This window comes from Ruditapes philippinarum, unplaced genomic scaffold, assembly GCF_026571515.1.
Source record: "Ruditapes philippinarum isolate M1 unplaced genomic scaffold, ASM2657151v2 ctg2163_1_1_1_1, whole genome shotgun sequence".
NCBI lineage: Eukaryota > Metazoa > Mollusca > Bivalvia > Venerida > Veneridae > Ruditapes > Ruditapes philippinarum.
Genome location: NW_026853231.1, coordinates 4,911 through 59,578, shown reverse-complemented (window position 1 = coordinate 59,578; position 54,668 = coordinate 4,911). Strand labels below are relative to the sequence as shown.

The window sequence follows — 54,668 nt, the reverse complement described above, 5'->3', positions numbered from 1 at the left end:
CTTGTTTCCCCTATATAGGTCAAAAAATGTTTGACTTTTGTAGGCCTGAAAAATTTAAAAGAATGTTGGGGCAGCAAAGGGTTTTCTTAAAGCCACCCTTGGGGGTTTTTTTGTGGAAATTTTTTTCCCGTATTTGAAAAGTTTTTTGCCCTTTAAATGTTTTAAAAAATTTTTTTTTTTTCAATTGTGGCATATGTAGTCCCAAAAAAAATTTGACCTTAGGGGTCATCAAAATTGGGCAGAATAGTGGAGTGTGGGGGGACCCGTTCCTATGGGCACATTTTTTCCCTATTAAAAATTTATTTCACAGACATATTTTGTTATATACAAATGTATTATAAGTTATTATTTATTCTAAATTTCATGCATTTTTATACGCCCGTTTGAAAAACGGGACGTATTATGGGAACGCCCCTGGCGGGGCGGGCGGTCGGCGCGGGCGGCGGGCGGGCGGTCGGCGGGCGGCGTCCAATTTTGTCCGGAGCATATCTCCTACATGTATGGAGGGGTTTTAATGAAACTTCATATAAATGTTCACCACTATGAGGAGCAGTTGTCGCGCACATGAACCAGGTCTCTAGGTCAAAGGTCAAGGTCACACTTAGAGCTCATTGAAAAATGCTTGTCCGGAGCAAAACTTCCATTTTTGTTTATGCATGTATAGAGGGATTTCAATATTAACTTGGCACAAATGTTCACCATTGTGAGGCGGAGTGTCGCGTGCAAGATTCAGGTCCTTGCGGCCAAGGTCAAGGTCACACATAGAGGTCAAAGTTCAGATAAAAATATGAAGATGTGTATATGGACCATTTAGTCATCATTTATTGAGGGATTGTAACACAAATGGTCATTATCAAGACTATGGCTGTGATACATATAATTTAGGTCAATATACAGGGCACTCGTTTGGCCATTTTTGGGGCCGAATATCGGCCCCATTCCCCTCTCAAAATCATATGCTTTTTTCCCCTATTTCAGTAGAAAATTCCCCTAAAAAAAATTGTAGTGTAAATGTTTGATATTTAACCAAAAAAGTATAAAAATAAAATATATTTCTGTTTAACTTTCAATGGATTGAAAACTAAAATACAGTTGTCAACAACGCTGTATGTTAAAGCCAAAAGTAGCAGGAAGTGAGAAATGTACAAGGGAGGTAACTCTCGTAAAATTATTGACAAAATTAATGTGGCAGATAATCATCGTAGGAGTTTACCTTATATTCAATTTGTTTAGAGAATAGACATTCATTGTCATATTCTACTAGTCAATAAACAAAACTATTTTAAATTACTGTCAGTTGTTGTTGGAAAAAAACGTATTTCTCTTGCAGCTTTGTACTCAAATATTTTCGTACCAAATATTTTCGTACCCAGTTTTACAGTAATAATAATAATAATAATAAAGACTTTATTTAACGAGAGAACTCATTTGAACAAACATATCAATCTTCCATGAGGCCCTCAACAAGGAACAATGTAAATTTAACATATTCAAACTATTATAATACATAAATGTAAAAACATACAGGAGATTATCAATTTGCATACATGGAAGTGTGATAATACCTCAAGTATAAGGTTTTAAAATGGTTCACAGATGCAGCAGACTTAATATAATCAGGAAGGCCATTCCAAATACAAGATCCAGAATAAACAAAAGACTTACGAAATTGTTCAGTATTTGGTCTAGGGGTATAAAGTTGAAAATCAGATGATGAACGCAAAATGCGAGTATGAACATCTGACGATAAAATGAAATTATTCAATAAATAGGTAGGCGCCTGATTATTCATTATTTTTAAACATCATAGTAAGCTTTTTGAAAAACAACCCTCTGTGAAAAGGTCATCCAGCGGAGTTCAGAAAAAAAGTTCAGCAGATGGAGTGTCATAATCTTTGTCTAGAATTAGTCTTTGCAGCTCTCTTTTGGAACTTAATGAGTTTATCTTCTAGAAAAGACGTACAGTTACCGTAAATTATGCAACAATAATCAAGATGTGGTAAGATATATGCATTGTAAAATATTTTACGTTACAGGTTATAGATATGAATAATTTAATACGTGATAATAAATGTAACAATGAGTTACACTTTTTAAGAACATTATCAATATGGCTTTGCCAAGACAAGGTGTTATTAATTGTAATACCCAATAATTTTTCTTCAGAGCTACAAAAAAATTTGCTCTGTTTTATATAGAATACAAGGTTACTTTCATGGATATAATTTTGCTTGTGTTTTGAGGAAATATACATGACCTTAGTTTTGTTAACATTGATAGACATGCGATTCAAATCACACCATTTGTTGGCATTTTAAAAGATCATGAGTAAGAGATTCAACTACTCTGTTTAGGGATACATCAGAGGTTGAAAGGGTAGTGTCATCAGCAAAAAAATCAGTTTCTGTTTTTTCCATAGACAAAGGCAGGTCATTGATATAGATTAAAAACAGTATAGGACCTAGCACTGAGCCCTGAGGAACTCCAGTAGTTACTGAACTTGACTCTGAATATAAACCGGATATGTAAGTTTGTTTGGGTTCTGCAATCTAAATAGGAGGAAAACCAAGCAACTGATGAAGGGTCTAGGTTATACATTCTAAGCTTTTCAATAATAATAGAGTGATCCACATAGTCAAAAGCTTTAGAGAGATCAAGGAAAATTGAACCAACTATTTCATTTTTGTCAATAGCTGTAATCCAGTCATCAATAATTCTAATCAATGCTGTTTGACATGAATGATTTGACCTGAATCCAGACTGACGTTGGTAAAGAAGTTGATTTTTCTCAAGGTATTGCTTTAAATGTGAACTGACATGACGTTCAAGAATAAGTGATATCAAGGGAAGTATGGAAATTGGCCTATAGTTTCTTTTATCACTTTTAGAACCCTTTTTATGTATAGGAATGACTTTTGCATTTTTTGAATGATTTAGGAAATGTTTTGTTTAGAATACTGTTATTGAATATAGTGGTAAGTATGGGAGCAATAATATGAGCCGATAACTTTAGAAACCTTGCACTGAGACCATCTGACCCACATGACTTTGTAATATCAATCGATTTTAATTGGTTCAACACATAAGAGAGCTCTATTTTAGGTATTTTGAAAGGGGGTATATGCTGAAGTTTAGATGCATTTACTTCAACAAGCTCAGGATTTTCATAACCAGTCTGATTAATGGCATGATGGGATTGGTGGAGATTTGCAAATTGTCTGTTGAATAAATTTGCAGTGATTAAAGGGTCAGAAACCGGGTTGCCATCATCATCATCAATAAAATGTGTTTGAACCTTGGATTTGTAACCAGATAATTCATTTAGACCAGTCCATAATTTCTTTGGGTTGTGTTTGTTTTGATTGATAGTATCATTATAATATTGTCGCTTAGAATCATATATGAGCGACTTAACGTGTTGTTTCCATATGTTGTAATTATATGTGTTAATTTCCTCTGAAACCAAAACCTTTTTTAGAAAAGGCATAAAACTTTCTTTTTATTTTTATTTAATTCTTATTTCAATTATCATTGTTATAATTGTTTCAATCTAAAGAACAGGCAGAAATATGTAGAAAATAGATTAAGAACTGACCAGTGCAGATTCTAAAATAGTGTGATTAAAAATAAAGAAAACATTAATAGGAAATAGTTTTGCTGTGTTTCAATAACTTGGGTACAACATACCCTTGCTTAGGAAAGTCTGCCTTTCCAGAGCTTGTTGCACTGATTCAATTTTTGTTGTACAAGTTTTTTTTTTTTTAAACAACAACAACAAAAACAACTGTCAGTTTTTATTTTTTATCATAAACAAAATGCATTATGCTTGTTATAGATTTTAATATAACCGTAATATAACGTTTTTCAGAATTTGCATTTTACCCCTCACTTTAGAATTTCAGGGGTATTAAACCCTTGGCCAAAAACATATAATTATCTGGAGCTCTGATTGATGTCTGAGTCAGACAAGAGCAATAAGAAAGCAATAAAGAAAACAATGAGATAGCCTGTCTCAAGAAAAGCTTCATGTTATATGTTTTATTTGTGACGTCTATAGTAATAAATATACTAGCTATTGTAAGTAATGGTAGGAAATTGTGCCAAGAGTTAGTGTAAAACTTAAATATAAAGAACTTGTATATGGCTTAAAATTCCCCTTTTTGTCTTAAAATGACACAAAATTCCCCTTCCTGAGGGTATGGGTACCTGTCCCCAAAAGTTGTCTAGTGCCCTGATATATACAAGGTCAAGGTCACTAAAGATGATGAAATATCCAGATTTTGTAAATAGAATTTAATCAAAGGGAGACAACAAAGTTATTACTTTGTTCATAAATGACTTACACAATTACTCCCCTTGATCTATTTTCTAAAAATAGAATTTAATCAAAGGGCATGAAATAATCCTCTTTCTTGGGACTTGAGTATGTTGTAAAGAAATGTAACATTTATTTACACATGTTTCATTCATTGGTCAAGATACTTAACTCTTGATAACTATTGGTGTTCTGTAGACTTGGTTATTTGTTCATTAAAGATCATACAGTAATTACCTTATCAAATGTAAATACTTTCTCATAGAAATTTAATTATATTTTAATTTTCAAGTAAATATCAGTTCAGCTCATTCAAAGATTAAGAATTGTAATGAAATGTATTTCCCTAGAATATAAAATCTTAAAATCAGAATTTTTTAGTTATTAAATTACATGTACTTTTTATACGGCCCGTTTAAAAAAAGATAAAAATATGAAGATGTGTATAGGGACGATTAATCATCATTTATTGAGGGATTGTAACACAAATGGTCATTATAATGACTACGGCTGTGACACATGTACTTTAGGTCAATATATGCAAGGTCAAGGTCACTAAAGATGGTGAAATATCCAGATTTTGTCTGGAGCATATCTCCTACATGTATTGAAGAATTTTTATAATACTTTATGGAAATGCTCACCACCATGATATGTATTGCTCCATGCATTGATCCAGGTCTCCAGGTCAAAGGTCAAGGTCACACTTAGAGCTCATTTGAAAAACGCTTGTCCGGAGCAAAACTTTCTACATTCATAGGGGGTTTTCAATATAACTTGGCACAAATGTTCACCATGGTGAGGCTGAGTGTCGCATGCAAAATTCAGATCCCTGCGACCAAAGTTCAAGGTTACACATAGAGGACAAAGTTCAGATAAAAATTTGAAGATGGTTATAGGGACCATTTAGTCATCATTTATTGATGGATTGTAGCACAAATGGTAACTATCATGACTACAGGTGTTACACATTTAATTTAGGTTAATATTTGCAAGGTCAAGGTCACTGGAGATGATTAAATATCCAGATGTTGTCCGGAGCATATTTTCTACATGCATGGAGGAATTTTAATGTTACTTTTATAGAATTGTTCACCACCATGAGACGTAGTGCCCTGCACATAAACCAAGTCTCTAGGTCAAAGGTGAAGGTCACAGTTAGAGCTCATAGAAAAACACTTGTCTGGAGCAAAACTTCTACATGCATAGAGGGATTTCAATATAATTTGGCACAAATGTTCATCATTGTGAGGCTGAGTGCCGTGCATAAAATTCAGGTCCCTGCGACCAAGGTCAAGGTCACACATTCTGTGCATATCTTCCCTATTGATTTGTTTTAAGGTTCATTTAACAACACAGTGCCAAGAATAAAAACTTGCTTGCTAGATAACACTTATCCATAATGCCCCCATCTCCATCTAAAGCTTTTTCGTAAACGGGCATATTTTGTGACTATGGCACCCTTGTTTTTATTTATGCTTGCCAGTAAATATTTATTTTTATGCTTATTTGATGTTCACTTGATTTTATTATGACAGACTGAAATTTTAATATTTGCATTTACACCCTTATTTTATTTTTGTTGTTTTAATTTTTTTTTGCTTTTGTTTCTCTGAAAATACTACTAGCTAGCAGTCAATGAAGCTAGAGTACTTTAATACATGTAATACAAATTAACTTTAGAATTTTTATAATGATAAAAAAGTCTATAACTCTTTTTAAATTTGGAAAGTGTACCGCTTAAAGGTAACATTATATCCATTCAGAAAATAGGCCTAAACATCAGCCCTGGGATCTACATGTATAATCATTAGACTACAGTGATTACCCACCTTTTATGATTATAAACTTGTAGATATAGATTTCAGTAGTACATGTTAAACAAGAATTTGAGTAAAGATATTGTTGAATTAAACATATTTACATGCATTAATACATATATAGTAATATTAGTAATGATCATGCCTTTATTGATTCATATCCTTCACTTTAAATGCTTGAATGTTGATAAGAAATCAAAATTGATTTATAGTTTATTGTTAAGTCAGTCACGAGGAATTCTGTTAAAATTATAAATTGTGTTCAATTTACACTTTGTGCCTTTAATAAGTGCAATACAAACAAATTTTTAACTTTATTTTCTAGTGTGATGTTTAATGTTGTTCACGCAACCTAAATGTTCTTGCCAAATAGTTTTATTTTATTACTGTGTTCATATGCAGTGTTAAGCAATGTTTTAAAGTTTTTGATATTTTTTGGAATATGTTGGTTCCATAATAGCAATATCAGCACTTTGCTACTCTGACAAATTCAGCAAAGTTTATATCATTTTTTATTAAAATTAATATCAATTTATTTATGCTGTCCCTAATTACTAGATACATGTATTATGTTTGAATATGGAATTGAGGAAACTTTTAAGGTAAAAAAAATGCTGTCAACTTATCAAAAGTTTATGGTTTTAATTATGTGCCTGCTCATGCCTGAAATAATGCAAGGAAGGAGGCACGTTAAATCTTCTCCACCAGTAAAAGTTGAAAGTCGTCACATGACCATTACAGTGACAGTGTGTCTGGAAACCTGACAAGAAAATAAACACACACAAAACGTCATTTCATAAGGACCACACAATCAAAAGTTGCACAGCGAGTTGTATTGCTTTAATTACCATATCTAATTGCTTTTACATTTTATTGTTATTTTGCTTTTTGACATATCAACTGTTGTTGCTTCGATTGTTCCTCTAAATTTTCTGACAAGTAAAGTTTGAATTTTTGTTTTTATGATTATTAAGTTTTACCAGTGCTTCTAGAATATGATTGCATGTATGAAATAAATAACTTTGGCATAATTTATAAGAGCCAAACCTTAAAGTGCATAAAATGTGGATATGTTTTTGATATTTATGTTATATTATTTATATTGGAAGATTTTTTTAGAGAAAAAAAGATTTTTTATGTATTGGAAAAACAATTGTTCTAATGTTATAAAAGGAAATTAATGTTGTTTTTCTTTAACTGGAAATGTTTATGATATGTATGTTTGTTGGGGTTATTGACTGTCATATTTATTGATGCATATATTATTTATTTTTAAGGTTTTTAGAAGGTAATGTTTCAGAATGGGCCACCTTAAGGACGTTTTTGAGAGTTTTCATATAGACAAAATTCAAACTGTTCTATAGAATTTCTTTAAACTTGGCATGTTGTTAGAATGTGATAACAGAAACATTTTAAGCAAAAAAAATTGTGGTCACCGTTCTCGTTTTTAGGTCGACTATTCGATAAGAATAAGTTGTGCTATTGTAGTCACCCGAGCGTCAGCGTCCGTGTCCGCATCTGCGTAACCACTTATGTTAAAGTTTTTGTAATACCTCAAATATTTTCAAAGTCCATTGACATATGGCTTTGAAACTTTGCACACTTGTTCACCATCATGACCCCAACCTGTAGACAGGAGGAGATAACTGTATCAAGCATTTTGACAGAATTATGCCCCTTTTTCGACTTAGAATTTACGTTAAAGTTTTTGTAATACCTCAAATATTTTCAAAGTCCATTGACATATGGCTTTGAAACTTTGCACACTTGTTCACCATCATGACCCCAACCTGTAGACAGGAGGAGATAACTGTATCAAGCATTTTGACAGAATTATGCCCCTTTTTCGACTTAGAATTTACGTTAAAGTTTTTGTAATACCTCAAATATTTTCAAAGTCCATTGACATATGGCTTTGAAACTTTGCACACTTGTTCACCATCATGACCCCAACCTGTAGACAGGAGGAGGTAACTGTATCAAGCATTTTGACAGAATTATGCCCCTTTTTCGACTTAGAATTTACGTTTAAGTTTTTGTAATACCTCAAATATTTTCAAAGTCCATTGACATATGGCTTTGAAACTTTGCACACTTGTTCACCATCATGACCCCAACCTGTAGACAGGAGGAGATAACTGTATCAAGCATTTTGACAGAATTATGCCCCTTTTTCGACTTAGAATTTACATTAAAGTTTTTGTAATACCTCAAATATTTTCAAAGTCCATTGACATATGGCTTTGAAACTTTGCACACTTGTTCACCATCATGACCCCAACCTGTAGACAGGAGGAGATAACTGTATCAAGCATTTTGACAGAATTATGCCCCTTTTTCGACTTAGAATTTACGTTCAAGTTTTTGTAATACCTCAAATATTTTCAAAGACCATTGACATATGGCTTTGAAACTTTGCACACTTGTTCACCATTATTACCCCAACCTGTAAACAGGAGGAGGTAACTGTATCAAGCATTTTTTTTTACTATCAAGCACTAAGAATAGTCGAGCGTTGCTGTCCTACCGACAGCTCTTGTTTAGTTATCTGCCCCTGGATCACAATCTTCTACTAATTTGAGGTCATTTCAAGGGCAGATAACTTATAAATACGTAAATGAATTCTTGTTTTTACTTCTGGATAATGTTTTCTTTTTATTGTTGAATACAATACATAATTACATGCAATGCCTTATATTGCTTCTGTTATTTTTTTCAATGAAAATAACGGTACTTTAAATTCATAAAAATAGGCCAATTTTTAAGAAAAAATGCACAGGTTTAGAGAAGAAGTGGAGAAAAAAAACATCCGATCTAAATTTGTTCTTGAAATTTTGCATATTGACTAAGACGAAGGTAAGCTTCGTGAAAATAAGGAAAAAAAATGTATTGTTTCGCTTCATTGTAAATTATCTGCCCTTGAATATAACGAAAAATTCCAATTCAAGGGCAGGTAACTCAAAAATGAGAACGGTGACCCCAATTTTTTTCTGTTTAAAATGTTTCTGTTATCATATTCTAATAACATGTTATTAGTTAAAAGTTAAAAGAAATTCTATTGAACAGTTTTCATTTTGCCTATATGTCTATATGAAAACTTCGAAAACGTCTTTAATTAGTGTCAGTTTGGATGACAGTGGGTAGACACCTTTTATATTGTTAAACTACCCACAGAAGCATATGAATTTGAGCTGTGAAATATTTTAGGATGATTTATTTTGATATTATGTCTTAAAGAAGCACACTGTATTTAAATTCAGAAAATATAATTATACCTTAAGATATGCTGGATATTCACAAATGTTATTAAACTTTGAAGGTATGTTGCAAAATATGACATAATTTGTTATTTTTTGCTATTTTAAACACCCAACGTCAGTAGAATAGGATTGCAGCTGCCATACCTACTTGTATGAATGTATAAATGCCCACTATTAAATTTTGTCTCCCAATTGCCTTTTACTTCTAAAACATGTCCATTTTTTGAAGAATTTCTAAAATTCTACCTAACTACAGATTTCAGGACCTGTCTTGTCCAGTTTTTCATGTAATAAATATTATTCCAACGCTTTTATTGTTTCACAAATGATAAGTTAGCATAATATTATATGTTTTAGGAAAGACTTAGTCAACGAATACTTACAAATGTAACATACTCTTTCCAGATATTACCATAGAAACATATATGTGTTATGTTGTCTGACCATATAGCTACATTTTAAAATGTATATTAGAAACAATATTTGTGTCAATGTTGAATAAATATTTGTTTTACAATTCATTTATGCTTGTGTTAGTTAATTGAGCTAGTTGATGTCTTGCACAAAAATAATTTCAGCGTTCATGGCTGGGTGTTTAAGGTTGTTGACTTCAAACAACTCACAGCTGTGGGTTCGAATCACGACAGAGACTTTGGATTCTTTCATGTGAAGAAGCTAACCAGTTGGCATACGGAACGTGGATGGTTCTTCTCAGGTGCCTATTCGTGCCTGAAATAATGCACGGAGGATCAACTGAGGTCTTCCATCACCAGTAGTCAGAAAGTCGCCATAAGATACATACTTTATACCCAAGATACAAAAAAACACAAATATTAAAATGCAATTCATTCATTTGATAGAAGATCTAACAGAATGATGAAGATATTTCATGAACAGACACAGACCAGAGTTGAAAATGTTCATGTAATGTTCACTCAAGGAACGTTCCCATTTATAAACTTTTAGTCCCTCAACACAACACATTAAAGACCATGTAAGCAAATAACTCAACTGGAATGCCCAGTGCTTATATATTTGGCATCTAGCATTATCTAGTAGACCTCTACATGAGCCATGCCCTTGAGGTCAAAAATGACATATCCCTTGGGAGTTTTTATTGACTTATAATATAAAAATGTCTTTAAAAAATCTTCTTTTCTTAAAGTACAATGCCATCAGCTTAGATATTATGCATAAAGCATCAGTTTGTGATTCTCTTAAAAAAATGTAAATCATGCCCCTAGGGTCAAAATTGGCCGCCCTAAGTTCATTTTAAAAAGGCTTGTACAGGAAAATATATTTAAGTTACAATGCCTAGAGATAATGATTAATGAGGAATGTTTTTTTCATACTGCAATGTAATTAAGTTAATATGATATTATGCAATTATTTTGAATTTATGCATTCATGTTAATCCTTATAATGGGATTGTATTTAGAAAGCAAACATTTAATTTCATATAAACATGACGCTTAATTAATATCGATAATGTTTAAAGCATTAAATTGATGAAACGTCGAGATAACGCCTCTTTGGGTGATATGTTAGGAAAAACAAATACAATAAAAACAATACATAATGTGGTATTGTCTTTGATAAAGAGTTTATCGAATTTTTAACTTTACGAACATTTTGCATTCCATTTTTTTGCAAGTAGTGAAATAAAAGGATAATATGAGCTTTAGCTTGATTGAGCAACACATGTGACTAAGGAACGGACTATTTTATTTATACGTTAGATTCACTCTCTTTGTATGGAAAAAACAACCTTTAGTCTGTATTATTTCTTCAAACAGAAAATACACTTATTCTTAAATTTCACATCGTTCAAAAATTTGTTGCATATTTTCTAGGTGGAATTTAATTAACATCACTATTGTTTGAGACTTTCCATACATACCCTACTTTGTTTCGATTTTCCATAAATTTATAGACCTAATTTCTAAGATTAATGAAGATTACGTATGTCGTGTTTCATGTACATCTCTTATTGTTTTTAAGAACATCAGATGTAATTTTACTCACTTTTCTATAGCAATGAACGCTATCAATTTCTTTTATGTTATTTTTTTCATGCAGAAAAGGTCGTATTCTTTTTATTATGTTTAAGAAAACATGATATTAAGAAATCCAAAAAAATCGCTGTTATCCTATAATATTAATTTGATCGTCGAATTGTCATTCGAGTTTTATCTTATAAGGATATAAAGGGAGACCACATGATTATTTCATTCATTTCATATTATATTTTCAAATGATGTTTCAACTATCACGTATACATCAGTTTTATCGTTGACAAACAGACCAAACATTTCCCCCAACGGGCATATAATTCTAACTTGAGTATAAAAGCATTATTGGAATTTGATACCAAATTATATATCTTTAAAAAACGCATTAAAGATTGGTCTCTGGGGTATAATTAAAAGCTTCCGATATGCTCCTAAATAAATCATCTCATATTTCACGAGGAGGTTATTTCTCCATGGAATAATTTACATACCATTGATTGTTTTATGCCTTCTATTTTTCGATTATAATTATAATGAATTGCGCATTGCTATTCGAAGTACATGTATAAGTATTATGTCACATAAAGCTAAGGCTATAATGAACAAGTATAAATTGATTGGGAAGACACACGTGTTATGTTGTTGTATGGAAATATATAAAAGTGTTTTCTAAACATGGATTTAATCTCTTTATACACTACTTTATCTTATATCACTCGTTCACAAAGGGCGAACAATAACATGAGAATAACGCAACATGTTTGAAGGAATATCACTATTAATTAATATCAATCTAATACATGTATCATATCATACGTTTGAAAAGCAACATTTGTACGAACGGATTGGATAATTTCTTATAGAATTTCATGAAATTTAAGCAAAAACTGTTTGATGAATGATACAATTTACTAGTCTTTTATTCAAAGTCCGATTAATTTTAGTTACTACATGTATCTCTAAACAACTAATAAAATATGAAAAATTATTTCAGAAATATGATTTACAGCAGTTAACGGAGATATACAACCCCGTAGGTCATCAAACATCTGTCGTAGTTATAAAAGCATTTTGATGTCCAATCAAATAGGATATGCTTGGCAATTCGGAATTAGGATTTTAACTAACTGGATTCGTTTTCAGTGTTCATACTTTTGAAATTTCATTAGTAGATATTTTATCTGACAACAGAAATGAAAAAATAATAATAATTAAACTGATAATAACTTTCTTTAAGAACTATTAAGATATAAATTAAAAAGGATTTTATGCATAAAATAACAGAAAATATTTTTAGCGGAAGCAAAATGACCATTTAACCGATATTTATGGCTTTATTTTAAGGAAAACAAGTGGTCCCACATTTCAGGACTGAAAACCATGGAAAAATTGTGCAATATAGATGGAAGACAAAATCTGCGAATTAATGTTGGAGGAACTGTTTTCATATGTCATGCAGATATTCTCAAATCTTTTCCAGAATCTTTTCTTGCTAGTATTGATAAGCAAATGCCAAATCATGAAAACAATGAATACTTTTTTGACAGAAATCCGTATATATTTGCTTTCATTCTCGATGGTTTTCGCAAAGGTTCTATCCATGTACCGAAGGATATTTGTGGAACTACTTTCAAAGAGGAATTGGAATTTTGGGAAGTTGCCGAGAGCAACGTTGCTCCTTGTTGCTGGGAAGCCTTATATAAAAGCGATGAAGACAGGTTAACAATGCAGAAACTAATGAAGAAGTTTGAGAGAAATACAAATGTTTTCTTAGCGCAGCGAAATGGTGTTAGTTTTAAAAATCGACTTTGGTTATTTCTTGATGAACCAAACTCGTCTAAATTTGCTTTGGTAATTATGCCAGCTGTATGAAAGTGGCATTATGCTCCATATATATTTAAAAAAAACTTACTCTTATAATAGTGATTGACAAACAGATGGTTTGGTGCCTAAAATATATAAATACTGTCCTTATTTTTATAAATTAAACGCCACAACTCAATTCTGATGGATATATACAGAGATTTGATTGGGCCACGTGATTTTTTCATCGTTTATACACTGTAATATACAAAATTGAAAGGAACTATTAAAAATGTAAACTTATTTAGACTTTCATCTGTTCATTCGCTATAAACACTTGGATGGAGATAATGCCACTTTAATAGACTTAAAAAATAGCGCATGTTATGTCATATATCATAAATAATATTATGTAATTATGTTCTTGACAACTGCAATTATGTTCTCATATAAAAAGAAATCACGCTTTTGAATTTGATCACCAAGAAAAACGCGCATCTTTTGGCATTGCACTAGTATAATTTCATGTTGCTTTTATCATATTCGACAGGTATGGGCAGTTCTCATCTCAATGCTGATAGTTGCTTCAACGATAATAGAAGCGATGGAGTCAGCACCACTACTCAGCGTGAATTACACCGAGTCGGAAAAGAAGACCCTGAAACAAGTAGGAGAGTTCTTGGACTGGGATAATGCTACGTACCAACAAATGACAACACTGAAGCCACATCCATATCTGAAAACATCAGACATAATTTGTCATAGCATCATTACGATGGAATTCATTTTAGGTTTTATCGTTTGCCCGAATAAATTCACGTATGTGTCAAGCTTTTCTCGATTATTCACAGCTATTGGATACATTTCATTCTGGACAACATTAACGATGCTATATGAAAGATGGCTTTTTGAATACAAAACGGCGGTTAAAATATTCACTGTGCTTTCGTATTTGACAATATTAAAGATAGCTCGACTATTTTATCTTACAAAGCGTACACCAGCATTTGGTATCATAGGATTGACCCTAAGTTCTTCAAAGACAGAATTGAAAATCCTTATTTTTATGCTAGCATTACTAGTATGCACATTTGGATTTGTGATATATTCGACTGAATACCAGCATTCAAAAATAACAAATGTATTTATCGGAATGTATTGGGCCTTGATCACTGTTACAACAGTTGGGTATGGCGATTACGTTCCTGTGACGCCTGCCGGTCACGTGGTCGCCATTGCTTGTGCCGTGTGTGGTGTAATCATTCTTGCTTTACCGATTGGTATAATTGCGTCATCATTTTATACATTCTACAACTATCATAAATATTGTAGGAGACATTTCGAAAACAAAAAAATAAGTAAGAACAAATAGTAAAACGGATTTTAAAAAATCCCGTTAAAGACATATGAAGATACATTTTTCGTGATTTAGACCTTTTTGATAGTAAAACCATACATGGAAACATTTTCTCTATTGATATGTTAAACATGCACATAACTTCTCATCCTACGAGGGAACATCACTAATACAGCATTTCTGTGCTACTGGGAAACAAATGAATGTTGTAATATCGACTCGAGTATGTAGTATCCATTGAGGTCCCGATTAACTGTGTTGACATATTGGACAATGTTGGCAAACAACGTTTAATCATGAATTTTAATTATACTCGCATTGTTAAATTTCAAGGGAAACAATAACTCGGTAATTAATATATCGAAATGGAATTCTGTGTATCATGTATTTCGGAGATGTTGAGCTGTACGCTTATAAAACTATGTGTTTCGAAATTTATACTTGTTCATTTAAATGTATCTATTTCCTACGCCTGATATATTTTGAGCTTATTACAGCTTATTTCTTGGCTGGTAATATTTCAAAGTTTGTTTGTGTATAATGCATCGATTTAACAACAGTTTTATCGTTTGTTATGAAATACGATTTTTTCTTCATGTTATATATTATACATGTTTTAAAGAAATCAGTTCACAACAATCTCAAACCGATAAAACATGTCCTTAAGAATAATGGTGCAATATGTTTTGCTTGCATGAGGTTGCCTCCTGTATCCCATATTTAACAGAAAATGTCATGCAAGTGCAATTTTCTATTTTATCTTTTTATTTATTATAATCTATGATAACATAAAGATAATGGTATATTTTACGCAGTTGAACTTGTAAACAATCATATCATAATATTTGTTTTTGTTGAATATATACGCATTACTATCATTTTATCTAGATACAAATGTGCATATACTTACAGTCCTGCTCGGGAAGATATGTGATTTTATTGCTTATAACAGCTGATATAAAGCCCAAACAAATATAAGTAGCAGTTACATGACATTTACTTTGTGTATTAATAACTTTGAAAGTAGGTTTTTCTTCGAGATTAAATTTGTTTTAGTTAGGCTCTAATCAATTATTTTAAAAAGTGTACAAAAGTCATATTGTCATAGCTTTTGTATTCAATTATATAGTTAAATTTAACAAAATTTGACTACATTTTTTAATTCTTATTGGACAAATATAGTTCATGTAGTTATATCATATGTAAGAGACGATTCAAATGTAATACTTTTTTTATGCATTAATTTTATTCTACCAACTGAGGGGTTTTTGGTCAGTATCTAATTAATATTTATTAACATGATTATCAGAATAAAATACTCAGCACTGTATCTTTGATGCATTAGGTGTATAATCCGTCAGAAAAGCACTTACAAAAAATCTATAAGTGTTAAACAAAATGATCAAAAGTTCTAGACAAAATATGTATAAACACCGAATTAAATATTGCACATTTAACACTTTAGTCATGTTGTGTTAGAATCAATTTGTTATCTATTGCCACGTTTGGCATCCTATACACAAACATTTCACTTTTTTCACAACATAATGTTTAAACACATACTAAACTTGATTATATATTTATATGAAATATATTTCTACATGATCTTTACATGACTGTAAAACAGGTCACCTGTGAAAGTTCGATATCAGTGCGTTGTGCATTATCAATAACTAAGATATGTTTTACACTTTGAACATTTAACAGATGTACATAAACCATCATCGAAAAAAAATTAAATTGTGAAATATTAAGCCATGGTGAATGTTATTTGATTATAAGGTTAGTGTTTATAAATTATTTTTACTTAAATTGATGAAATATTTACTTAAGTCATGTACATCAACTCTATGTTTGATTGTCTTCATTTTTTTAGCTGATTACTTTACATTTTTCGCCATAATTCGGCTACCTGACAAACCTAGATGTAATTTATAAGTTTAAAAAATAATAAAATATCAGAATTTCTGGATATCAACAAAACTCTTCTATTCTAGGTTTATTTTTATTTATTATCGTAATTTAGCTGATTACACTAGGTCAATAACATACCATATAAACTAGTACATTTTTGGTCATGCGTCCGTGTAATACGTTGTAATACATTGTATGTTCATTTTGTGTTTTATTCGAATAACCTAAAGTAAAAATTGTATATTTTCATCATCAAAAGAGGTCGCTATAGATCTATATAAAAAATAAATATATTCAGCAATCCTTTCAGAAATACCGTAATGTCATTCAAATGCATCATTACAGGGGACTTTTTCAGTGTTGGTAAATACTGGAATATATTGTATGAAATAAACGAAATAATGAGAATACATGATGATGGAAGAGGATAACAACACAGCAAGAGGTATATTATTTTTATCGTACCCTTCAAACAAAACAACCAATTAAAATACATGGTTATTATAATAATGATTAACAAATTTTCCACTGATTTGTTAAAAAAAACAACATTATAATACCAACTAAACGGATAAGGTTTCAAACGTAATCAGCCAATGGCACCATCATCATCAGCAGCAGCATCATCATCATTATCATCATCATCATTATTTATTATTATTATTATTAACATTACACTAGGGTTGTTCGGGTCGTCAAGTGTCATACCTTTTTAATTTCTCTATATGTTACTTTGATATTTTTCTAAACTACAGATTAAAGTGTATGTATTCAATAAATTAAATGTAAATGTTTTATTCCTTCATCTCCATTATATATGTTAAAGTGTTTAAATTTATATCAAAATTACAGTCGATACAGAAGTAACTGATGCACTTAAGTTCGAGACAATAAAGGAAAAGATAACAAGGTGATGTAATAAAATCGACAATAAATCAAAAATATTGAATTTGCAACTTACAAGTATAAACTTACTTTTGTTCCTATGTTTTATAACTAAAAGTCAAATGTCATATCTTTTTAAAGTCTGACATTCTGAATTTCTTAAAGGCACTTTTAGAAAGGGTAAACATGAATTTTATTTTTTTATACTAGTTCTAGAACATGTTAGATTCTTGTTACCTGATGACTGTAGCCCAAACTGTGAAATAATTTGTCATAAAAGGAGCAAAATGACAACAAAGTAGTATTTTGACTTCCATACAAAATACTAAATCACTATATCTGTACTAGTTGCTAAAAAGCAACGGAAAGAAAAAAAAATGATTCACTTCATTAGCCAATGAGCAACGTTTTGGAAACTATAAAAGTACACCAGAATTAAAAAAAAAGCTTTTGAGAAGTAAAAGTATAAACATTTCTTGTGCATAATGGGTCTTTAACCAATAAAACATCTGCTTCTGCATAATATAATTTATATATCAATTCTTACAATGCAGCCCTGTAAAGAAATTACTTCGTCTCGGGAATGAACATGTTTTATGGGACGAGAGTGACGAATACGATTTTAACAATGCAAATCGAGGTACCGCCATTATATTTAACATGGAACAGGTGAAAACAGACAGCGGTGAACTAGAGTCACGAATAGGTTCATCTATTGATGCAGAAAGAGTTAGGGAAACTTTTAAAAGTCTTGGATTTAGTATAAGCTACTATGAAAATCACACCAAAGAACAAGTTATGGACATCTTGACAAAAGGTACATTTATTTCGTATAATGAATTGCATAAACATTTATCTGTTAAAAATTTATGATACAAATACTAAAAAATATGTTTCAATTGTTATAATCAAAAGAAACCATTTGTAGATCTACTACAAATCAACAGAAAATTAAAGTGTCGATTAATGACATTAAGTTTACAGGAGCGTTACAATTTTAAGTCCCCAAAAATATATTACAACCAATTGCTATACTGGTCAGAAGGATCTAAATCCTTAATCAAAATACCAGTGCATTATCAAAAGAATCGAAAATTCACAACAAACATTATTAATATACTATAACCTAAAATAAGCATTAAATTTGTTTAATTTAGATAAGAATTTTACAATTTTTGTTTGGCAGAGGCCAAGCGTGATCATAGCGATGAAGACTGTTTTGCATGTATAATACTCACACATGGTAGTAGTTATTACCGTGTTAATTCAAAAGAACAATACCACACCAGGGAAGATATGATTATGGCAGCTGATACTACAATGCTTACCAGTGATATCTTAAAATTGTTCCGTGACAGCAATTGCAAAACACTGCAAGGAAAACCAAAACTTTTCTTTATACAGGTAATGGGTCCTTGTTTTCAAAGGCTCAGTGTTTTAAATTGTACACGAATTAATTTATTTATTTGGAAAAGTACTTTTACATTGAAATTTAGAAAACAGTTTCAAATATATATATGGAAATACTATTCAAGAATACACTTTTATGTCTAATGCATATATATTTAAATTTTGATATGTCTGTCACATCACATAAAAATTCAATCATTGAAAGTACAATGTTTGTACACTTCCGATAAAGCGGGTCTAGGACATATGCAAAATCATGACTGAACCTTCTAAAATAGCTGCTTTATAAATGTTGTATACTGTTATCTATTTAAATAGGGATGTTTTTTTATTCAAACAATGAGTTAAATCATCTTTTTTCCAACCAGATAGCTATGACCAAACTTTTTTCTAGATAGCTATAACCAAAATTATACGAAAACAATTAGATTGTGCAGCTTTTGAAATAGTATATTTTTTGAAAGTCTTTACTTCTAACATCCTTTCAAAACTGGATATTAGTAATTATATCATGAATTAACAGGTCTAGTGAAAATTATATAATGTGTTATATGGAAATAAATTATGTTTACACAGGCGTGCAGGGGAGACACTTTTGACAAAGGAGCATTTCTTGAAACAAGAGACGAAGTCGATGCTAAACCTGAAAATTCTACGGAACATATCCCATGTCCAATATACAAAGATTTCCTTGTTATGTATGCTACACCACCAGGTTATATACATTATTGATTGTCAGTTAAAACAATCTTTATATTGACAATGTTTGTTTGTTCGTTCGTTCGTGTTCAGATATTTAAGCCGATTTTAACATATTTTGGCAGCCACTCCACAGCCTTTCTACGTTAGCTCGTTTAATGTGTTATACAATGTAACATAACTTATGTTTGTATTTCCATTTTAATGACAGTTGATTCTATGAACCTTTTTAACACGGATTTGCTTAGCTCCCTTTTAGTTTCTTTTAGAAGGTTATGTAAAGATTTTAGTCAGAAGTGCACAATGCGTGTTTTGTTTTAAACAGGTTTCATAAAGTGTTATCAATATTACAATAAAACAGCATGATTCACAATTAACACTTGTTTGACTATTTGACAATTCACATATTTTGTTTTAGGTTATTATGCCTTCCGACATCCAATAAATGGTTCATGGTATATTCAAGCACTTTGTAGAGCGTTGTCGAGTGCCGGTGTACGGAATAAAACCCTCCTCCAACTGTTGACGTCTGTGATAAATATAGTCAGTACCGAACATCAGGCTCAAGCTCCACAGTACCTTGGAAACAAGCAAACTCCTTGTTTCATGTCCATGCTAGTTAAAGATGTGTATTTTCGTTTGAAGGAACAGAAGATGTCATTGCCTATATGAATTCACAAGCAATTACTATGAAGATGTTAGTATAGATATAATGTGGGCTATAGAAAACAAATGTGATTATAAATGATAATCGGTTTGTTATTTGTAAAGAACGGTAAATCCTCTCCAAAATGAAGATTTTTGTGCAATAGACAGTTAAATTAATCATGAATTTATCCATAATGTTTTAATTATGAAGTATGTTAATTTTTCAATATTTGCCAATTATATCTTGACTTCTTAAAATTAGACAAAAATCAAGATTTCAAATATGTATTAGATGTACTTCGTACAACAATGAAGTTGGATTACGAAAATTTGGACTGGGTGCTGGCACGTTATCGTGGTTATGAAAATGGCTGCCAGTCTTAAAGTTGCGTAATTATCAATTTGAATTTTCATTGTTTTGAAAAGGAATGACAACGCTATCAAATGATATAATTTTGATAAGAATTGCTTCTGAAATGAAAAAATGAGGACATTAGTCTACGAATATATTGAACGCCCCTCGTTAATATGAACATTCATTTTGTTTCCATTTCTTTTAAGAATTTCTACATTGGCTTGTTATTATTTCATAATAAAATATTATTTTTTTAATTGATGTCAGTTATATGATTATATCTCATGGCTTTAAGTCCCCTACCGGTTCGCCGCTGATCTACTGCAAGTTTACCGTCTGTGCGTGCTTACATTTAGCTTTGAGGTGGAAATGGGAACAATGGGTAACTTTAACTGTTTTTTGATGATATTTATTCTGCTAAAATGTTTATGTCGCTAAAATGGTTTTATTTGTCTAAATGAAAAATGGTTCATAGACCTGCGACCCAAATGTTACATTGTTCGCCTTTATTTTACAGTTATGGGTGAGTCCTTGTATAATGGCTAGGGGTCAAAAATAGCCCTAGGCATATAAAGGAAAAATATTTAAGTCCGATTGAATTACATAAGTTACACCAGTCATTTCCCTAAGTTAAAAAATGGACTCGCCCTTGGGATCACCCAGTTTTCATTGACTTATAATATGGACATGTCTTAAAAATCTTCTTCTCTGAAAGTATAAAGTCAAGCGATGAGATATTTGGCACGAAGCATCACCATGCAATCCTCTTAAAAATTATGTAGATCATGTCCATCGGGTCAAAATTGACATCTACCTGAGATTCATTTTATATAGACTTGTATAGGAAAATACATTTAAGTTAAAATGCCTAGAGATATTGATGAGGCATCTTTTTCATACTGCGATGTAAGTTGATATGGTGATATCTAATATTATCGCAATTATATTGCATTTATGCATTTATGTTATCCTTATGAGATTGGATTTAACATTTAATTCCATATAAACATGACACTTAATTTAATACCGACATTGTAATAAAGTATTGATTTGATTAACTAGACTGAAACGGCGAGATAAGGTCTCTTCTTGGTAATGTTAGGAGAATTAAAATGATTCAGCATGAGATATTGTCTTTAAAAGGTTAAATATTTTTTTTTAACTATTTGCAACATTTTGCATTCCAATGTGTTGCCAGTAGTAAAATAAAATGATGATAATAATTATGAGTTTTCGCCTGATTGAGCAAGACATGTGTTTAAGGCAAGGACCCAGTTTAGTTTGTATTATTTCTTCAAACAGAAAATACAAAGATTCTTAAATTTCATATCGTTCCAAAATCATAATTCATTTAGAATCTTAGTCATGTCACAATGTTTGTTTGGGACTACCTAATTTTGTTTTTGGACATTCATTGAATACCTTTTTGGGTGTGTGTGTGGGGGGGGGGGGGGGCTTTTCATAAATACCCTATTTTGTTTTGGAACTTTCCATACTTAGCCTATTTTCATTTTGGGACTTTCCATAAAACATTCTGGTCCAGATAATGATATATAGACCTTAATTGTAAGATATACAAAGATCATGTATGTCGTGTTTCATATAGATCCTGTATTACTTCATTATCAAATATAAATCGATGCATCTAAGAATTTAAAAATATCAGGTGCAATTTTCCCCACTTTTTTACAGCAATGAACAATATCAATTGACATTTTCTTAAATAAAAGCTCGTGTTCTTTTTATAATTTTTAAGACGTTTAGAAAAAGCAAAAAAATAAAAACACAAAAAGACAACAACAAAACAAAACAAACTAAACAAAAATATTAAAACGCTGTTATCCGATAATATGAATCTAATCGTCAAATTGTCATTCGAATTTTATATTAAAAGGAGACCACTTGATTATTTTATTCATTTCAAATTTTCAAATGATTTTTCAACTATCACGTATATATCGTATTTTTTATCTTTGACAAATAGACCAAACATTTCCCCAACGGGCATTATATAAATAACACATGGGTTTGTGGGTAACAGTAAAAATATCATCCCGAGGAAAATACTGTCAAATAACAGTATTTTTGATATTATTACTGTATATCACAAACCCATGTGTTATTTATTTTATTACCCCGAACAAAAATTCTGTGATGATCTGAAATTGTCAACTAAATCTAACTGTAACAAAAATAAACCAAGAGTAACAATAACTAAACTGTCCTTACCTTTCAAGTTTTCAGTGTACTTTAGGCCTACTTTAGAAGTTTTCTGTTTCTTTTATTCTTTAAGCAAGTGATGATATCTACAAGCCATAAACATACAATAAGCTGTGTTTTATTAAGAAAACAAAACACTGACCCATTTATACGGTTATGAAATGTGAAATCTGATCCTTCTGTTTCCAGAATATTCTTCGCATGGTTTTTGACAAAATAACGATGATATCCTATGTCTGTCCACCATATCTGTAACGTTTCACTGATTAAAATTGTTAAATAATCCTTTGTTGCATGCTTTAATCGTCTGCATGTTCCAGTTTGACACATAATTATTTACATTGTAATTACTTCCGTTGAAAACGGATGTTTACTTTTTGACTATTTAACAAAAAGATTTTTTATACGCGAAAAGCACATCAGGGTCTAAATTTAATGGGTGTCATAGTTACTCCAGCGAAATTGATGTCCTATCGGGGTTCAAGGTCGAAAATAAGAATGAATCGAGAAAAAAATGGCGGCCATTTTATTTCATTTTATTTAGAAAATAGACCACGTGACCAGATTTTATACTGTTAAAAAATACTGTTACCTATGTAACAGTTCAAAATTCTTAGTCACGTGGTACACTTGCATTAACAGTAAAAATAACTCCCAGAGGCCTATGGAAAATTAACATTACGAAAAAAGTGAGGGGTAATAAATAATTCTAGCTTGAGTATCAAAGCATTATTGGAATTTGATACCAATAAAATTTCTTTAAAAAACGCATTAAAGATTGGTCTCTAAGGTATAATTAAAAGCTTCTGATATGCTCCTAAATAAATCATCTCAAATTTCACGAGGAGGTTATTTCTCCGTGGAAAATGTAACATATCATTGATTGTTTTATGCCTTCTATTTTTCGAATATAATTATGATGAATTGCGTATGCTATATTCGAAATATAAGAATTATGTGATAACGCTTAAGTTATAATGAACAAGTTTAAATTGATTGGAAAGACACACGTGTTATGTTTTCGTATGGAAATATATTAATGTGTTTTCTAAACATGGATTTAATCTCTTTATACACTACTTTATCTCATATCTCTCTCTACGTTTACAAAAAGAGAACAATAATAATATGAGAATAACGCAACATGTTTGAAGGAAAATCACTATTAATTAATATCAATTACATGTATCATATGTTTGAAAAGCAACATTTGTATGAACGGATTGGATAATTTCTTATAGAATTTCATGCAATTTAAGCAAAAACTGTTTGATGAATGATACAATTTACTAGTCTTTTATTCAAAGTCCGATTAATGTATCTCTAAACAACTAATAAAATATGAAAAATTATTTCAGAAATAGGATTTACAGCAGTTAACGGAGATATACAACCCCGTAGGTCATCAAACATCTGTCGTAGTTATAAAAGCATTTTGATGTCCAATTAAATAGAATATGCTTGGCAATTCGGAATTAGGATTTTAACTAACTGGATTCGTTTTCAGTGTTCATACTTTTGAAATTTCATTAGTAGATATTCAATCTGACAACAAAAATAAAATAATAATAATAATTAATCCGATAATAACTTTCTTTAAGAACTATTAAGATATAAATTTAAAAGGATTATATGCATATAATAACAGAAAATATTTTCAGCGGAATTTCAGCAAAATGACCATTTAACCGATCTTTATGGCTTTATTTTAAGGAGAACAAATGATCCCACATTTCAGGACTGAATACCATGGAAAAATTGTGCAATATAGATGGAAGACAAAATCTGCGAATTAATGTTGGAGGAACTGTTTTCATGTGTCATGCAGATATTCTCAAATCTTTTCCAGAATCTTTCCTTGCTAGCATCGATAAACAAATGCCAAATCATAAAAATAATGAATACTTTTTTGACAGAAATCCGTATATATTTGCTTTTATTCTCGATGGTTTTCGCAAAGGTTCTATTCACGTACCTAAGGATATTTGTGGAACTACTTTCAAAGAGGAATTGGAATTTTGGGAAGTTGCCGAGAGCAACGTTGCTCCTTGTTGTTGGGAAGCCTTATATAAAAGTGATGAAGATAAGTTAACAATGCAGAAACTAATGAAGAAGTTTGAGAGAAATACAAATGTTTTCTTAACGCAGCGAAATGGTGTTAGTTTTAAAAATCGACTTTGGTTATTTCTTGATGAACCAAATTCGTCTAAATTTGCTTTGGTAATTATGCCAGCTGTATGAAAGTGGCATTATGCTTATTGTTTGTCAAGTTGAGCTAAATTTACTATATATTTTTAAAAAAAACTTACTGTTATAATAATTGTTGACCAACAGATGGTTCGGTAAAATATAAAATTGCCTAAAATTTATAAATGCTGTCACTTTTTTATAAATTAAACGCCACAACTCAATTCTGATGGATATATACAGAGATTTGATTGGGTCACGTGATGTTTTATCGTTTATACACTGTGACAGTAAATTACAAAATTGAAAGGAAATATTGAAAAATGTAAACTTATTTAGACTTTCACCTGTTCACTCGCTATTAACCCTTCGATGGACATAATGCCACATTAATAGACTTGAAAAATAGCGCATGTTCTGTCATATATGATAAATAATATTATTTAATTGTGTTCTTGATAACTGTAAGTATTTTATTTTTGCTTTTATTATATTCGACAGGTATGGGCAGTTTTCATCTCAATGCTGATAGTTGCTTCAACGATAATAGAAGCGATGGAGTCAACACCACTACTCAGCGTGAATTACACTGAGTCGGAAAAGAAGACCCTGAAACAAGTAGGAGAGTTCTTGAAATGGGATAATGCTACGTACCAAAAAATGGCAACACTGAAGCCACACCCATATCTGAAAACATCAGACATAATTTGTCATAGCATCATTACGATGGAATTCATTTTAGGTTTTATCGTTTGCCCGAATAAATTCACGTATGTGTCAAGCTTTTCTCGATTATTCACAGGTATTGGATACATTTCATTCTGGACAACATTAACGATGGAAAGATGGCTTTTTGAATCCAAAACGGCGGTTAAAATATTCACTGTGCTTTCGTTTTTTACAATATTAAAGATAGCTCGACTATTTTATCTTACAAAGCGTACACCAGCATTTGGTATCATAGGATTGACCCTAAGTTCTTCAAAGACAGAATTGAAAATCCTTATTTTCATGCTAGCATTACTAGTATGCACATTTGGATTTGTTATATATTCGACTGAATACCAGCATTCAAAAATAACAAATGTGTTTATCGGAATGTATTGGGCCTTGATCACAGTTACAACAGTTGGGTATGGCGATTACGTTCCTGTGACGCCTGCCGGTCACGTGGTCGCCATTGCTTGTGCCGTGTGTGGTGTAATCATTCTTGCTTTACCGATTGGTATAATTGCGTCATCATTTTATACATTCTACAACTGTCATAAATATTGTAGGAGACATTTCGAAAACATAAAAAATAAGTAAGAACAAATAGTAAAACGGATTAAAAAGAATCCCGTTAAAGACATAGGAAGATACATTTTTCGTGATTTAGAACTTTTTGATACTAAAACCATACATGGAAACATTTTCTCTATTAATATTTTACAGTTATGTTAAACATGCACATAACTTCTCCTCCTACGAGTGAACATCATCAATGCATGCATTTCTGTGCTACTGGGAAACAAATGAATGTTGTAATAGCGATTCGAGTATGTAATATCCATTGAGGTCTCGATTAACTGTGTTGACATGTGGGACAATGTCGGCAAACAACGTTTAATCATGAATTTTGATTACACTCGCATTGTAAAATTTTAATGGAAACAATAACTCGGTAATTAATATATCGAGAATTCTGTATATCACGTATAATCTCACTAAACTACTGTATTTCGGAGATATTGAGCTGTACGCTTATAAAACTATTTGTTTCGAAATTTATACTTGTTCATCTAAGTGTATCTATTTCCTACGCCTAATATATTTTGAGCTTAATACAGCTTATGTCTTGGCTGTCAAGTTTGTTTGTGTGTAATGCATCGACTTAACAACAGTTTTATCGTTTGTTATGCAATACAATTTTTTCTTCATGTTATATATTATACATGTTTTAAAGAAATCAATTCACAACATTCTCAAACCGATAAAACATGAATAATGGTGCAATATGTTTTGCTTGCATGAGGAATACAAACGTGTTTGCCTCCTGTATCCCATCTTTAAACAGAAAATGTCATGCAAGTGCAATTTTCTATTTTATCTTTTTTATTTACATAACGATAATGGTATATTTTACGCAGTTGAACTTGTAAACAATCATATCATAATATTTGTTTTTGTTGAATATATACGCAGTATTATCATTTTATCTAGATACAAATTTGCAAATACTTCTCGGGAAGGTACGTGATTTTATTGCTTAAAACAGCTGATATAAAGCCCAAACAAATATATGTAGCAGTTACATGGTAACATTTACTTTGTGTATTAGTAACTTTGAAAGTAGGTTTTTCTTCGAGAATAAATTTGTATTAGTTTGGCTCCAATAAATTATTTTAAAAAGTGTACAAAAGTCATATTTTCATAGTTTTGTATTCAATTATATACATGTAGTTGGATTTATCAAAAAAATTTAAATTCTTATTGGACAAATATAATATTATCATGTTAGAGACGATTCAAATGTAATATGCATTAATTTTATTCTACCATCTGAGGGGTTTTTGGTCAGTATCTCATTATTCATTAACATGATTATCAGAATAAAATACTCAGCACTGAATCCCTGATGCATTAGGTGTATAATCCGTCAGAAAAGCACTTACAAAAAATCTATAAGTATTAACAAAATGATCAAAAGTTCTAGACAAAATATGTATAAACACCGAATTAAATATTGCACACTTAACACTTTAGTCATGTTTTATTAGAATCAATTTGTTATCTATTGCCACGTTTGGCATCCTATACACAAACATTTCACTTTTTTCACAACATAATGTTAAACACATACTAAACTTGATTATATATTTATATGAAATATATTTCTACATGATCTTTACATGACTGTAAAACAGGTCACCTGTGAAAGTTCGATATCAGTGCGTTGTGCATTATCAATAACTAAGATATGTTTTACACTTTGAACAGTTAACCAATGTACATAAACCATCATCGAAAAAAAATTAAATTGTGAAATATTAAGCCATGGTGAATGTTATTTGATTATAAGGTTAGTGTGTATAAATTATTTTTACTTAAATTGATGAAATATTTACTTAACTCATGTACATCAACTCTATGTTTGATCGGCTTCATTATTTAGCTGATTACTTTACATTTTTGGTCATAATTCGGCTACCAGACTAACCTAGATGAAAACAAAATAATAAAATATCAGAATTTCTGGATTTCAACAAAAACTCTTCTATTCTATGTTGATGTTTTATTTATTATCATAATTCAGCTGGTAACACTAGGTCAATAACACACCATAAAAACTAGTAGTGTACATTTTTGGTCATGCACCAGCGTCCGTGTAATACGTTGTATATTCATTTTGTGTTTTTATTCGGGTGGCCTAAAGTAAAAATTGTATATTTTTTTCATCATCAAAAGAGATCGCTATAGATCTATATAAAAATAAATATATTCATCAATCCTTTCAAAAGTATCTGTAATGTCATTCAAATGCATCATTACTGGGGACTTTTTCAGTGTTGGTAAATACGGGAATATATTGTATGAAATAAACGAAATAATGAGAATACAGGATAATGGAGGAGGATAACAACACAGCAAGAGGTATATTATTCTTATAGTACCGTTCAAACAAATAAAACAAGTATAATATATGGTTATTGTAATAATAAAAATAATAATAATAATAACTTTTCAACTGATTATGTTAAAAATCAACATTATTATACCTACTAAACGGATACGGTTTCAAATGTAATCAGCGAATGGCACCATCATCATTATCATATTATTATTATTATTATTATTGTTGTTGTTACACTAGGCTTGTTCGACTTAAATCGGGACGTCAATTGTCTTACCTTTTGCTTATCTCTATATGTTACGGTGATATTTTACTAAGCTACACATTAAACTGTACAAATGTAAATGTTTTATTCCTTCGTCCCCTTCATCGACGTTTTATATATTTAATTTGTTCAATTTGCTTCAAAATTACAGTCGATACAGAAGTAACTGATGTAGTTAAGTTCGAGACAATAAAGGAAAAGATAACAAGGTAACTTGATAAAATCGACGATAATTCAAAAATATTAAATTTTGAAGAAAATATAAGTTTAACTTACAAGTATAAACTTACTTTTGTTTTCCTACATTTTATTTTGATATTATCAATAAAAAGACCAATCTTCATGTTTCCTTATCGCTAATAACAAATGTCATATCTTTTGAAAGTCTGGCATTCTGGATTTTCTTAAACACACATTGTGCCCCAGTATCCAATAATTTTTTACTTCTTTTGAAAGGATAAACATCTTATATTTTTTAAAAACTGATTCTAGAACATGTAAGATTCTAGTTACCTGAAGAAAATAGCCCTGAATGTGAAATGATTTGTCATAAAAGTAGCAAAATGTCAACAAAGTATTATTTTGTTTTGCAAAATTCTAAATTAACTATACCTGTGCTAGTTCTAAAAGAGCAACAGAAGGAAAAAAATGGTTGACTTCCCTTGATTGGCCAATTATCAACTTTTCGAAAACTCTAAAAATACACAAGAATTAAACAGAAAGCTTTTGAGAAGTAAAAGTATAAGCATCTATTGGGCATAAAATCTTAAATCAAAGAAACATGTGCTTCTTCACAAATAATTTATGATTTATATATCAATTCGAACAATGCAGCCCTGTAAAGAAACTACTTCGTCTCGGGAATGAACCTGTTTTATGGGACGAAAGTGAAGAGTACGATTTTAACCATGCAAATCGAGGTACCGCCATTATATTTAACATGGAACAGGTAAAAGCAGACAGCGGTGAACTAGAAGCACGAGTAGGTTCCTCTATTGATGCAGAAAGAGTTAGGGAAACTTTTGAAAGTCTTGGATTTAGTATAAGCTTCTATGAAAATCAGACAAAAGAACAAGTTATGGACATCTTGACAAAAGGTACATTTATTTCGTATTATAGATTACATAAACATTTATCTGTTAAAATTATCATGCAAATTCTAAACAAAAAATGTTTCAATTGTTATAATCTAAAGAAAGAAAATGAAGATCTACTATAAATAAACAGAAAATTAAAGTGTCGATTAGAGATTAAGTGTACAGGAGCGTTACTCTTCGAAGTCCCCCAAAATAGATTACAACCAATTAATTGCTATACATGTCAGAAGAATCTAAATCCTTAATCAAACTACCGGTGCATTATCAAAAGAATCGAAAATACACAACAAACATTTTTAATATACTATTAGCTGAGTATTAAAATAGTTAAATTTAAATAAGAATTTTACCATTTTTTGTTTGGCAGAGGCCAAGCGTGATCATAGCGATGAAGACTGTTTTGCATGTATAATACTCACACATGGTAGTAGTTATTACCGTGTTAATTCAAAAGAACAATACCACACCAGGGAAGATATGATTATGGCAGCTGATACCACAATGCTTACCAGTGATATCTTAAAACTGTTCTGTGACAGCAATTGTAAAACACTGAAAGGAAAACCAAAGCTTTTCTTTATACAGGTAATGGATCTTTGTTTTCAAGGCCAGCGCGTATACTTAAATGTCTAGAGTATTTAGATTTAAATTTTGATATGTCTGTCACATCACATAAAATTTCCATCATGGAGAGTTTATGTTTGTATACTTTCGATAAAGCGGGTAGGATATATGCAAAAACCTTCTAAAATAGCTGAGCTGTAAAAGTTGTATATTGTTATCTATTTAACAAAGGTATTTTTTTATTTAAACAATTTGTTAAAATCATCTTTTTTTTTAAATAGCTATGATCAAAACTTTTTTCCAGATAGCTCTTACCAAAATTATACGAAAACAATTAGATTGTGCAGCTTTTGAAATAGTATATTTTGTTTAGTCTTTACTTCTAACATCCTTTCAAAACTGGATATCAGTAATTATATCGAGAATTGACAGATCTAGTGAAAATTATATAAATGTTTTATATGGAAATAAATTGTGTTAACACAGGCTTGCAGGGGAGACACTTTTGACAAAGGAGCATTTCTTGAAACAAGAGACGAAGTCGATGCTAAACCTGAAAATTCTATGGAACATATCCCATGCCCAATATACAAAGATTTCCTTGTTATGTATGCAATAAAATAGATAAATACAGAATCCCTAAAGAAAGCCCAACACGGCAATATTGAAAATGTTGCAGGCTCGGTTTGATTGAGCCTGTTCATGGACGGTACTGGAAAGTGCAAGTTACCGTCCACGCCCCCTAGCACCGGCTTAAGCAGAATTCAACATTTAAACATGAAATAGTAAAATTTTGAATTTAGAAACATCCGCAGATGTGTTCATACGGCGGTTATCATGGAACCTTCAATGTAACACTTTCGTGCCATTCCATGAAAAGCGGCATATGGTCCCCAAGTAATAAAAAGCGTGTGCCCTAAACGAGAAAACAATGGGCGGAACTAAATAAAATGGAATTTTGAAAGGGGATCAGAGGTTATGAAGCCTGCGTATCACAGATAAGACGTCAAAAGACAAATTTAAAAAGCAGGCAACATATCCTAAGGGTGATTCAACATTATTCAAGTAGGAATATTGGAACCACCCAACTAGAAAATGCCGAAAAGTTGAAACTAAAAATACTACAAGCACAACAATAATGTCGTGCTGAACGATCTTCAAGGATCGAAAATATAACATCATTGATTAAATGTACGGGGAGACTTTTTACAGCCGCCACACGGCACAAATAACACGGATGTGATCATAAAATAGATAAATACAGAATCCCTAAAGAAAGCCCAACACGGCAATATTGAAAATGTTGCAGGCTCGGTTTGATTGAGCCTGTTCATGGAACACCACCAGGTAATATATAGTATTGATTGTCAGTTAAAACAATATTTATATTGACATTGTTTGTTCGTTCGTTTGTGTTCTGATATTCTGATTGTAACATATTTTGACAGTCAGTCCACTACGTTTTCAAGTCGGCGTGTGTAATGTGTTATACAAAGTAACATTTCTTTGTATTTCCATTTTAATTAAAGTTGTTTTTTTGTGTTTTTGCTTAGCTCCCTTTAAATTTCTTATAACAATATTATGTAAAGATTTCAGTCGGAAATACACAGTGCGTGTTTTGTTTTAAAGAGGTTTCATAAAATGTTATCAATATTACAATAGAACAGTTACACTTGTTTGACTACTTGACAGTTCACATATTTTGTTTTAGGTTATTATGCCTTCCGACATCCAATCAATGGTTCTTGGTATATTCAAGCACTTTGTAGAGCGTTGTCGAGTGCCGGTGTACGGAATAAAACCCTCCTCCAACTGTTGACGTCTGTGATAAATATAGTCAGTACTGAACATCAGGCTCAAGCTCCACAGTACCTTGGAAACAAACAAACACCTTGTTTCATGTCCATGCTAGTTAAAGATGTGTATTTTCGTTTAAAGGAACAGAAAAAGTCGTTGCCTATGTAAACATGTCTATCATTCACAATCAGTTAATATAATAGGTGTCAGTATAGATACAATACAATGGGAAATGTGATTATAAAAGGGAAACCGCTTGTTTCTTGTAAAGAGTCGTTAATCCTCTCAAAACGTTGAAGATATTTTGTGTGTGCAATAGACAGTAAAATTAATCATGATTTTATCAGTTATGTTTTAATGTAGTATTATATAGTATTCGCTTATGAAACGTTTTCAATTTGATCTAGAAATCTTAAAATACAATTAATAAATGATTGAGACAAAAATCAAGTGTTTAAGATATATTTCTTACATTGAAGCTTTATAACTTAGTAATATCTGCACAAATCGTGCTACCCTATCCTAAATAATCCATGTTAAATAGTTGTTTATCTGTTAAAAGTAGTTTTTATTGTCTTTACACATTACAGAAGATCTATTATGCTGTATGTTATAATGCAATTAAATGTCATAGTCAATGTTAACTGATAACGTTTTGTTAATTGTAAATACATGTATGTGCAATATTCATTATTACTTCTTTTCGTGATGTTCAGATAATCATTAAGAACGTTTTTATTTACAAAATTGTGGTTTGATAAAAATGCTTTTGCCGGCTCGCCACGGCGAGCCGGTATTACGTTAGGATTTTACAGAGAAACAACCTAAAACTCCGAATCCATCCAAAAATTTTATCGAAGCTTGGCTTCCAGCTTTCTACAAAATTTATCTATCAGGGCTAGGATCCAGAATTATTTAGCCAATCAAATTTGATCTTACATAGCGTCAAAAAACCTTCAATTTTCACGCCATTTTTTAAAAGCAGCAAGAATTATTTTGAGCGCAAAGATATAATGATGATTAAAATGTTTGTTTTCATGAATTCTTTTCAATAAATCATATTTACACTGACTTTTGATTTAGCGATTTCACTTGTTCCTCTGTAGTATGTTTTCGTTTTGTTAATTAACATAAGTGTACATCTGGTTCTGTGCATTTTTTTCTTTTTCCTTTTTTCCGGTCATTTTATCCTTTCCGGTATTTAGTGTATGTATTTACTGGCCGGGATCCGGGACGCCCGAACTGGCCGGGATCCGGGATCGTATAAGATATAGAGGAAAAACTAATAAACTATATTTGTATTGATAATTGTCGTAATGAAAGGCCATTAAACGTAAAGTTTTTTTATTGTATGTAATGAACGTTAAATTAATTTAACTTAGGATATAAATATATTTAGAGCTATTTATTAACACACTTAAAATGCGGAAATCACAATACTTATAATTACATGCCTAATTAATTGGAAAAATCAATGACTACTTTCTTGAATTGGTCAAATCCCGGGATCCCTTTATGTTTTAATGCGATCCCAGCTTTTCTGAAATCTATATTCTTGAACTGTTCTCTTTATATTTTAATACGATCCCGGCTTTTCTGAAAACTATATTCTTGAACTGGTCAATTCCCGGGATCCCTATATCTTTAATAGGATACCGGCATTTCTGGCTGAATTGATTGACAACTTGTGTTTACTTTAGGACTTGTGTCTGTCACTCGTCCAAATACTAAATAACATATTACAACTAAACTTCGTATAAAGAGAAATCTTTATGAATTCTACCTATCTAACATTTATTTGGTCAAGGTCAACAGGCCATATAGTAAATGTGCATAGACATAGGGACTTCATTCTATCTGTTTACATGCATCTTCATATATACTCATATTCCTCTTTGTTAAACTGAGAGAACTGGCTTCCATAACTTTATGCCGGCTCGCCACGGCGAGCCGGTATTACGATAGGATTTTACTGAGAAACAACCTAAAACTCCGAATCAATCCAAAAATTTAATCGAAGCTTAGCTTCCAGCTTTCTACAAAATTTATCTATCAGGGCTAGGATCCAAAATTATTTAGCCAATCAAATTTGATCTTATATAGCGTCAAAAAACCTTCAATTTTCACGCCATTTTTAAAAAGCAGCAAGTATTGTTTTGAGCGCAAAGATATATTGATGATTAAAATGTTTGTTTTCATGGATTCTTTTCAGTAAATCATATTTACACTGACTTTTGATTTAGCGATTTCACCAGTCCTGTTTACTCTGTAGTAAGTTTTCGTTTGTTTAATTAACATAAACGACATCTGGTTCTGTGCATTTTTTTCTTTTTCCTTTTTTCCGGTCATTTTATCCTTTCCGGTATTTAGTGTATGTATTTACTGGCCGGGATCCGGGACGCCCGGGATCCGGGATCGTATACGATAATAAGGGAAAAAACTAATAAACTATATTTGTGTTGATTATTGTCGTAATGAAAGGCCATTAAACGTTAAGTTTTTTTATTGTATGTAATGAAAGTTAAATTGATTTAACTTAGGATATAGATATATTTAGAGCTATTTATTAACAAAATCACAATACTTATAATTATATGCCTAATTAATTGGAAAAATCAAAGACTATATTCTTGAATTTGTCAAATCCCGGGATCCCTATATACGATCCCAGCTTTCTGAAAACAATATTCTTGAACTGTCCAATTCCTTGGATCTCTTAATTTTTTAATATGATCCCGGCTTTTCTGAAAACTATATTCTTGAACTGGTCAATTTCCGGGATCCTTTTTTTTTAATAGGATCCCGGCTTTTCTGGCTGAATTGATAGACAACTTGTGTTTACTTCAGGACTTGTATCTGTCACTTATTCCAATACTAAATAACATATTACAACTTAACTTCGTATATAGAGACATTTTTATGAATTCTACTTATCTATTTTTTTTTCTGGTCAAGGTCAACAGGCCATTTAGTAAATGTGCATAGACATAGGGACTTCATTCTATCTGTTAACATCTTAATTCATATATACTCATATTCCTCTTTGTTAAACTGAGAGACTGAGAGAACTGGCTTCCTTAACTTTATATGTCACTTTTATTTTGATGTTCGCTGAAGTCTTTTCAGCTAACAGAACTGTCATTTTTACATTTAAACACGCCCCTGGAAAGAAATTACGAAGCGAGTCGCTACTAGCTTTTTTAAAAGCTAACCTTGTGTCACTTTTATTTTGATGTTCGCTCAAGTCTCTTCAGCTAACAGAACTGTCATTTTTACATTTAAACGCACCCCTGGAAAAAAATTACGAAGCGAGTCGCTACTAGCTTTTTTAAAAGCTAACCTTGTATACCTTTATGGCAGTGTGTTTGATCCATGTATTGATGTCAATTCTGTGGTATACCTTTATATCTAAACCAAGATTAGTAATGGTTATCCGACTGTAGATAGCATGCATTGATAATAGTGCAATGTTTGTGGTACTCTATCAAGAGCCCATATTAGGCAACGACAACAAAGCCATTAAGAATTTGAAGAAAAAAAAGCATTTATTTTTATGACAGAAAATTGAAGGAGTGACGCCTCATACGTCAGAAGCATCCTCTCAAAGTGAATCAAATCTTCAACATATCAACGACATCGTTTGCATAATTATTTGTACCGAAAGGGACTACAAAAGCAATAATTTGATGTAGGGATGTGGAACGTTTATTACAGTCTACCACAAATCAAAGGGTGCAATACACTCATCATCTAGAATCGATAGGCCAAGAGTAACGGTTTAATAATGCTCACGTGTGGTTTAAATTGTTTAAATTGGCATGGACCTTAAATGATTTATCAGTATTACTTACAGTCATAACAATTATTTGTGCATTCTTTTGTAAATGATTATCAAATATATAATGTTTGCAATACTGTATAAATGTATTTGCTTCACTTGAATCTTTAATTATTAAATTGTACATGCACTTTATTTTGCCATTATATCTTCTAAATAATATTATGATACAATGTATTTATTGGAATCAGCTTTGTTAAAACATATCAACTTCAGTTCGGCTGGAGCTTTTACGAATCACTTTTGAGTCCGCTACCAATAACTAACAAGTTCTATGTAATCATGACTGTCAGTAGAATGAAGGATAAATACAATTAGTGTGCTGAGCATGAACAGTGAATATTACTTTCAAATTCAAATCCAGTCTAAAGAACACTAAAAGAACAACAAGACTTTTTAAAGATCACCTTATTCATATTGCATGAATGCAATAAAAATATAAATAAGTGTATATTTAATATGTATATATGTTCATTTAATGATATAATATATTCAACACAGCTATTAGTGATTGATTAATAATTTTATAACAAGGTACTTTTTATCTATAATTTATCAATCAATCACTCAACCAACCAACTTATTTCTCTATTCATTTAATCATATTTTGAAATGTACAATTATTAAGTATACTTAAGTATGTAACCAACACACACCGGCAAATATCTCCATCTCAACTAATGTAAACAATACTATAAGTAATTTTAATTCATAAACTCCACTTTAAGTGTTATTACACCCGTTTCCTGCAAAAAATCACCATCCTAGTTGTTATTGATTTTGATTATATCAGATTAAATATTTTATGATTACATGTATTTTACGATTTTTATCATCGACTTTTTCAACAGGCAAAATTTTAAAATTTGTACATTTTACCGTTGTTGATGACACATTTTTCGTCACGGGGAGCTTATTAATTTATCAAACATGCCATTGGTATTAAAATAAAAAAGAGCTAAAATAAATTTATTCATACATGAGGACCGACGGTAAAAATATTATGTCCCGAGGACAGGCGGACTTGGCACAGACTTAATTTATTGTACCCTATAAACAGGTGACATGCGCTGGTTTATTGTCAGATTATGCAAGCGTTTAAATGACATTGTAAACCATTGAACGATAGAGATCGGAAAATCAAGCGCTGCGATAAATTTTATGGCACAGCCGGGAAAGGTCTGCTTATATGTCTGTGAAAGCGTGTAGCTGTGCAAATCTGCACGCAAAAAAGCAGTGTGAAAGTGTCTTAATTATAAAGATGGCTGATTGAAAATGACTTGCCGCTTGATTTATTTCCCGTCGTGCAATTGTGCCGAAAAGCCATAACGTTGGTCTTTATATTAAACTATAAAAGTTCCTGCATAGGTCGGTGTGTTTAAAATCCATTGAAATACAGTCTTAACTGTTTTGATAGGTCGTGTTATATAAATATTGAATGAGGACAAAAATAACATTTCTTTCCGAGTGCTTATTTCGTTGAACTAGTTAGTTAATAATTGCTGGCTGCTAGGGTTAAAACCCAGTCAGGGGCAAGCCGATGTTTCCGTGAGCAAGGAACTTTAAGGAACAATAAACTTATAGCTTCCAAAACAACCGACCTAAAATAAATAACTAAAAACTAATATTTCACTAAGTGTAATGATTGTAAAATTACACAATTATGAGTGTTAGTATCAGGTATCGACAGTTTTATAGACATCTTTCTCAAGGATAATAAGCATTGAAAAGTTTCGTCACCACCAGCAATATCATCAACGGTGGTTGTTTTTTCGACGCGCATGAAATGGTCATGACAGTACTGCTGAGTATAGCGGTTTCCGTGCTTCCGGTACTTTCTGTACTTGCATGATTTTTCATAAATTCGAGATATTGATTGTCCTCCAGACATACATGAGTGCTATTTTCTGAAACAAAATATCGCCCTTGTGGAATGATACTTCCGATGTCGAAAATGAAAAGTGACGTATCGTTTTGAAGTAGAAAATTGGAATCTGTGATTTCAACTAGACGACATTTTCCAGAAATGCAAGTGTTGAGTAATGGTAGGCAGGTCATATTCAAACAATTCTTATTAAAAGGATTGTACAGCACTCCGTCACCACATGCGTTATAATTGAATAGTTTCATAGAATTTGATTCACTTTCTCCGTAAAGGACTAGACTAATCATAGCATGAACCTTTGTGTAAGGCGGCAAATCTTGCGGCCAGCAAGTAAATGCCTGAAACGCCCAGCATTGTAAGGTTTCAGTAACAAGATTACATTGTGCACAAAATTCATTTTTGTAAACATCAAATACATTCACATGCTTCCATACGTACACGTTTTGTGTTATTCCGATTTCACATCTTTCTCTTACAGTGGAATTTGCACTGTCATTATCCGGGCAACTGTCAATTACATTTACTGCACACATCCTGTGCGGTCTGTGTACGAGCCTGATAAAACACTCAGCAAGACTTTTTTCATCTTCGTCGGTTTTGCACATTAAATCAAACTTCCAGAATAGTATCCTCTTCAGATTTAATCTATTGCAAAAAGCACAGTACATATTCTTATATGCGACCTTTTCAAAATAGGTATCACTAACTGGTATCCTTTCTAAAATTTCACTATTCGAATTGCCTTCGCATTTACCTTTAATGTAAGCATCAGTCCAGCTCTCAGGACATTTTGTAACCATATAGACTCCATACACACCATCTGATGATCCTCGGCAATCTAAATGCAAATCGTACATTTCCGGAAACATTCGTACACACTCGTATTGCCACTTTTCGAGCTGCGTGTTCTTTAATGACGTTTTGTCGCAGCATGGATTGTCAAATAACTGGCACAAGTCATCGCAACCACCTTCTCTACAGTTTTTACACGATCCTTGGAATCTACAGAGTTCGTCGAATGACGATGTATGAGCTAAACTGTTCTTAATCCTTATTAAATTAAACATGCATTGAATAATGAAAATTATATTTAAATTTTGGCGAACATTGATAACATATGCCATGTTTATCACCTCGAATTAAAGTGTCTGTAAATCTTTGACTCTAGCGATGTACGTCATGTCAAGGCGTGGCTTACAAAACAGTATTGTTTCGGTCGCATATGTATTTCCATTTTTTATTACTGTCACATTTGTTTAATATCATATCTGCATAGGTCGCATGTTTCTATCGTATATCTTTATGCTATATTAAAAAGTCACAATAAACTTTACATTGCGTCTGTTGTATATATTGTATACATATATTCAGTTACAGTAACATGCAAATATAATTTTGGCACAGTGAAACAATATAACGTTTCAAAAAGCCACTAAAAATGACATGATAACTTTAATAATTTAGGATAAAACCAGGGTATAGTTTAATGATAATATTATGAGCTCTTATGTATAACAAGACATTTTAAAAAGAGTTGCTGCCTTAAAATGTTGTCCATTCTATCTGTTATTTTTGAAGAATTTCAGTTATACAAATTTAACAACTTCCTATTTTTACAGAATGTCCATGTTTAGCAATTGTCCGAATATTCATTTTACTTAGATACAAAATTTAAGACAATAAATTATTCAAAACACGTGTAACGAAAAATAGAAACTGTAGTGTAGTTTGTTGATTTCTGAAAATACATCAAATGTCAGTATTTAATTTTTATTTAGAGAACTAAACGAAGTTGAGCACGTGTCGCTCTCAGAGTAAATAATCAAAGACATACCTAATGGGTAAATCATTTTCTAAATATCAAAATAATTGACAACCTGGGAAATAAATACAAAGCGTCAGATTCCATCAAAGGATTGACTGACATGATCACATTAAGGGAATTGAAGTTTGAAACCAGACAAAAATAAAGAATATATCAAAGACGCTGTTGCCGTAGGCTGAAATTCTATTTTCACTGAATAAGAAGTTGAGACTTTCTAGAATACATGTGTTTTATATGGAAATTACTCGTGTTTCTTTACTTTGATTGAATTTATCCTATATACAAAGGAACGACAGGCACAGAAGAAGAAACAGCGTATCAATTTCCATTCATGAAAGAATATATTTAGCTGGAGATATTTGTAGTCGGCAAAATTGAATCTGTAAACATTAAAATCTTTGATACAAATAGTTTGAAAATAGTAAAAAAGTAATATGTTTTTCCCCTTTCTTTTTTAATTTTATCAGATAATGCAAAAAAAATCAGTTGAAACGAAAAAAAAACAAAGAAAAGGAACGAAAATAAAATATAACAATCCATTTTAAATTCTATCAATACCGGTTTATTTTATATCATTTTAACATATACAGTAACTATAATCAATTACAAAAGGTGTAACAGCTTTAGTATTTTGTGTATAACTATGTTTGTATTTCTTACAGTAAATATTGTAATTCTCATCTATATATGATTGCTCATGTGAAGTTGTAGTTGAATTTTCTGCGGAAAAGCTTTTGAACATCCGGGTTTTTGGCATTTAAATGGTTTTTCTCCAGTGTGCAATCTCTCATGCACTACACGTGTATATTTACTATTAAATGACTTGTAACAGTATGTGCATTTGAATCTTTGGTTGTCACGGTGATAACGCTGATGCTGTGTAAGTGAAGACCTCTTCGAAAACTTCCGGTCACATGTCTTGCAGGAAAATGGCGTATTTCCGGTATGGAAATTCATATGGTCTTGAAGGTGGATGGAACTGGAGAATTCTTTGTTACAAATATCACAGGAATGGTTACAGTGCAGTCTTTGATGCTTAGAAAAGAAACACAAAGCAACCATTTTATCGCACAAGCCACACTGCACATTTCCATCGTTGAATTTGATATGCTTTGTTACATATCCATGTTTCCGTAGTAAGTCTTTCTTCAAATCACATTTAATTCCTTGCATATAATGTAGATACTGATGTCCCTGTGCATCCGTATTGTCTGTACAGAAAGAATTACAAGCGTGGCACCAATAAGATGTACTAACAATCTGATCATAGTTATTCAACGTGTCTACATTTGTCGTACTGGAAATTCTCGCACTGTGATAATTGTAAACAATAGCCGGCGTCGACGGTTCAGTGTATTTAGATGCGTTTGTATCACCAAGTAAAGCTTCAATTGAGAACGGATGAGGAGTTGATTTCTTATAACATGTACCTGTTAATTCAAAATCCAATGCTTTCCTAGCATGTATGACATTTGATGTTGAATAAGACTGGACCTTTGTTCGTTTAAGTGAACTGCTATCATCGTCTGAATCAATCTTTGAATCACTGCCTGAACGTAAATCTGTATGATCCACAAAGCTATCACATGTATAGCGTATTAATTTTGGTAGAGTTAGATCTAGGGGCATGTCTTCAGCGGGCCGTTTACTTCCTGTAGCACGCTGCATCATATGTGACATCAATGCTTCCATTTTCTGAAATACAAATATATGAAATGTTAAACTGCATTCCGAATTGTGTTCAATCTCGACATTAAAACATGTTTCCTCAAGTTCAGTTCTTCTTGATAACATATATCATACATAAGACTGTTTCTTAAGTAAATGCAATATGAAACATAAAGAGTTTCACATTGTTAACATTATGATTTATAAATACTTAAAAAAATAATGGTTTTACGGCCATTTTACAATGAAATCAGAAATGTTTAATAGTAACTGACATAAATCCTTAACATATAACAGTGAAACAAAAGGGTAACAACACTCATTACTAAAATGCGTCATGCTTCAAAAATTATTTTGCTCGAAAGGAAAGTCAATTATTCAAATTATATTATTATTATTAGCATATAAATGTATTACATATTCATCGCCATACATTCAAAATTATTGATATTTGTTTGATCTTCATTCACAAAATCAAATCTATTTACAACTATTTTGCAATAAAATTAGACTTTTCAAATAGTAACTGACATAAAAGCTGTAACTTTTAACAATGAAAAAAAGTAACAACACTCATCGCAATTACTAAAATGCGTCATGCTTTTAAAATCAATTTGCTCGAAAAGAAAATTATTTCATTTTTGATGTTTATTTAAGCTTTATTAACAAAATCAAATCAACTGTAATTTAAGAAAATGATAATTAGATTATTTTTTACCTGATGGTTGACAAACAAGTTTATGCTGTTTTCGCTAATGATATATCTTTGTTCATTCACTATTAGACTGAAAGATAATTTAATGATGATGATGATAGAAAGTTTGCCTATAAATAGTGACGATACCTATCAAACTAAGGTATAGTAATTACTCAAAATGCGCAGGGTAATAATTGAGTACAAGCTATGATAAAACTTGCGTCCAAGCTTATTTTTCACATATCGTTGAAGATTTTTACGTGTCGGTAATTAAATTCACACGGCTTTGCATATTACATGCATTAAAGCCTTTTCATTGTTACGCATTAATAAAACAACAACAATCAAAACAAATACCCTCATCTTTTTCTCATTTTTTTAAATTCAAAGTTATATGGTATTTATAATAATTTTTTACAATTTATCCTAAATTCATGCGTTCATTTCAAAATGCTGTGGGTGGGAAACGGTAACAGTGCATAACCCGAGCATGTAGAAATTTTGTGAACTATTCCAATGAATTCAAAGGATATTTAACTCCGGTGTTTATAATTATATAGGTATCACGCCAATAAGTTGTTTTTATTTTCTTTCTTTTTTAAAAAATTATTCACTGTTAGATTAAAGAAATGGTCTATTTTGAGTGATATTGTTACTGATGTACAGTTTAATTTTAAAGCTATTGTACTGTAGACGCAATATTTTATTGATTTATTTTATTGAAAAACAATCGCAAATTTACGGTGTCCGATAGGGCCATCGCGACACACACATAAAACAACGAAAATATTAATTTAAAAATATTCTTCTTAAGTATGAGGCTTTACGATGTCTGCTTGCGTGATTTGTTTCTAAACAAAGGTCAATAGAAATTTTTTTTCATAAGTATGATGTAATGTCTGCTATATCATAGTTACTGGACAATCATGGGTAGAGAGATTAAACAACGCAGCTGTTCGGTTTCTAAATCTATTTACTAATAATCCTACAGAGAGGTGATGTCAGGTGAAGTTAGGCGGGGCTTATCAGCTAGTAGCTAATACTAGTTGACCAAAAGCGAGTCAATATATTACAGATGATATAGATTGTTTCGAGTTTCCTCATTCCTGAAAAAGAGCCCTTCTAAGATCAGAAAAATGTCCATAACTCGTAAACCATACAGTAAACTTCGTTTAAATTTTGCATGCATGTGTCCTTTAAGGTATATAACTGACCTATGTCGATAATTTTACACTATCTAATAGTGCCCATTGGTGCCAGAGTTATGGAACTGGACACACAAATACATTATAACTGTAATTAATGTATGTTGTATATTTATGTAATGACAGGAACTTTTATATTCAAGTTATATTGATTGTATAATAAAACCTGTTGTGTTTAATTATTTCATCTCAGCTTTAATGATATGCATCGAAATTTTTCAAAATAGTAATAACATTTAGCTTTAAATGATCTATAGCTAATCGTCTCCTTGTATATATTCAATGTTAATTTTGTAGTATCAGAAATGTATGTTAAAGACATGCCCTGGTAGTATTGCGTTTTTTACAAAACAACATTTTAAACTTGTATTATCTGTAAATTGTACATATATGTTTTCATTTTGTTTTATATTACCTCACATAAACTTTTTACTATATAGCCAAATATGACGTTACTTAGTGTTATTTCATCTGTCATCCTGGAAATGAATGATTCCCCAGTGGCGAGTAATCTATGTAGACTTATGAGAACATAATGTTCCAGTTCTCTCCCCTGATCAGGGTAATAATGAATAGCAATGAAAAATTACAAAAGAAAAAATCAAAGCACAGAAGGCGCAGAATTTGTTTGGGTCTCAGAATGTCAGAAAGGTGAAGGTTGTGAGATTATAAACCAATTTGTTTTTATTTGTTTGGGTCGTCAGACCAAACAAATAATGGTAGCGAAATTTCAGAGTCTAATGTTCTTAATTGCAAATGCCGAAAGTAGTCCACTTTTTTGAAGCGGTTACTTCCCTTTTGTATGTACACTAAAGCCGAAAAATTCAGGGGAGATCACTGCGTAAAGATGGTCAAAGACAGGCGCATCAATTTTCAAGCAAAGTAATTCCCGAATGGTCGAAGATTTCTAATATTGTTTTCTGGTATTTTCTGATCGAAAATAACTAAATACAAAGCGGAAATTCAATCTCTGACACAGAAGTTTATGACAAACCTAACAACAAGTAGTTCTCAAAACAGCTTAAAACTAGCGATTTAAAAGAAAGAAATATTTTATTTCGTTACAAGTTTCCAACAAATTACAACGCATTTAAAGTTAAACAATAGCGTTGGCTTATAGAATTGTCAATAAATGCACAATCACAAATTACGCGGATGAATATGATTTTATCAATGAAAATACTATTTTTAGCCATGTAGATTACCGAATACTACACAAACCGAGTAGTGGAATATATAGATTCTACATGTTGGACTGTTTGGGCGAGAGGATTTTCGCTAAAATATTTACTTCAATTTTAAACAACAGGTTTACCCTGAACAAAATACCTCGAAATTAATAAGGATTACAAACCTGAATGCAATGGAAGTTCTAAATTTAGAATGACTTAATATTATTCAGACATCCTGTGTATAACTTCTCCGTGGTACAGTGGTAACGCGCTCGCTTAGTGAGTGAGAGGTCTCGAGTTCGAATCCCACTCGAGGTAATTTTTTTTTGTTAAATTCTTTTTTTAATTGTTTTTGTTAAGGAAGTAGCCATGATTTACAAGGATAAAGTGTGGCTGTCGTAAAAAAAGTACATAAATGATTTTTTGATGCAACTCTAGTTATGCAGAATTCCGTATGTGCCTTACAAAATGAATTATAATACATAAAAATAAACTTATACAGGAAAATGCATACAGATAAACAGTACGATTTAGATTGCAAAGATCAGAAAATACCAAAGAACTTGAAGCCCTTTGATTCTTTATAAATATACATGCTTATAGTAAGCTTCAGGATTATTTACACCTGTGTTAAACAACAGTTAAAAGTCGTTAAAAGCCCTAATTTAGAATAATATGGTTTTCTTCAGGCCGTTCACATAAATTTAACCGTGGCTGAAGGGTTTTCGGGCTCGCTTAGGAAGCGAGAGGTCTGGAGTTCAAATCCCAGTAAAGGTAACTCATTTTTTAAATTGTTAAAGTCAAATAAACATTGGATTGAATATCAGTGTTGCAATTAGTCTTATAGCCAATTTACTACAATTAAAACGCTGGAAAGCATTGGTGGCACTAAACATATAATCTCACGCACCTTTCTTACATTCTGAGACCCAAACAAATTCAGCGCCTTCTGTGCTTTGATTGTATACTGCCACCAGTGCTTTCCGGCGTTTTAATTGTAGTTAATTGGCTTTAAGACTAATTGCTACACTGATATTCAATTCAATGTTTATTTGATTTAAACAATTTGAAAAAAAAAGAGTTGCCTTCCTGGATTTGAACTCCAGACCCCTCGGCCACGGTGAAGTTATATGTAAAACGCCTGAAGAAAACCATATTATTCTAAATTAGGGTTTGTAACCCTTATTATTTCGACGCTAACTGTTGTTAAACCACAGATGTTAATAATCATGGAGCTTATTATAAGCATGTATATCTATAAAGGATGGAAACAAATTTTAGAAATGCTTCGACCATTGGAATTTTTTTGTTTTAAAAATTAATGGGGCCTTCTTTGACCATTTTTTACCGCATATCTCCCTTTTTTTTTCGCCTATTTACATTTTGGGGAATAACCGCTTCAAAAATCCCCAAAATCCCCAAACCCCCCAGAGGCGTGCACGTCGGGGGAAAAGGGCCCACAGGGCAGGCCCAATTTCAAGTCATTTTAAAACCCGGTTTTTGGTTCCCTTCTGACTAACTCGGGAGGTTTTTAAATTTGAACCCGTTTTTTTATCTTTCAGTAGGGAACATATGCCTGCCCATATTGTCTACCCTTTCAAAACCCCAACAAAAACAAAGAAGGGGCCTACGGAAGTTTTTAAACTTAAAAATACGTCCCCGCTGAGTTTACCTTATTTGGCCCGGCAAGGATAAAAATTTCCCGACATAGGGAATTTTCCGGGCCGCCGAGTATAAATAAACCGAAAAAATAAAAATAAAATAAAAAAGCGGCCTACTTTCGGCATTTGCAATTAACAGCATCAGACTCTGAAATTTCGCTACCATTATTTGTTTGGTCTGACGACCCAAACAAATAAAAACTATTACAATAAGCTATGAAAAAATGCCATATTGTTTCCAATTTTACGTGTTGTCTGCTAGAGAGATGTCATACCTGTAAAAAATGGAATGGAATAGTACATGTACATGTCGGAGGGAAAATACAATGTCGCCGTACGTAATAAAAAACACACATAAATTGTATCTAAAATGAGTTATGTAATACTTTTATTGTCTGTATCATGAAATAGTTCGTTACACATAAACAATAAGGGTATAATCAATTGTATTTTACTATCAACGAGTTCTTTGCGCAAATATATATTTCATTATAAACTATTAGGATCAACTAAGTGACCTTTATAAAGATTATTTAGTTTCTTTTGGTAGGGAGAGTTGATGGGTCCATGCACGTGAAAATCGTGGATTTCATACATGTAATTTTACAACAGAAAAGAATGGTGTAATATTTACATGCTGGAGAAAGGATTAATTACATAGTTAAAGGTGACTAGTTATAAATGTTTGCATGATAAGTATTGTCATAAGATAATACGTTCATTTAGAAAGAGAAAATGAACCTTGTATTGAGGCTTTTGCTACTTTCCTCTAAGACATTACTTGTGTTACTAAAATAGAGAAAATAAGAATCCCTACCTAACAAGGCAAAATTGAAAATGTTGAAGGCTCGGTTTGATTGAGCCTGTTCATAGACGGTACTGTCAAGTGCAAACCACCGTCCCACGCCCCCTAGCATCGGCTTTAGCAGAATTTTTTAAACATAAAAATGGTGTATTTTTAATTTTAGATACATCAAGATGTGTTCATGGGCGTCCGTGGCCGAGTGGTTAAGTCCGTTTACATTTTGCCCCCCACGCTGTGGGTAATTTTGATTCTTTTCGATGTGAGGAAGGCTATCAGCTAGCACGGAACGTCGGTGGTTCTACTCAGGTGCCCTTCGTGCCTGAAATAATGCACGAAGGGACCTGAGGTCTTCTCCACCAGTAAAAAACTGGAACGTCGCGATTCAATGTGTCGATGTGACGTAAAACCCAAAACAAAACAAAAAAAACAAAAGATGTGTTCATTACGGGAGTATCATGGGAACCTTTCAATGTGACATGTTAGTGCCATTAAAATCGGCGTATGGTTTTGACGTCTTATCTGTGATATGCAGGCTTCATAACCTCAGACCTTCCGCACATTGTTTTCTCGTTTAGTGCACATTGGAACCACCACCAAGTAAAAAATATGCTGAAAAGTAAAAACTAAAAAATACCACAAACACAGCAATAATGTCGTGCTGAACGATCTTCAATGATCGGAAAAGTTAAATATAATAAGTACAATAAGTTAAACACACTGGCCATAGCTTTTCGCAGAAGTGGTGGGTCCATCGCAGCGGCGTCGGAGTATAAGGTGCAGAAGCCGTGAATAAAATATGGCCGTTCTCGGTAATTTTACGACTGAATTTTACTTTTAATGTTTTACTGGCAAAACCATATCACATATGTCTTACTTGACATTAAAGAAACGTGTTTATTTGGTATTTGAAATAATACAAAAAGATGCTGGCGTTCTGCTTAGAACTATTTACCTTCCATTGAAAATTTCATTGGTAGACTATTCTACGTAAAAAGACCTTAGTTCCAGGTTCAACAACAAACAAATAAAAGAGATACTCGTGAAGATTAACAAAACATACTTATTGATTATGAAGAACAATCTCAGTTTAAAATGTCACTGTGTTATATTATCATACTGAGGAACACCAATTTATAAGTGTATTATAGTTTGGGGACCTTTCTGTCAGAGTTTAATCGTATACATGCACAGTGCGTGTTTAGATATCCCCACTCCAGAGCATGCCCGTAGAGGGGCTCCTTTTTTCTGGGGTTTACTTAATGTGACGACAGATAAATGGACAACGATAGAAATGTCTATTCAGATGCTCATTCTCTGATTACTTTTTTTCTTGGGCTTTATATTGCGACAACAAGGGACGTGATTTTATTTTGCATGTATATAAAACCTAACATTTTGTTAAAATGAAGCTTAGTGTCAGAATTAAGTTAACAACAGTCTTTTAAGTGTCCGGGTTTTTCCTCAAGATCGCTGTGGGTTCTGATTTATTGAACACGTTTCATAAAATATTACTACTTTATTCAACCAATGACTTCAATGAATTAAGTCATAGAAAATATGAGAACAAAATATTCTGTTTATCACATTTTCAAAATAAGTATACATGTAGTTTACAGTCTAAAAATATAATGTAACGATAACATTCCATGACGTATTAACGTAGTCAGAATTAAAAATGCTCTAAACTTTGCATGAGAGAAAACCATTCGCCAGACTCGTTTTCAAGTTCACTTTTCTTTTTCAGATAAATTGTAAGGTCTATGTTTCTAATTTTCACCAGCTAACTTCCTCTTTAGTATTTGTAGCCAGTACAGAACCGATTTTTTTATTTTCTTCTGCTTAAATTGTGACACTCATCGAAAAAAGGGGTTTGAAAATATGTTTGACAACCATTTTTAAATAAACCTATGTAATTTATTTATCTTCATCCGTATCAATTACAAAACAATAAAATAACCTACTAATTATAAAACATGTCTAATTATAAATAATATTTTTATTATCCATGGTAAAGTGTTTGTTTGCTACAATTCAAGGGAATGCCACATTTTTCATTTAGCTTTTAAGGAATTATAAAACGGAATTATACCATAAGAGTGTGTAAACCATCAAAGATTAGATACTTGTTGCATTTAATGTTAATTAACTTCAATGTTTAAAAATATCTCACGATAAATAGCTACTCGAAATTATTTCCTTGATATTGAAAAATCTAACACATTTAGCTAGCCAAAAGTTCTAGCCGTACGTGAGTCACGTACGACTAGCCTGGACACACTGTACTGGCTAGCCGTACGGCACTTTTCAAAATTATATGGAAGTCGAAAATGCATATGTTATTTTGTGTCTTTAAACGACTTTTTTAATCAAATCTCCGCATTTGTCCTAGTACATGTGTTCACTTTAATAAAGATGCTCCGCAATTTTGCAAAAAAAAAAATAAAAAAAAAATGAATACGAATACAGTACGTAAGCGTTGTATACGTATAGGCTATCTTAATAAAATTAAGTGTCAAGAAAAGTTGCATGTTATAACGTCCTTAATTTTATGATTTGTATGAAAGATGAAATGTTAAATCTGTTAATTAAGCACATGGATCGAATAAATAATGATCGGAGGGGAATAATAAGAATATAAGAAAAACGGTGAAAAGGAAAAAATAATTTTAATAATGCAAACTTTCCTTAATGATGGACGATGGACAAACTTCTATACCGTCGGTAATTGACACAATTATCAGAGCCCAACAACAACTTTTTTCGGTGTTTTATTGTTTTGTTTTGTTTTTCATTTAAAAATTAAACTTAATGAAACAAAAAAAGGATTATTATCAAAATTTGTAAACTATTTCAATTGATGTTATTTAACTGCATCCAAACGCTATTTTTCTCGACCTCTTGAGATGACAATTAAAGTACGAACATTTATTCTTTACTGAAGCCAACACGTTGATTAATCTATAAAAAAAGTAAACATTCTTGACTAAAATCCTCGCTTAAAGTCATAATAAACATATGTACTTTCGCCTTCCATAAATTTTTGAAAAGTGCCGTACGGCTAGCCAATACAGTGTGTCCTGGCTAGACGTACGTGACTCACGTACGGCTAGAACTTTTGGCTAGCCGTACGGGCCCGTACGGCTAGCCACTTCCTTAATTAAATGTATCAGGTAAGGAGAGTTAGTTGTTCATGCACGTGAAAATCGAAACATTCGGTCATATAATTTTACCATGAAAAGGAAACAGAAGCCATAATATCAATCAAGCAATATACTATAGTAGGGCCGAAACGTCTCGCTGAAAAGGGCCGAAACGTCCAGGGGCCGATTTTTCTACTGGGGCCGATTTGGTTTGGGATCGAAACGTCCTGTTTGCGTGTCCGAAGACTGACGGAAAGGGCCGAAAAGTTGCGACCCCAACATATTTATTTTAACAAAAGAACACTTAGAAAAATGTATTGTTGTTTTCTATAATGAAAAGGTCAGAGTTGACCGAGGTTCGGCGAAAAAAACCGGACAATTTTCCCGCTTCACACATTACAGGTCACGTGATCATTTGAGCACAGAAAAGACCAGTTTAGGAGGGAACGTCGCACGGAGAAGAGGGCAAATGGCGTTCTCTGTTGATTTTGCAGGTGTGTTAATATTTTACAACTTTATTGTGATTTTTCAGGTATGTACAGTACTGAAAGAAGAAGAAAAAGAAGAAGAGCCTGTTTAGAAGGGAGAGTCGCATGGCGAAGATGGAAGAAGAAATGGCGTGCAGGTGTGTTGATATTTTACAACTTTATTGTGTCCTTTTATTAACCTATCCTATGCCTTTGTTATATGCCTGTTTAGTTTTATTTTGATGATTTGTATACATTATTGCTCCTGATAATTTAGACACCTGGCCGTTTTATTACCCTGCGCCCACTTGGCTTGCTAGTAATCGTGTTGTTCGACTTCGCGCGAGATAACTTCGGCGTTTTTTGTTTATTTTTTTTATGTTATTTGACAAACTCTCCCTGCGCATTCTGATTATAAATACATTAGGTATTAAAAGGTATAACAAAAAAAGCTTGTCTCTCAGCCGCAGGTTGGCTGTGGGTCCATACTCTCGAGGTTAAAACGTGTAAAAAGGTATGAAAAAATATGGGCTTTCAGCCGCTGTTTGGCTGGGGGTCCGTACTACATGTATAAAAAGGTATAAAATAATCTGGTCTCTTAGCCGCAGGTTGGCTGGGGGTCCGTACTACATGTATAAAAAGGTATTAAAAAAAATCTGGTCTTTCAGCCGCAGTTTGGCTGGGGGTCCGTACTACATGTATAAAAAGGTATAAAATAATCTGGTCTCTTAGCCGCAGGTTGGCTGGGGGTCCGTACTACATGTATAAAAAGGTATAAAAAAATCTGGTCTTTCAGCCGCAGTTTGGCTGGGGGTCCGTACTACATGTATAAAAAGGTATAAAATAATCTGGTCTCTTAGCCGCAGGTTGGCTGGGGGTCCATACTCTCAACATAAAACATGTGTAAAAAGGTATAAAAAAATCTGGTCTGTCAGCCGCAGTTTGGCTGGGGGTCCGTACTACATGTATAAAAAGGTATAAAATAATCTGGTCTCTCAGCCGCAGGTTGACTGTGGGTCCATTAACTCTCGAGGTTAAAACATGTAAAAAGGTATAAAAAAAATCTGGTCTTTCAGCTGCAGTTTGGCTGGGTTCGTACTACATGTATTAAAAGGTATAAAATAATCTGGTCTCTTAGCCACAGTTTGGCTGGGGGTCCGTACTACATGTATAAAAAGGTATTAAAAAAATCTGGTCTTTCAGCCGCAGTTTGGCTGGGGGTCTGTACTACATGTATAAAAAGATATAAAATAATCTGGTCTCTTAGCCGCAGTTTGGCTGGGGGTCCGTACTACATGTATAAAAAGGTATAAAAAAATCTGGTCTTACAGCCGCAGTTTGGCTGGGGGTCCGTACTACATGTATAAAAAGGTATAAAATAATCTGGTCTCTTAGCCGCAGGTTGGCTGGGGGTGCGTACTACATGTATAAAAAGGTATAAAATAATCTGGTCTCTTAGCCGCAGTTTGGCTGGGGGTCCGTACTACATGTATAAAAAGGTATTAAAAAAATCTGGTCTTTCAGCCGCAGTTTGGCTGGGGGTCCGTACTACATGTATAAAAAGGTATAAAATAATCTGGTCTCTTAGCCGCAGGTTGGCTGGGGGTCCGTACTACATGTATAAAAAGGTTTTAAAAAAATCTGGTCTTTCAGCCGCAGTTTGGCTGGGGGTCCATACTACATGTATAAAAAGGTATAAAATAATCTGGTCTCTCAGCCGCAGGTTGGCTGTGGGTCCATACTCTCGAGGTTAAAACGTGTAAAAAGGTATAAAAAAAATATGGTCTTACAGAGGGTCCTTACTCTCAACATAAAAACATGTGTTAAAAGGTATTAAAAATCTGGTCTTTCAGCCGCACATTGGCTGGGGGTCCATACTCTCTACGTAAAATCATGTATAAAAGGTTTGAAAATAAATTTGATCTCTCAGTCACAGGTTTTACTGGAAGAAGAAGAAAAAGAAGAAGAATTAAGAACCTATTTAGGAGTGAGAGTCGCATGACGAAGATGGAAGAAATGGCGTGCAGGTGTGTTGATATTTAACAACTTTATTGTGTCATTTGCATTTTTCATTAGCCTATCGTATTGAATGCCTTTGTTATTTGCCTGCTTATTTTTATTTTGATGATTTGTATGCATAATTGCTCCTGATAATTTAGACACCTGGCCGTTTTATTACCCTGCTCCCACATGACTTGCTAGTAATCGTGTTGATGATTATGGTTGATGTTGAATTTTACGGACTAGGTTGACCAGCCGCTCGACGTAACATACTTCGCGCGACATAGCATTCTTCGGCGTTTTTTGTTTAATTTTTATTGTATACTGACAAACATTCCCGCCACATTCTGATTATTAATACATGTATTTTGCGCATGCCAAACAGGTTTTATTTATTATATGTAAAAGGATGTATATTGAAGAAAATGTGTATAAAAAATTGTATGAAAATTGGTAAAATAAATGGATATAGATTTGTTACTGGTCGGCTCGGTGATATCTTTGTTTCACTATCAGTATTAAATGCATAATGGGTATTAAATGCAAAAAAAGGATTGGAAAATATCACAAATAATAGTTTAACTGTAAACATGTCAAAGAAGTGAGTTTCAAAAATGTGTATAAGATTGTGTATAAAAATGTGTATACATAAAATATTGGTATAAAAATTGTGTATAAAAAAAGGTATAAAAAGTGTGTATAAAACATGGGTATAAAATTGGGTTAAAGAAAGATTAGTAAGATGTGATTTGTAAAAAATAATGTGTGTATCAAAATAACTTGTATGAATAATTTGTATGAAAAAGGTATCATAAAAGGGTATTAAATTGTATCTGGTTCCTGTTTGGCTGTTTCGCGAGAAATCCCGTTTAACATGTCAAAGGTTTTTTTAATTAATAGTAAAAATAAAAACTTGGGTATAAAAATACTTGTATGAGAATGTGAATAAAGAATATAATATTAAAGTTGTTTCTGGTAGGCTGTATGCTCCATAATATTCCCCATTATTTCATAAGATGATATGAATAATGTTTGGTAAAAAAAAATATCGCAAAATTATAATTTAAAAAAGGGTTTTAGGTAAAAATTGTGCATCTTTGATGTTGGTATAACATGCACATACTAACTTTCGGTTCAGAGCTCATCATGTGTCTTTATGCAATTTCTGTTCTAGAGTTAGAAATTTTAAGCACAAAGATGGTCAATTCTAAGGGTTAACACATATGTTAACATTGGTATGATATGCTATGAATTGTCTATATAATATGAAAAGTTATGGTGCAAAAGGTGGTAAAAATAAATGTTTTAAAAGAATTTTAAAAATATACCAGAATGTAAACAAATGTGTTATAAAAATATGCTTGAAAAATGTGTATATAAAAAAAGGTATAAAATTAACATAAAAAAGTTATAAAAAAAGTTATAATAATACAAATAGTAATTAAAAAAAATTATAAAAGAAATAATAATAAAAACATAAAAATACTAATTATAAAAAAAATTATAAAAGAAATAATAATAAAAACATAAAAATACTAATTATAAAAAAAAAAAATAAAAGAAATAATAATAAAAACATAAAAATACTAATTATAAAAAAAAAAAATAAAAGAAATAATAATAAAAACATAAAAATACTAATTATAAAAAAAAACAAATAAGAAAAACAAACAAATCACATACCAACAACATAATTAAGCTTCGTTAACTGAATGGTGGGAGAAGTGTAGCGCGTTATAATAATAATAATATAAAATAAAAATAAAACGTCCATTCAGTCGCGCGTATAAACCGTTCGACGTATACTATGACTACACTTCTTCCAATGCTGCCTAGTTTTAATAACTAGCATGTCCCAAGCCATGATAAAAGCAGAGGGGAAGAAATGAAGTTAATAGATTTTATAGCGAAATCAACAAAAATTATCTGATCATGGTCTGCACTGTTCACTATTCAGACAGAACATAATTTTGAAACTTTCCGAAAAATAAAGTAATTAAATTGAAAGATGGATATAAGTCCATTTAACATACTAAGCCTGGTTAGGTTTATTTCTTCCAATGCTGCATAGTTTTAATAACTA

At 31.9% G+C, this 54,668-nt stretch overlaps 5 protein-coding genes and 1 long non-coding RNA gene across 8 annotated transcripts in view; 5 read left to right on the top strand and 1 right to left on the bottom strand.

The window, feature by feature from the left end:
* Positions 1 to 11,887: 11,887 nt before the first annotated feature.
* LOC132736177 (potassium voltage-gated channel protein Shaw-like) lies at positions 11,888 to 15,005 on the top strand. The gene is made up of 2 exons (XM_060723267.1): positions 11,888 to 13,258; positions 13,761 to 15,005. The coding sequence occupies exons 1-2, from the start codon at positions 12,788 to 12,790 to the stop codon at positions 14,580 to 14,582; spliced, it is 1,293 nt and encodes a 430-aa protein (XP_060579250.1). The 5' UTR covers positions 11,888 to 12,787; the 3' UTR covers positions 14,583 to 15,005.
* Positions 15,006 to 16,087: 1,082 nt separating this feature from the next.
* On the top strand, positions 16,088 to 20,735 carry LOC132736179 (caspase-7-like). Of its 3 annotated transcripts, none has more exons than XM_060723271.1 (7): positions 16,088 to 16,349; positions 16,840 to 16,926; positions 17,334 to 17,391; positions 17,921 to 18,183; positions 18,553 to 18,770; positions 19,353 to 19,491; positions 19,894 to 20,735. In XM_060723271.1, exons 2-7 carry the CDS (start codon positions 16,893 to 16,895, stop codon positions 20,145 to 20,147), a joined length of 966 nt encoding a protein of 321 aa, XP_060579254.1. In that variant the 5' UTR covers positions 16,088 to 16,349; positions 16,840 to 16,892; the 3' UTR covers positions 20,148 to 20,735. The 3 variants fall into 3 exon arrangements, with proteins under 3 accessions (XP_060579254.1, XP_060579252.1, XP_060579253.1); XM_060723269.1 differs by having other exon boundaries at positions 16,090 to 16,349; positions 16,827 to 16,926; XM_060723270.1 differs by having other exon boundaries at positions 16,090 to 16,349; positions 16,792 to 16,926.
* A 149-nt stretch (positions 20,736 to 20,884) lies between these two features.
* Positions 20,885 to 27,180, top strand: LOC132736178 (potassium voltage-gated channel protein Shaw-like). Its single transcript, XM_060723268.1, has 2 exons — positions 20,885 to 24,918; positions 25,387 to 27,180. Exons 1-2 carry the CDS (start codon positions 24,448 to 24,450, stop codon positions 26,191 to 26,193), a joined length of 1,278 nt encoding a protein of 425 aa, XP_060579251.1. The 5' UTR covers positions 20,885 to 24,447; the 3' UTR covers positions 26,194 to 27,180.
* Positions 27,181 to 27,231: 51 nt separating this feature from the next.
* Positions 27,232 to 31,048, top strand: LOC132736185 (caspase-1-like). Its single transcript, XM_060723280.1, has 6 exons — positions 27,232 to 27,946; positions 28,432 to 28,518; positions 28,915 to 28,972; positions 29,598 to 29,860; positions 30,228 to 30,445; positions 30,911 to 31,048. Exons 2-6 carry the CDS (start codon positions 28,491 to 28,493, stop codon positions 31,046 to 31,048), a joined length of 705 nt encoding a protein of 234 aa, XP_060579263.1. The 5' UTR covers positions 27,232 to 27,946; positions 28,432 to 28,490.
* Positions 31,049 to 40,450: 9,402 nt separating this feature from the next.
* LOC132736175 (zinc finger protein 454-like) lies at positions 40,451 to 41,461 on the bottom strand. The gene has a single exon (XM_060723265.1). It carries the CDS (start codon positions 41,459 to 41,461, stop codon positions 40,451 to 40,453), a length of 1,011 nt encoding a protein of 336 aa, XP_060579248.1.
* Positions 41,462 to 50,269: 8,808 nt separating this feature from the next.
* The window catches only part of LOC132736176 (uncharacterized), a 4,616-nt gene continuing 217 nt past the window's right edge, over positions 50,270 to 54,668 (top strand). Inside the window, exons 1-2 of the long non-coding RNA XR_009626556.1 lie at positions 50,270 to 50,742; positions 52,515 to 54,668. The exon at positions 52,515 to 54,668 is cut by the window's right edge and continues 217 nt beyond it. This is a non-coding gene — a long non-coding RNA (uncharacterized LOC132736176). The remainder of the gene's footprint in view (positions 50,743 to 52,514) is intronic.

Coding starts and splice junctions, on each gene's coding strand:
- LOC132736177 (XM_060723267.1), top strand. CDS start 12,788: ATGGAAAAATTGTGCAATATAGATGGAAGACAAAATCTGCGAATTAAT. Junction 13,259..13,760: donor ACTCGTCTAAATTTGCTTTG/GTAATTATGCCA, acceptor CATATTCGACAG/GTATGGGCAGTTCTCATCTC.
- LOC132736175 (XM_060723265.1), bottom strand. CDS start 41,461: ATGGAAGCATTGATGTCACATATGATGCAGCGTGCTACAGGAAGTAAA.
- LOC132736185 (XM_060723280.1), top strand. CDS start 28,491: ATGGAGGAGGATAACAACACAGCAAGAG. Junction 28,519..28,914: donor GGATAACAACACAGCAAGAG/GTATATTATTCT, acceptor TCAAAATTACAG/TCGATACAGAAGTAACTGAT. Junction 29,861..30,227: donor TATGGACATCTTGACAAAAG/GTACATTTATTT, acceptor TTTGTTTGGCAG/AGGCCAAGCGTGATCATAGC.
- LOC132736179 (XM_060723271.1), top strand. CDS start 16,893: ATGATGATGGAAGAGGATAACAACACAGCAAGAG. Junction 16,927..17,333: donor GGATAACAACACAGCAAGAG/GTATATTATTTT, acceptor TCAAAATTACAG/TCGATACAGAAGTAACTGAT. Junction 17,392..17,920: donor ATAAAGGAAAAGATAACAAG/GTGATGTAATAA, acceptor CTTACAATGCAG/CCCTGTAAAGAAATTACTTC.
- LOC132736178 (XM_060723268.1), top strand. CDS start 24,448: ATGGAAAAATTGTGCAATATAGATGGAAGACAAAATCTGCGAATTAAT. Junction 24,919..25,386: donor ATTCGTCTAAATTTGCTTTG/GTAATTATGCCA, acceptor TATATTCGACAG/GTATGGGCAGTTTTCATCTC.